Source organism: Camelina sativa, chromosome 19 (genome assembly GCF_030686135.1).
Source record: "Camelina sativa cultivar CO46 ecotype springtype chromosome 19, ASM3068613v1".
Taxonomy (NCBI): Eukaryota; Viridiplantae; Streptophyta; class Magnoliopsida; order Brassicales; family Brassicaceae; genus Camelina; species Camelina sativa.
Window position 1 is genome coordinate 12,390,110 of NC_141898.1, and position 53,973 is coordinate 12,444,082.

General features: G+C 32.4%; 6 protein-coding genes, 1 long non-coding RNA gene and 1 other non-coding gene across 10 annotated transcripts; 3 read left to right on the forward strand and 5 right to left on the reverse strand.

Moving 5' to 3' along the window:
- Window positions 1–15,367: 15,367 nt before the first annotated feature.
- On the reverse strand, window positions 15,368–17,507 carry LOC104766220 (uncharacterized). Its single transcript, XR_763970.3, has 4 exons — window positions 17,174–17,507; window positions 16,597–16,751; window positions 15,933–16,014; window positions 15,368–15,816 (listed from the first exon to the last, which is right to left on the reverse strand). It is a non-coding gene; the product is annotated as an uncharacterized LOC104766220 (long non-coding RNA).
- Window positions 17,508–22,541: 5,034 nt separating this feature from the next.
- LOC104766221 (protein PSK SIMULATOR 1-like) lies at window positions 22,542–24,767 on the reverse strand. The gene has a single exon (XM_010490058.3). The coding sequence runs from the start codon at window positions 24,259–24,261 to the stop codon at window positions 22,660–22,662; it is 1,602 nt and encodes a 533-aa protein (XP_010488360.1). The 5' UTR covers window positions 24,262–24,767; the 3' UTR covers window positions 22,542–22,659.
- Window positions 24,768–27,922: 3,155 nt separating this feature from the next.
- LOC147920475 (putative defensin-like protein 186) lies at window positions 27,923–28,461 on the reverse strand. The gene is made up of 2 exons (XM_087503314.1): window positions 28,327–28,461; window positions 27,923–28,117 (listed from the first exon to the last, which is right to left on the reverse strand). Exons 1-2 carry the CDS (start codon window positions 28,382–28,384, stop codon window positions 27,984–27,986), a joined length of 192 nt encoding a protein of 63 aa, XP_087359440.1. The 5' UTR covers window positions 28,385–28,461; the 3' UTR covers window positions 27,923–27,983.
- A 5,996-nt stretch (window positions 28,462–34,457) lies between these two features.
- Window positions 34,458–35,217, reverse strand: LOC104766222 (uncharacterized protein At4g14450, chloroplastic). The gene has a single exon (XR_015591521.1). It is a non-coding gene; the product is annotated as an uncharacterized protein At4g14450, chloroplastic (transcript).
- Window positions 35,218–36,505: 1,288 nt separating this feature from the next.
- LOC104767781 (uncharacterized) lies at window positions 36,506–38,467 on the forward strand. The gene is made up of 5 exons (XM_087501089.1): window positions 36,506–37,145; window positions 37,187–37,362; window positions 37,468–37,524; window positions 37,645–38,059; window positions 38,142–38,467. The coding sequence occupies exons 1-5, from the start codon at window positions 36,506–36,508 to the stop codon at window positions 38,465–38,467; spliced, it is 1,614 nt and encodes a 537-aa protein (XP_087357215.1).
- A 4,460-nt stretch (window positions 38,468–42,927) lies between these two features.
- LOC104766223 (uncharacterized) lies at window positions 42,928–44,524 on the reverse strand. Its single transcript, XM_010490060.2, has 6 exons — window positions 44,421–44,524; window positions 44,204–44,264; window positions 43,754–43,906; window positions 43,449–43,665; window positions 43,311–43,373; window positions 42,928–43,226 (listed from the first exon to the last, which is right to left on the reverse strand). The coding sequence occupies exons 3-6, from the start codon at window positions 43,864–43,866 to the stop codon at window positions 43,080–43,082; spliced, it is 540 nt and encodes a 179-aa protein (XP_010488362.1). The 5' UTR covers window positions 43,867–43,906; window positions 44,204–44,264; window positions 44,421–44,524; the 3' UTR covers window positions 42,928–43,079.
- A 3,742-nt stretch (window positions 44,525–48,266) lies between these two features.
- Window positions 48,267–50,044, forward strand: LOC104766224 (uncharacterized). Of its 3 annotated transcripts, none has more exons than XM_010490063.3 (6): window positions 48,267–48,545; window positions 48,636–48,775; window positions 48,994–49,159; window positions 49,442–49,540; window positions 49,628–49,726; window positions 49,805–50,044. In XM_010490063.3, exons 2-6 carry the CDS (start codon window positions 48,657–48,659, stop codon window positions 49,973–49,975), a joined length of 654 nt encoding a protein of 217 aa, XP_010488365.1. In that variant the 5' UTR covers window positions 48,267–48,545; window positions 48,636–48,656; the 3' UTR covers window positions 49,976–50,044. The 3 variants fall into 3 exon arrangements, with proteins under 3 accessions (XP_010488365.1, XP_087356765.1, XP_010488364.1); XM_087500639.1 differs by having other exon boundaries at window positions 48,309–48,545; window positions 48,621–48,775; XM_010490062.3 differs by lacking the exon at window positions 48,267–48,545 and having other exon boundaries at window positions 48,552–48,775.
- A 616-nt stretch (window positions 50,045–50,660) lies between these two features.
- LOC104766225 (uncharacterized) lies at window positions 50,661–52,142 on the forward strand. Its single transcript, XM_010490064.3, has 7 exons — window positions 50,661–50,862; window positions 50,940–51,090; window positions 51,185–51,290; window positions 51,391–51,440; window positions 51,557–51,670; window positions 51,737–51,835; window positions 51,937–52,142. The coding sequence occupies exons 1-7, from the start codon at window positions 50,795–50,797 to the stop codon at window positions 52,012–52,014; spliced, it is 666 nt and encodes a 221-aa protein (XP_010488366.1). The 5' UTR covers window positions 50,661–50,794; the 3' UTR covers window positions 52,015–52,142.
- Window positions 52,143–53,973: the final 1,831 nt, after the last annotated feature.

Sequence of the window (53,973 nt, forward strand, 5' to 3'; positions counted from 1 at the left end):
AAGGCTTCCGTTTGGAAAGCAGGGTTATATTCACTCTTTCATCGAAATTGTGTTCAATTTCCTTTATTTGTGATAATGGTTGTATTTGATTTGTTTCAGTATTGTGTAAACTCTTTATGATATAATATAATTAATTTGCCGTTAAAAAAAAAAAGACAGCTAATCTTATGGGAAAATTTCCAAAAAAAACACCAACTATTTAATATTTGCCAGAAAAAAACATGAACTTTTTTCGTTGCCAGAAAAATACGCATACTATTTTTTAGGTTGTAAAAAATACACGAACTATTATTTTTTTCCAGTTTTTCCTTGTCTCTGTTACGACCATTAACGGTATTGTGACGGTGTTACTATTTTTGAAAAAAAATCCTGAAAAAAAACACAAACTATTTATTTTTTGCCAGAAAAATACATGAGCTTTTTTTCTTTGCCTGAAAAATACATAATTTTTCATTTTTTATTTTTCCATTAACAATGTTAGAGATCATAACTCATAACTTTCTCTGCTCCCTTGAATTTCATTCAAGTTTTCACTACTATTTAGGATAAATAAATTAAAGAACAAAAATACACAATTAGATTAATCGATTTCAAAATTTGTAAAGTCAGTATAAATCCAAAAACAACACTAATTAAAAAAATTTGAAATTTTGAAATCGATTAATCTAATTGTGTATTTTTGTTCAAAATTTGTAAAGTCAGTATAAATCCAAAATCAACACTAATTGAGAAATTTTGAAACTTCATCAACACTTCTCTAAAATTTTATGAGATCTCCACCTTTGTAAACCTTTGTATACATTTCAAAAAATATTAATCTCTTTAGTTTAGTACCTTTTATGATGCTTATAGTCAGTGTAAATCATCAAATGGGCTAGGTGTACGTAAACTTGATCGAGATCGTAGATTATAGCCATTTTGTGGGACATCAACTCTTGTAACCTAACCAGATTCACCATTTATTTATGCAAAAACAATACTAATCGATTAATCTAATTGTGTATTTTTGTTTTTGAATTTAGTTATCATAAATAGAAGTAAAAACTTATATGAAAAATTTGTACGAAGTTCAAGAGAACAGAGAAAGCTATGAGTTATGATCTCTAACATTGTTAGTGGAAAAATAAGAAATGAAAAATTGTATATTTTTCAGACAAGGAAAAAAAAGTTCATGTATTTTTCTGTCAAAAAATAAAAAGTTTGTGTTTTTTTCAGGATTTTTTTTCAAAAATAGTAACACCGTCACAATACCGTTAACGGTCATAACGAAGATGATCTGCGTATTATTCTGGCAACGAAAAAAGTTCATGTTTTTTCTGACAAATATTAAATAGTTGATGTTTTTTTTTAGGAATTTTTCCCTAATCAAAATTACTCATTAACAAGATTGTGACACATGTCAATTGTATTATTAAGATGTTGACACCTGTCAATTCTAAATTTATTAAAAATTTTAAAAAATAAAAATAAAAATTCAAAACCTACCATAAAAATTTTTATATAAAAGTAAAATAGAGAAAAAAAACTAGTTTTATTTAAAATATTTTAAAGATTTTTTTTTTTTGTAAACTTCCAAATGTAAAACAAAAATTTTGTTTTTAACAGTTTTAAAAATATTAAAAGGAAATTATAAGAAAATTATAAAATTTAAACAGCTTTAAAATTTAGATTATAAAGAAATTATATATATATATATATATTTATCATAAAATTTGAAACTATAATATTGTTTACTTATTTTATTTTAAGTTGCTAATTTTACCAGAAAAATGATTACTTTTTATTTAAGATAAAAGAAAATGATTGTGAAACTTATACAATTAATTACTGTTTCTAAAAAAATATAAATACTCACCTTTACATAAAGAAAAAGGTTGTTGAAGTAAAAAAACGAAAATATAAATAGATCGTCTCATATTTTTTACACGAATCAAATAATTTATTCATAGGAGTATGTAAGACTAATGTATGCGTTTTTGTAACTATAAAAGTGTTAAAGTGAAGAGACATATAACATGTTATTTAATTTGTTCATAAAGACAATTTATTGGTAGTAGAGTAGTAAAGACTAAAGAGTAATTTTTAACAGTAAAATATAGTTACGTGTACAAATACACTTTTAGTAGTAATGTAGATATGTAGTAGAATTGTAAATGGATATACGTTAGTGTATTATAGCAAAAAAAAAACAACTATTTTCTATAATTAAAAGTTTATCTCTTTACTTTTTATACATTGTTTTTACTTACGAAAAGAATTAAATATATATATTCTTTGTTATATTTAATTTAATTTTAATAACTTTGAACTCATCTACACAGTTAGTTGCCCAAACCGGAGGGAAGGAGTTTACAAAAGAAACTTCAGAGATAAGAGAACGCAAAGCATGAGCAAGACATTTCCTTCGTATTTGACACATGCGGGATCCAAGAGATGGAGAATAGTGGGAAGGACTCCAGCGAGTTAAACTCATCGAGCAGGTTGGAAAAGAATGCCCAATCTTCAAGAGACTGCACTATAGTGAGTAACTCAGCACAATCTGTCTCGAAATGTTGACAAGTGATTCCTGCAGCATGTATCCGCTCCATGGCCCACAACAACGCTTCTAACTCCAAATGCAGGGGGAGAGGCTCCGTCTTAGACACTTGGCCCCCAACAAAAAGATTCGCTCCTCACCAATGCAACACCACCAGCCCAATCCTAAATGCACATTGGTTGCTTTCCAAGAACCATCAATCTGACAACGAGGTGAAGAAACATGGACATCCGAAGATGGAGATGGAGCTGACATGACTACCGTAAAAGAGAGCGCCTTTTCCCAGGCTAACTTATCGCCCAAAGCCTAAGCAATTATATCATTCGTTTCGATATTTAAACCTTTAAAAACTTTTTTATTTATGGCCTTCCAGATTGCCCTATTGAGAGGCATCCCTCTAGAAAACAAAATCCAAATTCGAGTACACCGACCCATATAGAAAACCATATAACGAGACCGGAGTCGAAGATAAATCCCAAACTTTACACGAGCAAGGGCATTCAAAGAAAATGTGATTAATAGTCTCAACCGCAGAGTCGCACCTTTAATACCAAATATCACATTGGACACTTTAGTGTATCTATTTATTTTTATAGATAGTTTTTACTTACTAAAAATATTTACTTTATATTCTTCATTAAATTTAATTTTATTTCAAAAACTCTAAACCCGCACATCGGACGGGTATTAATCTAGTATAATATAAGGTGGGATGAGGAGAATAAATAGACGTGTAAAAGTAAAAGTGTAAAACAATCTCACTCTCAACTCTTCTTTTCGATAATAGTCAGTAGTCACCAAGTGTCTTGGCATTATCTAAGCTCTTCCGATAAAGTTTTTTGTTTTCTTCCGGCAAACTTCAGTTTTGGACTTCTCCAGTTCTCCCATATTAATACTACCTACAAATCTTGGCGAGTAAGAAAAGAAACAATTGTGTCTGTGTCTGTGATCGGAAACATGGTGGATGGTCTAGAGATTTCACACTTCGAGCCAGATTCAACGGTTTGATACAAAAATGTTTGAGAAGTAGATCTATGCACAATTCTTCTGTTTTGTTGTTTCTTCCCATGTAACTTTCTCCAAAGTTCTCATATCTAACTTTGTTGCTGCCCAAATTAAAAAAAAAAAACAAATATATAAAAGTAGAGATAGTGAGATATACAAAAGAGAAAGAGAGGTATCTGTTTGCAACAGATAATAGAATAAAGAGATTTGAAAATTATAAGTGTAGATCGAGTAATCTACAAAAGAGATGTATAAAACAAAGGAAGAAATAAGTTCATATGCTTCTTAAAGGAACTTATAAATGTGATTCGTGGGAATGGGAAAATGGTGTATTCAAAGGTATGATATGTGCAAATGGACTGATTTCTTCAAAGGCTTATCAGTCAAACAAAATTCTAAGCTTAAATACAAATCCTTCAATCAAATATCTTTTTCGCTTCCTTAAAAAGCCTCCTTTGTACCACTTTGTGTGTTGTGGTCATGTACTGGCTGAACCGCCGAAGTAGGCTTCTGTGGCCATTGATTAATTTAGTTGATTTCCCATCGTTTCCAACCATACTTTACCAGCTTTGACTTGTACACTTGCTCATGATTTCATATTTTCATATAGGCTTGAAGACTTTGTGGAAGTATTACTTGTGAAGATTGACAACTCTAACATCCAAGCAGAGTAGTGTATTATCATGACTCTACTTGCCTTTCATCAAAAAAAAAAAAAAAAAACACATATGCCTAAGTTAGTAATGTAATAATCAAGAGCCAAATCGAACAAATTAGGGCTACCGGCCTTTAAATTTGTATGCTTTATTTAGATTGAGTAGCCCTAATTTCATATTATCTACTTCTTGATCAACCTGAGTAATTTTTGTCAAGCAAACCGTGTAAAATAATAATTCAAAAGAGTAAATAAATGAGAGGTAAGTAGGCAGTACATATTAATTGGTGCTAGGTATGTAGTAAGAAGATTTACAACACCTTCAAAAGAAAGAAGTAGATTTGTGTAACAATGTCTTCACGGTAATATCTTACAACTCCAACATGAAATCTAATGTCAGATGTTGAAACATTCTCGTCTCACAAATAAAATACTTTTACAGAATTCTAGAGAATACTTAAGTCATGTTATGAACATGAATTATAGAAGAAAGAAGAACCCACCCGTGGTAAATTTTGAGTGAATAAATGCTTTCTTCGGTAAGAAACTCAATTTCAAAGTTTTATCACAAAGAACCTGATCAGAAAAAAAAAAAAAAAAAAAAATTAACCTATGTTAACTTCACCACTTCAATGATTATAGAGAATATATATGCAATTATGACAGTCGTAAGGAACAGATTCATATATGTATATATATCTAAACTTCATTACTATGTGTACCAAAAGTTATCGTCAATCCAAGTAATGCAATAACATTTTCTAGATGACTATGAGTCTCTATGAAAATACCTGTTTGATGCAAAAGGATCAGAGACGATGGACCAAATATAAAAGAAAAGTGCATATATCTCGATTGACAGTTGTCTTTCTTAAACTCGATGAATTATATGAAAAAGGTAGAATTAGCAAAAATGCCAACGCAGAGCAAGAGAAAGCAAAGAATGAACAAAATTGAGTTCATCGGTGTGATTAAATGGAAAATGAAATAGTTTGAAATCGTGAGATGGTTTTAAAGATCGTGTCATCGTGAGATCAAAACGTGGTGTTCGTGTGAGAATATTTAGGAATATCTTTAGAAGATTTTTGTATTTTAGAATGTATCTATATATATAGAAATTAAATTTAATATAGAAAATTAGAATCTTATCTTATTATATAAAATTGGGTTTCAAAAATTAATCGTTAATAAAATTTTGACATGTGTCAAATTATCAATATAAGATTTTGACATATATAAAAGTTAATAATAAGATAAGAGAAATTTGATTCCAACAAAAATAAAATATTCTGTTTAAAAGATTATTAATAATATAAATAGATAATTATCAAAATTAAAGAATTTATAAAAAAAATATAAAGTTTTTAAAAATAATTATAAAGAGATCATATATATATATATATTATAAAATTCGAAGTTATAATATTATTTACTTATTTTTAATTTTAAGTTATTAATTCTACAAAAAAATAGGAAAAGGGATTAAGGAAAATATACAATTAATTATTAATTCTAAATTTTGTAAACACTCACTTATTAAACGTAGATGGTCTCATATTTAGATAGTTTATTCAAAAACACTGCTTCCAATTTTTTTTAATTGGGAAGGTAAATTTTTCTTATTTTTTTATTCAAAATTTTCTCCTACTTTCTTCTTTTTCAGTTGAGAATAGGTAAGATTAATATGTTGACCCAAAAAAAGATTATTATATGCGTATTTTTTTCCTAATACTTTATTTTAAAATTTATTGAACTATTTTTAGATTGTTTTATTTAATTTATATTTTCATCTTTGAATTATTTGTGATTCATATACTACAGTGCTTATAATTTTCTATTGTTTCTTTAATTATGTCAAATCAATTTTTTTCTAATTTCTCAACCCTGATTGGTTGGGCATAAACCTTTCAAACATAATTGTTACCATTATTCATTCAATCCCAAAAGGAGATAACAAGTAGAAGCTCAACAATTTAATGGATGGATAAAATAGGCTAATCAAACATAAACTTACAACAAAAATAGATATATAGATTGGAAAAAGATAAATCGTTGTTGATAGATCTACAGGAGCTCAAAGACTATGACACGCTGGTTTACAAAAATGTTTAAAATAATTGATTTGGCCATATATGTCACCAAAATGCAATTATTTTTTCGGTCAAAGGTCCTGAGAGAACTTCATGATGGGTGACCTTCCTTGAAGTGATTGTCGGAACTGTGCGAGTGAGGACAAAACACAGAAAAATATTATTTGTTGATTTATAAGGTCGGTAAACAAGTTTTTAAAGTCTCCCAGACGTAACAAACCGACCATCGAATATGGGTGGGTCCACGGGCCAAGAATAGATATACTGCCTACTTAGAAAGGTGGGCCTATGGACTGAGAGTGGACTTGGGCTCACTAAGCATGGTGGCGGTTGGGGTATTACAAAGACAAAGGCTACATCATGGTGTGTTTTTACACGAATACATTGGGAAATATAGCATTAGTTATTATCAAAAGATTTTGTATGAGAACCCGTCCCGTGGGCCCCACTAGCCCACTGCTAGCCGCCCAAACGGACTACAAGCTGGCCATACAGGGCATCGATCATAACCCATCACTGTGGATATCCCAATCCACCAGTAGGTTGTTGGTGCGCCAGACGTTCCTCGAACCCTGGTCCCCACGCTTTAACAATCTTCCCACAGGACAAGCTGTCACCAATTGAGCAAAACTGAAACGACCGACCCGTTTTTTTAATAATAATAATATAAATAATATAATTAAATATCCCATTATATTTAATTACAACCCACCATAAACCAACAACAAATCGACATGCACTACGGAAGACAAACCAAACCATCTCCAATTTATTATAAATACCATATCAATTATAACCAATTAAAATCATCATCCTAACATGCTTCTAACAAGGTTCCAACAACAAATAACACAACACAACAACTGAGACCCTAGATCACCCTCCTCCTCATCGCCATGATTCCACGCTACACATTCATTACCTGCACCACAAACACAATGAGATGCGTGAGTATTACCAGAAATACCCAGTGAGGCGATCCTCCCATATACGAGCTATACACACAAGCAAATCAAGAGTACAACCACAAATAGAACATAACAAACCAGACATTGAACAGGTCACCCAATAACACATTCACCACACCTACATATCATCACACAAAATAAGTCATACAACCCAATCGCTCAGATAAGCTCATGGTCACGCACTCACCTTAACAAGTAATTCTAACAACAAATATAACCAGGAGAGAATCGCCACACGCCTGAAACAGTCCAGAAACGTCCTACAACAAGTCACACAACCAAAAGCAACCTTGAAGCAAACTGGACAGAAACATCAGAAAAGAACAGTCACAAAGACGAAACTCTAAAATAAAAATCAACCGTTAACTATTAAATCCCTCCGGTCAACAGCTAGCCCTAGACATCACAAAGCTTCCCACAAAATCTCCTGTCGATCAGGAACGAGAAGAGACCACGATCTCAGTTACAATCCCCGATGGTTTCAACTCGCGTCTGAGAAAACGTGTATTACGAAACTGCCAATAACTCATCGAGTTTAAATCCAAATCTACTTCTTAAACCTACCAAATTTCATTACCTTTGACAACGATTTGATATGTCGAAACTGTTTCCTCCCAAACCCTAACGATTCTGCTCCCTTCTCCTTCTCACTAAGACAAAGCTCTGTTGATCTCTTTCTCCTTCTCTTTCAAACCAAATCTACCAAGGCTCTCTCTCTCTCTTTTTTTCTGATTACAATGTCCACAGTAGCACAAAAGGAGAGTAGGCGTCGACAATAAGAGGAGAAATTAGGGATCTTTGGTTTAATTTGGTTAAACCATGATTTAATTAAAGCGATAATTAAACCAATAATTAAACCGAAATTAATTAAAATCCACTCATTTGGTTTAATCAACACAGCCCAAAATGCAATCCCGGAACACGGATTTTACAATTCTCCCCTTCTAACAGAAGATTCGTTCTCGAATCTGAACACACTGCCACTCATCCGCAAACTCACCAAATCACCGTCGCAATGGTTCGTACCATCCAACCATCTAGTCTGCCGCAACAAGAACACCACTGGTCCAAACCACTCTGAACCCACTGGTCATTCAATTCCGACCCCACCGGCCAACACCATCCCGACCCCACTGGTCAACACCATCCCGACCCCGCTGGTCTACATAATCTGGAACCCACTGATCCACACAATTCTGACCCAACCGGTCAAACAAAGTCCTGACCCCACTAGTCAACACTAATCCCAAGATTGAACCACCATCAACCCCGACATCCACATTCAATCATTGTGCTTAATCCCACGCCGTAGAGATCATTTGCTCCCAACTCATCTACTCTCAGGTAAACACCTTTGAGCCATACCGATCTCTGATATGTCTATATTTTGCATCTCCTTAGCATGTATTTGTCCTGCATTTAGCTAGGATAACTAGTCGTATTGCATCATTTTAGAACCTCTTTTATACACTTTGCATATTTAGGAAGTTTTTGCATCATCCTTGCATGCATTGTGCATTTCGAAGTATTTCAAGTGTTTAGGAGACGTTGGAGACGCACACGATCGAGCCACTCTCAGCGGCCACAATCAAGCCACTCTCAACCTCCACAATCGAGCCACTCTCAACCTCCAAAATCGAGCCACTCTCAATCTCCACAATCGAGCCACTCTCAACCTCCACAATCGAGCCACTCTCAACCTACGCAATCGAGCAACTCTCAGGGCACCAGTCGGACCACTCAATCGAGCCATCACTAGAGCCACCAGTCTAGGGATTCAGCTTTTGACGTCTTAATCAAAGTTGTAGAGAATTGAGTCATCTTTTCCAATGCCATTTATTTCAAGCCAATCGGAGGTGTGGTTCAAGAGTTATCATCGTTTTAGTAGATGCGTATACACCCAGCTCGAGCCACTTTCACCGACCACGCTCGAGCCACTTTCACCGACCATGCTCGAGCCATTTTCACTCGCACGGCTCGACCCACTCCTACTCACACCAATCGAGCCACTGGACGCACACAGACGAAATCACGCATGCCAGGAAGACGCTCCGTCTGACACGCTTCAGGAGACTCCCGAACCGACGCTCTATCTTGTCGTTTTAAGTTTTAGGGATTCACACGTTTTTACTATATATACATTTTGTTAAGTCTTGGTTTAGGACATCTTATCTTTTATTCTCTTTTTGTTTTTAAGGTTCTACCTAGCCACCTAAAACGTTTGAGACTTTGTATCCAGATACCTTTTAATCCGTTTAGTTTTTGCATTTGATTTCTTCTGCAAAGTTGTTCATCTCATTCTTGTCTATATTATTATGCTTTTTTCAATATTTTCTGGATTTATGTCTTTGGTGATGATTTCCGGATCTGAGTAGTGCTAGAGTTCTTGGGGATGGGATAGATTAGGTGGAGGATCTTAGGATGTAGAGTGTTTAAGCTTGATTTGTATGATTCCCTTCTGGACTAGTGTTAGAATTACTAGTTTCTCTCTGATCAATTGGAACTAGGTTCGAGACATTTCCACACCCAAAAGGTGTTTGATGAAATGTCTGACCAACTAGTGCCAGAGACTTACGTTCCTAGCCTAAGAGATTAGTTGTCTAGGATGTTTGTTGACGTGAATGAACTTGGTTTTCATGCCATGCTTGATCATGTTCGTCTAGCGAGAGTTAGGTATGGAAGTGGTTGAGTCTGAGTAGCTTTTGCCAAGAGATTGGATTAGCTAAGTTGTGATGTTCATTGTTTAGGGATAGTTTGCTTTTCGTATGTTAAACACTCTTTAGACTAGGAGACTCCACCGACATCAATTACTCCCATCCTTAGGACTTTTATCTTTTTGATTGATATTACATTCCTGAAACGGTTTCGTTTGTTCATGCTTAGAATCGTTTTCGGTTCCACTTATTCTTGTTCGCTTCTTGTCATACATTTTCGTTTCTAGTTCTGTGATTCATTTCCGTTTTGCATTCTGATCACTCTAGGATTGTTAGACATAAAAACACTCTTTTTAAATTGGCTTAACTTGTGATTTCTTGATTGCATCTTGAGTGGTAGCAACATCCCATTTGGATTGACACCTTAAGTACTACAATTGCATAAGGTTAATTGAACCTACTAGGAGACACACAAAAATCTTAGTATCAATCTCACTCTCGGACAACCGTCCTTGAGCCGTACCGTCTCACTCTTAGGTTGTCACCCTCGAGATCTTGGTACCAGAGGAACCACCATCCCCTCAGGAGAACCACCATCTCCTATGCCGCTCTCAGGGCCCACCACCCCTCAAGCTATCGGTATACAGGGGAACCACCATCCCCTCAGGAGAACCACCATCTCCTTATGAGTAGTTCAGAACCCACCGTTCCTAGAGCAAATAAGCCTTGACGTCTCTAATCACTTCCCGACACTTCCACGGTCCACGTAAAACAACACAATGTCCTACTAACCTTCATCTACTTCTTTCCAAATACCACCATGACCACCCTCCGGTCACACTGGAACACCCTACGCTCAAGGTAGTTCCAATTCACTATTCCAAAAATAGCAAAGTTTTAACTCCTATAAAAACTTTCCATTTTTAGAAACCTTACATTTATAGTAACCTTCTATTTATGGAAACTTTCCATTTATTTCAACCTTTTAATTAAGGAAACTTTCCATTTATAGAATTTCCGAGCTATTTCCTTTCCACAAGACACACGAGTCAAAAATTCCATAAAAGAAATTCATCTTAATAAAACCTCAAACTGCAACAATTGTTCGTGGTATCCAAAATAATGAAAAATGAAACAACCAACAAAAATAAAAATAAGCTCTAGTTCTGCTACTCGGTCTTCCAGTCTTCCTAGTCGTGTAAACTCACGGTGCTCCTCCCTTCTGCGCTCCCGGCTGTACCCCTGGTTGAGCTACCGCCAACGGCTGCAACTTAGGACAGCGAGGCTTTACATGCCCCAACTCCCCACAGTGAAAGCACACCCGAAGATCCCTCTGCGGACCGTACCTCTTGGGACAAGTTGCCAGTTTGTGATCCCTGCTCCCGCATCCAAAGCATCCTCGACCGCCCTGGCTCGCCCCTGACGTGCTCTCCAATTTCCTCTTTTGTCCCTGCTTCGGTTAAGTCTCACTCGTCTGAACTGCTGGGCTAACCGCCAGTGCCTGTGCCCGGATATCCTCCTCAATCTCTGCTGCAGTCTCAACCAACTCTGCACGTGTGACATATCTCCCCCTCAGATCCTCCTGAAGAGCCCTGATAAACCTCCTGATCTGGGCCTCCTCAGACTCCATAGCCTGACCCCCATAAGATAGAAGTCGACTGAACTCCAAGTCTAACTCTCTCACTGACTGTGTCCCCTGAGCTAATTGAAGGAACTGTACCTCCAACCGGTCTAATGCCTCTCTCGGAAAATACTTGCGGTTGAACTCCTCCACAAAGTCAGCCCAAGTCATCTCCCGCTGCACTCTCCTAGCAGTCACTGATCTCCACCACACCTGAGCATCACCAACCAAATTGTAGACCCCTATGTCCACCCAAAACTCCTCAGGACATCTCAGAGTCTGGACGTTACGTTCCACACTCGTCCTCCACGTATCTGCAGCGATAGGATCCGTACCACCCGAAAACCATGCAGTATCAAGTTTATGCATCTCCTTCAGCATAGACAAATAACGAGCATGAGCTCTCACATCCGCAGCCATTAGCTGCTGCTCCTCCGCCACCACTGGTGGCACTACCTGAGCTTGAGCCGGACCCACTCCCGGTATCCGCTCCAACAGCTGTGTCAACAAGCCCGTCAGGTCCACACCTCCCACAGGGGCTCCACATGCTGGGATTCCCACACCCGGAACCCTAGCACCACCGGCCACTCGGGCACCGAAACCGCCCGCACCGACCCCCTCAACGCCTACGGTCCTATCAGTACCACCACCAGCCACACTCATGGACCCCTCCTGGAAGTCCTGCGACTCGCCGACACCCTCAACTGTCACACTCTGCTCAACAGACTCACTCACTGCTGGGACTCTGCCCCTACCACGACCACGACCGCGTCCCCGACCACGTCCGCGTCCACGACCAGCAACAGCTCCACCTTTAACCATCTGCACAACCCAGAACAGAAAGCTAAGTACACAAACACACATCTTACCGTGGAATCTCATTGAAGGCTCGAAGAGGATGATACTAGGACTCCATACCACCTGAAAATTGACTAACTACTCATAATCAATTCCATCACACAACATCATGCATCAAGCAAAAGGAAAATAATTCATCCAATTAAATTCCTAACCGCTCTAACCATCCACTTAACCATCCTAGAATCGTAAAGGCTCTAATACCAAAAATGAAACGACCCGACCCGTTTTTTTTAATAATAATAATATAAATAATATAATTAAATACCCCATAATATTTAATTACAACCCACCATAAACCAACAACAAATCGACATGCACTACGGAAGACAAACCAAACCATCTCCAATTTATTATAAATACCATATTAATTATAACCAATTAAAATCATCATCCTAACATGCTTCTAACAAGGTTCCAACAACAAATAACACAACACAACAACTGAGACGCTAGATCATCCTCCTCCTCATCGCCATGATTCCACACTACACATTCATTACCTGCACCACAAACACAATGAGATGCGTGAGTATTACCAGAAATACCCAGTGAGGCGATCCTCCCATCTACGAGCTATACACACAAGCAAATCAAGAGTACAACCACAAATAGAACATAACAAACCAGTCATTGAACATGTCACCCAATAACACATTCACCACACCTACATATCATCACACAAAATAAGTCATACAACCCAATCGCTCAGATAAGCTCATGGTCACGCACTCACCTTAACAAGTGATTCTAACAACAAATATAACCAGGAGAGAATCTCCACGCGCCTAAAACAGTCAAGAAACGTCCTACAACAAGTCACACAACCAAAAGCAACCTTGAAGCAAACTGGACAGAAACATCAGAAAAGAACAGTCACAAAGACGAAACTCTAAAATAAAAACCAACCGTTAACTATTAAATCCCTCTGGTCAACAGCTAGCCCTAGACGTCACAAAGCTTCCCACAAAATCTCCTGTCTATCAGGAACCAGACGAGACCACGATCTCAGTTACAATCCCCAATGGTTTCAACTCACGTCTGAGAAAACGTGTCTTACGAAAATGCCAATAACTCATCGAGTTTAAATCCAAATCTACTTCTTAAAGAGGCGAATGACGATGAAAGACTTGGGAATAAACCTACCAAATTTCATTACCTTTGACAACGATTTGATATGTCGAAACTGTTTCCTCCCAAACCCTAACGATTCTGCTCCCATCTCCTTCTCACTAAGACAAAGCTTTGTTAATCTCTTTCTCCTTCTCTTTCAAACCAAATCTACCAAGGCTCTCTCTCTCTCTCTTTTTCTGATTACAATGTCCACAGTAGCACAAAAGGAGAGTAGGCGTCGACAATAAGAGGAGAAATTAGGGGTCTTTGGTTTAATTTGGTTAAACCAGAATTTAATTAAAGCGATAATTAAACCAATAATTAAACCGGAATTAATTAAAATCCACTCATTTGGTTTAATCAACACAGCCCAAAATGTAATCCCGGAACACGGATGTTACATTTTGTAACGTTAGAAAAATATTTTTACTTTCATTGGTTGTTGGAGCAAACCATTTTGAGATAGCAAAAAGACGTGAATATGTTCTCTCTACACAGGAGAAGAGCAGAGCCGAGGTTCTCTCTATGGTGTAGAAGGTTGGACACAAGGTTATCTCTCCAAGGGAGGAAGGTGGAGGAGGTTGGATGCAAGGTTATCTGCCTAAGGGAGGAAGGAGGAGCCAAGGTTTTCTCCATGGTGGAGGAGGTTGAACGCAAGGTTCTCTCCATAAGGGATGAGGCCAGAGCCGAGGTTTTCTCCATAGTGGTCATACATTATTGTGTTGATACATCATTGATTAGTATATTATGTAATATATTTTTTATTCGAAATGTTTTTTGAGCCAACAATTTTACTAATTAAAAAAAATATGCAAAAGTGAAAGTAAAATAGTTGGATTAATGTGTTCATATAGACATTTTTTAGGTGGTGATAAAAAATATATTTGTAACATAAAGTATATTTAGGTGTAAAAGATACACTTTTAATAGTAACATACATAAAAGATTTGTAAATAGATACAAATCAGTGTATTATAATAAAAATAAAATTTATAAATAATGTACAACAAATTTTAATATATTTTTATTAAATTTAATTTAATTTATAAAATTTCAAACCCGCACGATGTGCGGGTCTTTAATCTAGTTAATAATAGTCCAAGGTTTTGACAATTTTGTAACACATTTAATTGGTTAAGGTTTTTTTTAATTCCTATATTTGTAGAAGATCATGTGTACATTTGTTTTTGATTTATTTAATTGAAAAAAAAATCTGATGTGGCTTTATATTATTGGACAGGTGACTTGTGCTTTATAAAATAAAAAATATACATTACATACTCATACTGTTATTTTGTATTTGTATTACATTTGAATTGCAAGAGACTTTGAAGCTGAAGTTTACTAAAATGTTGGTTTTGACCTTATTAATAAACGAAATGGTGATGTAGGTGTAGCCATTTAAATTATAAAACAATCTTTCTTGAACATGCTGCTTGGACACTAAGCACAAAAACCATTGTTAGATAATCTGATATCAAATTTTCTCGGTATAGTGGTTTTGATGAAATGAATTAACTAGTTACTACTGTGACAGTGTAAGTCATATCCCTTTTATTAGGCCTTATCCCGAGAAAACACATATGGTGTTGACAGTGGAGGAGGTGATCCAAAAGATATCCCTAAGCTGAAATTCGAGAAATTTATGGGAATATCTTAGGAGGTTCGTACCGTCAGTATCATCACCTAAGCAATGCCAGAATCTGGTTCTATGGAGATCATGAACCTGCTCATCGCCTCCGTGTCCTGAGTGGTAGAAACAGTCCTTATTTTATTATCTTGAGTTTGTTGTCTATGTCAGATTTTGAAATACATCTTATCGCGTATATGTGCAGAAATACTTGGACATGTTTGAAGCAAACTCAACTATCCCCAAAACCATGCTTCATGTACGATAGGAAGTGGCCGATGTTTTTGAGCCAATACTAAGAAAACAGTGAACTTCATAAAACCAGACAAGCTGTCAAGAATATGATAATACAGATTGTCTTCATCGGGGATGTCGTTGTCGTTGGCGATTACCATCAAAACAATTGGATTACAATAAGAGGCGTCGCGATTTCTACATGTCGGCAAACATTAGAGAAAGTCTCTGATACTTATCTCTTTTGTGCACGTAGGTGATCCCTGCATCCGTATAGCGACGCACCACTTCATCCGTTTTCTCCTCCTCACCGTAAGCCCTAATCGACACATCACCACGACGCATACCCATTTTCGTGAGACGTTCTTTGAGAAGCTGACGAAACCAACGCAAATCTCGATCAGCAGGGAGTGGGTAATCCTCCACGTCCCAGAACACGCTTGTGTTTGCATCTGCCAGAGTTTCACCAAGAAAACAACAGATTCCCCAGAAACGTAAATGATTAGCATAACAGATCGATCAGATATTAAACAAAGAATTTTTGAGCAAAAGATAATAGAGTTCTTACCGGAAAAATCTTGAACCATCATCGTTCAGACGGAGATGATGAACAAGGAGAATATTAGAGCATCATTAGTGGAGTACCTCTCCTAAATTACTCACAAATTAATTAATCATATAATTAATATTAATTTAAGTAAAGCAATCTTAAGAGTAGTTTTGCAAAATCATTCTTTTACTAGAGAACTCAAACAAGGTTGCTCAATCTTTTAAATAATAATTTTTTAATTTGTGTAATTTTCTAATCTAAAATGAGAAAACATTTACAAGTAACATCTACAATAAAAATTCAATTGATATAGAAGAAAACTCAAAATGGTGAAATATCTACAAGGAACCTATATTGCAGAACAACAAAAGCTCACTTAAACAATGTTTCAAGAAGTTGTCCACACTCATCCTTAAACAATGTTTCAATGATTCACAATGTTTCAATGATTCACAATTGTGGATATGAAAAGATTAACAATGATTCACTTAAACATTGTTGTAACATTGAATTTTGAATTTACAAAGAGTACTTGAAGCGCATGCCATAACACAGAATCTGCAACTCTTATACAAGACCGTTGATGTTTTTTTTCTTCATGGGATTCCACTGAATCCAAAATAGCTTGTTGTATGTTCTGTATCACACCAACATATTAATAAGAACCATGAAAAAAAGGAACCTGGTAGAATGTTCCTCAAATGTTGAAGCTCTGGCAGAATAAAAACCATCAGCATAAAACAGGAGATGCAACCAATTACGCATCATCAGACTCGCTTGACAAGGATCAATCAAAGCCATCACAGATGAATCGTAGTGCATCCTCCTCCACAAAATCTAAATCAACAAAACAAAACAAACGACAAGTTAATTTGATGAAATTTAGAAAACCCAAAGTTGAAAATTAAGAAGCAAGAACGAAGTGCCTCAGCATTCAGCAAATATATAGATCGATCGTAGCATCATAGGATTCGCTTCAAAAAAAACCAGCACGACGAACAAAGCAAATTACAATAATCAGAGACTAAAAATAAGAATAATCGAGGGAGAACTACAACAACTAGAGATGCAATTGAAAGAGATCAACAAATCCTAGAGAATATTTCACAAGTAGGAACAAACCTTCTAATCTTAAGCTGGAAAAATTAATCAATCAAGGTGATCGATTGATTTCCATGGATTTCCGTCAAGAGATAAAAGAGAGAGATGTCGCGAAGAGATAAAAGAGAGAGAGAGATATAAAAATTAATCGATTCAACCTGTTCTTTCTTCTTCTCCTAGTGCTGTGGTTTCTCCTCCTGACTAGTGACGGCGTCGTTTTTAGTACCATCTTCATCTCCTTCTTCATAGCTGATTTCACGTTCGCTGGCAGTCTCGAATCCGTCGGAATCATCTCCGTCGACTTGTTTCGTCTCCGTCGTGGGTTGCTGCGGTGAAGACGAAGACGAGGGCTTTGGTTCGGTTTTGATGAGAATCTTATCCTCGGGTGACCATCAATCCTCCAGTCGAATCGATTGATTTTTCTAGACCATCGATTCGCCTTTTTAGATCGAGAGAGCAAAGAGAGAGAATATCGGGAAAGAAAGAAGGAAGAAAATAGAAAAAAAAAAATCTTTTATATTTATGTATCAACGTACCAAAACACGCCACGTAGCGTTGCTTAATGGGTTGCTCAATTCTTTCCGAGAGAATCGATTCTCTCGTTAATAGACGGATAAATGATTTTTTATTGAGTTTTTGGGGCCCTAATCCAAGAATATCTTACCGCATGTTTATAGGGACAACTGATCTTAAAGTAATTATAATAATATTATAATGAGATAATAATATTATAATAAGATAAGAGAAAGTAAGAGAGAAAAATATCAAAATCAATGCTCAAGATCGTTTTTATGCTTGTTCTTTTACTGTTTAAGTTTTTTCTATTTTTTTATATCCAAGATCGGTATAAAAGATGTCCCGTTAATGATGGCCTTAGAGAGTGCCCATTACTATTAATGGTCTTAGAGTGATCTTAATTTCTCTCTCGATGAGGCGGCCGCTGTAGATTTATGGCTCAAGATTTATTAAAATATCGCAATCCAATATAACTTGTGTGATTGGTATAGGTAAACCGGTTATTTCTTTTTTGGAAAACGTCCCTTTTTTAGGTCAATTTTGGGAAGAAGATTTTTTACTAGTAATGTGTTAATCTAATTATATTATGTGTTAAACTTATGTGGTAACATTAATATACTCATACTAAGTTATATTAATTATATTAATCATGAAAATTATATTAATCATGAAAATTATGGTTTACACAATGCTAATTTATAGAAGTAAACTGAAAAAACCTGCAATGGTTTGTAACTTTGTAGTATTTGTTGTTACAATCATTTACTCGTATAATTGGCTTAACACTACTATATGCTATTTTTTTCTCTTATTATTATGGAAATATATTAGTGTAGTGTTATTTTATGATGTATTTTTTTGTAGTTTCCAAATTTAATTATCTAAGTTTATATAGTTTGTGTTGTTGTTACGTTATTATTTGTTTGTTTCTTTTTGTAAATTATCTATTCTTTTTTATAACAAGTCCACGTATGTCAAAGTAAATAGACATATTTTTACTTTAGTTTGGTTTTGTGTTAATATTTAAATATTATACTTATGTTAAACTGTATACAACATTTATAAGGATTATGTTAATTGTCAAAGTTATTTTAAAAGTTATAGATGATTTAGGCTTCTTAAATTAAAACATTTGGTTTTTGATCTTAAAAATTGTTTAATTTGTCATTGGTGTTCTTATGTGTAAATCTTGAGAGGCAAAGAACCTTTGTTATCATACGCCAAAATTCAAACACTGCAATCATTACTGTGAAAATGAATCACATAGTAAATGCATAAGCAATAAAATAGACATATGAGAATTTTTGTTTGATAATACATAACTAATTTACCCTAATATAGTAAAATTATTTATTAACTATTTTATTATGCACATAGTGCAGATTGTTATTTAGAATAAAATAAACTGCCAAAATGATGTTAGATTACAAAAATATGTAATTAAGATGTTTAAAGAACCTTCTTCAGTTGCTATACAAACATTAATTGGTTCTTTTACTGTTTTTCTTGGATACTATTATAATTGGGTTGAGCCCATAATAGAAATCATAAAGAATGATATGGAATGGAGAAAGATAATTATTGGACAAAAATATCGAGCTGTATTAATCATTGGCTAACTATTTTAACTGATGTGTCAACTAAAATAACTATTTTGGTTATTTTTTCATAAGTGACTAATTTTTTTGATGATTATAATATCTATTAGGTTAGTATTAGTTGACAAAAAAATTCTATCATGAAGAAGAAACTATAATCGCTTGAGCTACAAGATGAAGACTAATGTGGTCGTACCTAGTCAAAATAGCTGACCAAGTGATTCAAATGATTTGCTAGGAGTAGAATTGTAGAATTTTCTCTCAAGATATCATCTCACCATCAAGTAATCTATATACTCACAAATAGATACATGTTCGGTGTCTAATAATTCATTCCATTCGAAGTTGAACAAAATACCAAAAGGGACCAAGACATGTGTTAATCATGTCTATTTTTGGTATAATGTGATTAAACCCAAAAAAAAAGTATATATATATGTGAACACATCACACAGAATTTTGTGGAAAAAATAATTCACGGTCTCATACTCTCATCATTGTGTGGCTAAAGACAAAAATAAATGCATGTGAGTTTAAATAATATAGTTCAGTTATCTGAGGTTGATCTAGCTCTTCTTAGTCCGATATATTGAAGCCGAAAACCAATAAGCCAAGCAAGACCCAACACGATTATATATATATATATATATATATATATATATATATATATATACTACTGTTTTTTCTTTTTCTTTTCGTCATGTATACTACTGTTTTATAGTTATAAAATTGTACTAAACATGAGGATCATGTTTTTTTCTCTGTTCTCAGATAATCTGAGTCTAAATGGGTAACCGCTAAACTAAGCTGAATCTAGCTAAATTTATTTGTGATTTTTTACGAAATTTGGCTGAATAAATTTAAATTTAAATGGTAACTGTTGAATCTGGCTAAATTTTTGAAAAACTTAATTACAATATCTTATTATATAAAACTTAGTTTTCAAAAGTAGTAATTCATATAAATAAGATATGTGTCAAGTATATCGATAACACTTTGACATGTGTGAAATAAAAATTATTTAAAAATTATAAAAAAAATATGTGCAATCAATAAGGAAAATATATGCAGTTTAATTAGAATTATTATTTATTATAATCATATAGTAAAAGGAAATTTATACAGAAAAGTGATTAAAGTATACAAAGTTTAATGTGTTAAAATTAGTGATTAACATAAATTATAAGAAAATTAAGATAATCAAAATAAGAAATTAATATAATTTTCTTAAGTTTTTCCATCGGTGAATGATTTGATAGCGTATTCAATATTATCTTATTATATAAATCTTAGTTTTCAAAGTTAGTAAGTAATGTTATCGCGACAAGTGTCAATTTTAACAATTAGAGATTTTGTCATATGTTATACAAAAACTTTGTTTAAACAATTTATAAAATTATAAGAAATTAAAAATTTAAACAATTTAATAAATATAAAAAGATAGTTCATATATGTATATAATAAGATAATATTAATTCTAATTTTGAATTACTAATTCTATCAGAAAAAAAAAATAAAAAAATATACAATTAATTACTATAATATCATAATTAAATAAATTATACCTTCAATTATTAATCCTAAAAGAAAAACAATTTCTTAATCCGATTTTAAAAAATAAAATGATTTTTAATTATTAATCATTTATAATTACTAATCTTAAAAGAAAAAATGATTAATATAAAAAATCAAATCAGTAAATAATTAAAATCTAATCTAATTAATCCAAAAAAATTATTAATCGTTTTTCAATATATTATCCGCAACATCAGTCTTACGTTCATAAGGGACTGAAAGAAAAAATCGGACATGGACAAAGATGTCGTTGAGCCTTTTAGGGTTTAGAACAGTGAATCGGATTACAACCGAAAACCGAAATCGTCGGTTTATTCAATTTGGTTTAAACGTTTTCCACGGATTGCCTAGGACTAAAATGCACAGTTAATATCTCTTGGACACACATCCATGAATTCTTTACCATTTATGAACAATTGACTATTTTAAATCACCATATGTGACGAGTCGTACTACAAATTAAATTCATGATCGTCATAAGCATGCAAAGATGTTGATATTTATTAGGTATAGGAATAGTATTGAGATCCGAGTAAAAAATGCATTTATTGTCATGATCCGAAGTCATATCTTCTTTACAAAAAAAAAATACTAATCAAACATAATATACATTAAATTCACAATTAAAACTACAATTTTAGAGAGAGAAATAAATATTTGATGAGAAAATGAAGAGAAAATGTTATCATGAAATCGTATGAACTAAAATCGAACAAAGATCTGACTAAGTACAATTTGTGATATACAGAGAAAATGAGAATATTCTTCTTCATATGCGGAGGAGTGGATGTTTATTTGCTAATATAACATTCTATTTGTAAGATTTATATAATAAACTCTTACCATTTTAATAAATATCACAACTTAAAGTTATTATTTGTAATATTATAAATATATATACATCATTTCTTTACAAACAGGTGCACATTTTAACAAATCTCTATAACAAATCATTTTCTTATACCTAATCATCTAAACAAATCTTTTACACTTTCCACAATATTAACAAATTTTACAAAGTAAAAAATATACAGAGTAAGAGAAAAAATCTGGATATATCCATTGAATTAACAAGGTAAATAATCAATTATACCAAATAGACATACATAAACATATTTTTATGACATAAAATAAAAATAACAGTATAAAACTTATAACAATATATGCTAATATAAAAAAAAATACAATAAAAATAACAACCTATGTTATAGCACAGTCCTATTCTAGTTTATGTTATAAGATAAAGTCTGACGATTTGTAACATTAACTTAACTTTGCTAACATTGGATGGAAAATATTGTCTTTTTTCCATCACTTTGGAAGACAAAACTAAATTATTTGATACAAAATGTATGAAAACTAACGAGCATTGTATCAAAGTGGGTGCGGGTGCGGGTGCGAGAGGTCCCGTGTTCGATCCTTGGAACACCACTTTGTCATTTGACATCCCTTGCTTTAGCTAACCGTATTTTTTTTCTCTAGATTTCTGTATTTGGGTTATGGGTTATGGGTTATGACTTATGTAGAGCTTACTACTGATAACAATGGCTTTGGGAATAAATAATAAATGAAAGGAGGAAATGCTCAGCATTGACAAAATAAAAATCTCAACCACAAAAATGTGAAGCTTTGGTTTGGTTCAATAAACATCAATGCACAGCCCTTTTCTCCACCAAATCTCCCTCTTGATTAAATGCCTTCATCACCTAACATATCTCTCTCTTGTTGGGTTGGCTTTAATTACATGTCTTCATAAAACCTCAGATTCTTCAACACACATCTAATTATATGACAAAGTTTTAAACGATCTCAAAGATTAAAGTAACCAACAACTTAATTTCAATTCCACAATCATTTTTTATGTATGCAAACGAAACTTAGAGATTTAGATATTCACATTGTGTTGAATCATAAACAAATGTATCTATAAAACAACACTAAAAACTCCCAAACTGTTAGTCCAAGTAAGCTGCACGGCACTGGCTCTGCCACTCGAAACAATCTTCATAATCAAAGCTACTCGCGCAATCCAGCAATGCGTTTTGCTGCTGTTCGTAATGGCAAATGTAGTTTAACCCTACAAGAAGCTTACAAATCGCAGCTTCAGTCTTCTCTCTATCAGCAAAGTAAAGTGTCTGAAGTAGAAGAACGTTCGTTCGCTTCACAATCTGATTATGCTGCTCGAAGTTGCGTTCACTCTGCCACCGGATCATGTTGTGAGCTAAAGGTGCAAGCCAAGAAAGTATACCGTCTATAGTTTCTTTCCAATCATGAGCAAGTGGAGCATCGTAGATGGAAATGTTCTTCAAGTATGATCTGAGATTAGCCTTGAGCGTTGTTTTCAAACTCGTTGGTAACATTTGGTAAAGATCATCTCTTGCTTCTTCGCCTATTAGATGAGGATACTTGAGAAGCTTCTCTACCACAATCACAACGTTCGCATAGTGCAAAGATAAAGCAGAACCTCCAATCGTTGAAGCTGAAGCATGTTGAGTTAACCTGCTTTTGAAACCAAACTTACTAGTCCGAATCACCTGAGCTGTGTTCAGAGGAATCCTGATACGAGCATCATCTTCATCATCATCATCATCACCAATAGTGGAGCTATTCATAGCAAGACATTCCATGAACATCCTCCCAGGATTAGTCCCACAAGGGAAATTGAAATCCCCTGCACGTGTAAACTCCTCTGCTTCACTTCTCCTCGAATCCTTAAAACCCGCAACAGATCTTGAGTTAGTAACCTTACTACTAGCTTCATTCTTGCTACGATCTCTCTTCAAAGTCACATCCTTTTTCACTCTCAAACCCAAACCCAAACCCCCAAAAACAGTTTCAATCCTACCATAGATAGTACAAACCGTTCTAGCCAACATCTCAACAACCTTATCATAAGTTTGGTTCCACAAAGAAGCATCTCTAAGACTCCTCACATCCTGTCTCTGCCACATAAGCTTCTGTTCAAAAGCTTTAACACTCTCTTGATGCTGCTGACTTCGTTGAAGCTTCACTACAGCTTGTTCAAGCTCATTCACCACTTCCATCTCACAATACAAACTACAAGTAGCATTCACAAATCTCTCCATCTTCTTAACCATACTCTCCATATCCTTAACCAAGAACCCTAACTTCCTAAAATCAATCACCCCATTCACTATATCTTCATAAACATGCTCAAATCCTTGTAAAGCCGGTTCGTTACATTTCTTACCTAACCTAGACACAACGCTAGCTACACGGCTCAAATCATCAAGCTTCTCAGAGACAGCGAGGTCAAGAAGGTGATTCTCATCGGAAGACACAAGATTCCTAACTCCTTCCGAACGAAAGACCTCGGCTTTGAGCTTAGAGATCTCTGTATCGGAGAGAGAACGGTGAAGGTGAATGGTTTTGGACATAACGTTAGCTACTTCGAAAGATAAGATTCCAATGGTTTGTTTAGGAAGAGAAGAGCTTTTAGGGGTTTTCTTAGTTGTTGAAGATTCAAGGAGAAGAGCGTGTTTGAGATTAGCACTTACTTGGTTTCTCATTTTCACAATCCAAGCTTCTGCAACCATGGTGTTCAAAAATCCCACAGATAAAAATCGAAACTTTGACAGAGTAAATAGTACAATTTTCAAATAAAGTTTGAATCTTTATTGAAGATTAAGAACAGATCCAGGGGGGCAAAAGAAAAGAGTGTTTGGACTAAGACATATATATATAGCTTTATCGAGAAACGAAGGAATGAAGTGGGATTCGCGCATGAAAAGGGATTAATCATTGGGTATCATGGGCGGTACTCATGTGATATGATGTTGGAATTGGCGTGAGCTTTTGAGGAATTGTGACAAAGTAAAAGTGGTGAAGAGGAAGAAGGAGAAGGGTTTGATAGAGAGAAAGTTTCAACTTTGGACCCAACTCGAAAACTTCTTGTAAGAGAGACAGAGAGATGTAGAAAGAGAGAGGATTTTGAAAGTTGTGAAATTTGGGTTTGATTTTGAGAAAAGTGGAGTAGAGAGAGAAGAGAGAGTTGTTGTTATTAAATTTTTTTGAAAGGGAGTGATGTGCAGCTCGAGCTCGTACTTGCGTTCTTCATTTTTTTTTTTAGCATTTTATATATTTTACTTAAAATTTCAACCTATTCATTTTTATTATCTTGGGAATTCCAACCTATTTCAATATCAAATCATTCATTTTTATATATCTCTTGTTAATGTTTTTCTTTATCCACATTTTTGTTAAAAAAAGTCTCTTGTGAGATCCTATATATATATAAAAGTAATAACCATTTCTTTAACTAGAATAATTTCAATTTGGTTTATTAATTTATTTTTAAATATTGGTTAATTGTTTACTGACTTTGAAATATTTGTTTTATTTCGTAAATTTATGGTTATATTAGAAGATGATCCGAAAAAATTGTGATTAATGTTAATACGAATAAATTGTATTTTTTAATTTAAAAATTATATGTTTTAAAAGGTTCAAACGTATAATAATATAAAGTACTTCTGTATTTCGTTAAAAAATTTTATCAGTGTTGTAAATTTTCAACAAAAAAAAAAAAGGTGTAGCTTCTCGTTTACATCATTTTTTCCAATTAGATGAAACTTTAGAAAATGTATAGAAATACAAACAGTAAAATAATTAATAAACTATTTTGTGTGTGTATTGACATCATCATAACTTGAGACCAATACATAGGAAAACAATAAGCACTTTAAAAAAAATAATTTGTTTGACCGATTGATGTTCTTCTTGTTGTCTCCATTCTCTTTGGATTTTTTGTCGGGTAAAGATTACCTAATTTACACTCACAAAAACATAAGAAAATCTCAACTTTTCTCCATCTTTTCAAAACCAATTTTGTTTCGTTGACCTAATTTGAAAGAAAAATCTAAAGATTAAAAGTAAAGTGCCATATTATTTCAACACGTAATTATAATTGTTATATATTCAAATTCGTTGTGTCGTGTTTGAAATGTTTTTGATTAGAGAAGAAATATTATATAAAATTCTATTCTATAGGATAAATTAGTTGAGGTGAGGAGTTGTTGGTGACTTAAAAAAAATTCTTCATGTGAAGACGAGACAAAGCATATAGAGACAACATATAAGAATACTACATGTTGATGATTCTCATCTCAGTGGGATTTCCTAATCATCAAATATTTTATTATTATTTCACAGTAAAATTCACAAGTTTCTCTTTAATCTATATTTTAACACTACAAACAAATAACCTCAGACATATCCACTAAAATAAACATAAAAAATAATGAATAAACATACAAGTTTATTATATTGTTGTCGTTGTAAAATATAATTGGTGTGATATTGCAAATGTCTTAGACGACTACGATTCACAAGCACATACATCTATCTTAACATTTGTTTAAGTATATTTTTATGTCATTCTCTCTTATTTTTGTATCCAAACAAGTCTCAACTAAATTTTCTACAATTCTTACAATCAAACACAATCATTTCTTTATTTGATAATATTAATTTCCTAAAATATATCTATCTAATTTAAATAAATATGTTAGATTAAAATATAATTCTCTTTTCATTTTTATTTAATCTTATATTTAATTATTTTAATTACTATTCAATACATAAAGTTAATAAATTTTTAGATTTTTTTCAGCATATAATGTGATTTGAATTTTTATAAACGGATATATATTAAAAATTATCTTAGGATATTTATAACCAAACAAGTATATCCACATATATAGCTCGGAATACATTTTTTGAGTACAATAGGGTGCCATCACTTTTTGCCAACTTCGGGTCGGGTTTTTAACTAAAATTATAACCGATTCAATTATCCGGATCCTCCTTAAGATTGCCGAATATTTTGGGCCGGTTTTTAATTCATAGCATACTTATTTACATCCAATTAATGTCAATTAATGCCCATTGTATCTTAGGAAATATCTAATTTGGATACCGAATTTTTAGAACCGAGTTTGACAAAAAGAATTGATAACCCTATAATATATCAACTAATTCAAGATGAATACATTTTAGGAAATATCTAATTTGTGTTTAATAAACGATTACATATTTGGTAAGATCTTATTAGCTTTAAATATACACTATTAATCCAATAATATCAATTGAGAATCATAATAAGAATATGCCAGATCATTCATTCCTAAATCATAACTATCAAATTGTAAAATGTATATTCTCAACTTACGAATCAAGAATTTCTACAAAACTCTACTTACAACCGTTAATAGTATATATATCAATAAAATAATAGATCCATGTGTACCATGGGATAAAACCTAGTTAGTACTATTCTATAAAAATACAACTAGAGCGTGGTGAGCCAACAACTTTAGTCCCATTATTATTTTTATTATTATTTGTCAATTTCAGATTAAGATTTTGGTGGTTAATTTCTATTTGGACCCTTGGCACATGCATCACGACTGATACTTAAATTATTATTCGCGTACTAATCTTTGATAAGTCGAGTGAATTGGATACGATTATACGATAATAATGGATATAATCCAGTGGTCGCACCATAACCATTTAACCAAATCAAGATACACAGACATACTTTATTGAGAGATTTGCTGGCCAAAGATTTTTTTTTTCCAAAATAAGGTCCATTTCTTTATTAAGGCCCAAATTAGTTCACACATCGAAATGGAAATAATGTAAGATGAGGGAAAGAGGCTTTGGATATCTCCTATGTATCCATTTGAGAAGTTTACTTTCTCAAAAAAGTTAATGTATCACTACTTTTCAAGTTCAAGAAATGCTCTGATTATAACTTATTCTTGGTGGTTCTAACCAACCGTTGTTAATTTTTGATGGAGATGTAGCAATCTTAAGAGAAGGATTGATCGTCTTTCTTTAATCGTCTACATATGTGATCTATTACATATGTGAAGTGAAATAATCAACTATAAATGACCATGCACATCTGGAATTTTAGGCAAATACTCGCAAATTGTGTCTTAAATCTTTTAATTTTCTTTGTGATATTTTTGGAAATTTTTGTTTGAAGTTTAAAGACCATTAGCATGCATGCAGGAGGTCAAGTGCTCGATCAAGGATGATGCAACTCAAGTAAATCATGTATTCGTCAAGTATAATTTTAACTCATGTCAAATTCTTACTTATCGAAAACATCAAAGTTTATAAAATGAAATGGTAATCTGTGAATAATAAACAATACAAAAATGATTATAAAATCTCAAAAAAAAAAAAAGGAGAGAATTAATGTATTGCTTTATCATAAGATTTAACGGATTAAATAAGAATGGTCTGATTAGCAATAAAACTTGCAATCGCACATATAATAAACATGACAGGTTCCATCTCCTTTGTATGTAGCCATGCACTGTTCTTTGCATTTGTCTTCACGAGAACAAGTCCATCGACCATAGCATTTTTTTGCGTCTCCTACATATTTTCCCATTCTCTATCTATCAAAACCAAAATATATTAACTATTTTACAGAATGAATCTTTTCCTTACTTTTATATTTAAGTTTAGTCTTTTTTTCTAAGTTCCAATGAAGAACACAACAATATATATTTCGCAACCCGATATTAAGTCAAATTATGAAATTAATGTAACAAACAATAATAACAAATGAAAAGAATAGTTACCTGAAGAGGAAATGAAGAAAACCACAATTACTACGAATATTATAGAAGAGTTCTTCATGTTTTTTTGTTTTCCTGGTTTATGAAGATTGAAAGTAGGCTTTACGTATCTATTTTTTTTCCTTCTTCTTTGTTGTTTTCTTTTCATTTTCTTCTTTTTTGTAATATTTTTTGGACAAATATTAAGACGTAATGTTTAATTTGTAATTTTTAAACTATATATCACTTTATCACTTTAAAATAAAAGAATTAAATCACCTAAAGAAAAATGATGAACATGACAATTAGTAGTTTAGTACGAATAATATAGAAGATCTCTTCATTGATTTATTTTTGGCTGTTTTAACATATGTGTCTATATATCAAATAGCTTTTCTTCTAATATGTTAATTATACATTGTTTGCAATTGCCAAAAAATATATAAAATATAGGAAAAAAAGTAATATTGACTTTGTCGTAATACTTTATCACTTTCATAAGTTTGTAATTTAGCTTACATTTGTATATTAAATGAAAATTTTAAATTTACTTTATGACTTTTTGGTTTCTAGACATTTAAAATAAAATCCAAAATTTCATACAACTCTTCTATTTATACCTTACTTTAATTTAGCTTATTAAATTTAAATAGAAACTCAATCTTTTATCATTTACTAAGTGGGTGTCCGCGCTATGCGCGGGATGTTTGTTTTCGATTTTTGTAATTTATTTTCTGGTTTTCTATTTTGTATATTGACGTCCATCGTGAAATAATTATATCCAAAAATATTAATATTTTTTAAGTATATTTTGTGTTATAAACATTGAATTATATTTATTGACAAATTTAATCCGCGGTATACCATCTTACGAATTTTATGGATATAATTATTTCACGGGTTATTTCTAAAAAACACTTACGAAATAGATTTAACCTAAGTGTAAATTTTTAAAAATCATATTATAACTATAAGTCTTTCATAGGTTATCTGTTAAAAGCCCTACAATTTTAATTTATTCTACTTATTTAAAATTTAGTTCTGTATAAATGTAATGTTATTATAAATATACACAAAAAGTGTCCAACCTTGAAATAGTGTTGGGTTTAATGTTGTTACGAGCATGACATTCATATTGTCACTTGTTGAGCTCATGTATGAGCGGAAATTTAATGCAGCCTCATCCCAAATATTCAAGTAGGCAATGATCGACCTGTAAGTGGGTGTATAACTATGTTGTTAATTGATTTAGAATCATTTTCTTTATATTTATCTTTTAGAAAACCACACTTACGTATTGAGTTTCAGTCAGACTATCAAACAGTCCTTTGAAGTTTGATCTTTAAGGTTAGGACCTTGTACAAAGATGATTTGTCCCAAAACATCTGTGAAATAAATGGGACTATTTCATATTAGTTTGATTATATATTTTCATACTATAATTATTTACTTAGTTTATGAGTATTTACCAGGTAGTGCTAGATTGGTGTTTGCTAGAGCTTGTAGGTGGTCGAAATTGTGCAGATTGAATTTTCCTTTTTAACTGTTAAGCCTTCATCAGGTATGATGTTCTTTTGTGCGCCTCAGTGAAAACAGATAGCAATTGGTTTTCCCGTAACCTTGTAATGATTCGTGCATCTTTGCACTTCGAACCGAGTAAGTTCGAAGATAGTAATTTCCTGCAAAGCATCCGCATACATAGTCACAAGATTAGCTGGTATGAATCCATGTATCACTGAATGCTGTAAATGGTAGGCATTGAGTTGTTTTTATAGATGTTTGTCATTATAATATAATCCATATATGTGTGTAATTGTTAATACCTTCTCCTCAAACGACACATAGGTTGCTTCTGTCTGTATTGCGACAGTGTCAAAGTCGGCCATTTTTAAAAATAGTGCCTGAGTTTTTCCTGTGTTATATGGGGTGTGATCTCTGGGGGAATTTTCTTTTAATCGTTTTTTAGAAAGAGCACTCAACGGAGTATACATCTATAAATACAATAATTTATAGTGCGTAGCATATGATATTTAATGTCCAATTATTTTAAAAAATTATGTGAATCTTTGATTGTCTTTGTGTTGTTTGGTTTTCTATTACTCCACTGTTATAATTTAAAACTTAGATGCTATGTAGGAGGATTTATTACCCAATTTATGTGTAGGAGTTGTTAGTGATGGTAGTTATGATGAGTGACTTTTGACATCCATGTGGCCTTAATGAGTTACGTTTGAAATCGATTCACTGCAAAGTAAAGATCAAGAGCTGGTATTGTATTGCATAGCTTTTGTCCTGCTTCTCTCAATCGATCCCTTTAGCTCGTTCAAATCCTCATCCGTTAGTTTCATTTGTTTACTAAGATTATCTGAAATGCCATTATGAAGCAGCCTCTTTTCTTGAATCATTATCATCTGACCTCTTCTTCTTTTCCCTTCAACTTTTAAATTTATTTATGAATGACGGTTGAGTCGTCGATGAACAGATTCTAGGCTCGACTAAGAAGATTTGAAGCAGAGACATATGGATTATGGTGGATCGAAGAAGAATAAATCGAGTATGATTGATTAAACGAATAAAACAACCTAACATGAGGCCCAATGTTTGTTTTAGTTTATTTTTTAAATAAGTTGCGTTATTTGTATCAGAGTACATGTGGCACACTCTTACATGCTGACGTGTCAAGACAGTTAGCCAACTTTTAAAGTATGTATAGATTTTTTTTATTTTTCATGGTTTTCACTAATTCGATAAACGATATGGCTCTTCAAGTACTAAATGATACAACTTTTAAAGTATAGATTTTTTTTTGTTTTTCATGGTTTTCACTAATTCGATAAACGATATGGCTCTTCAAGTACTAAATGATACGTGGTATTTGTACTTCGAATTGACTCATTAATGGTTAAATAATCCAATGACTATAACTTCTCTATCTATCATCCATAGTCTTAGAAAGAACTAATAAATCTAATCAAAAGTAGATGGAATATCACTATGGATGGCATGGCAAACATGCATCTCTAATAAAGTCTAATGCTTCTTCCTCGGATGTAAAATGTGGCCAACGGAAATTTCCAGTCATATACAATCGTCAATAATTTTTTGCAAATAATGACCGTTCGTCAGATAGAATAGAAGAATAGACAAGTGACTCTTTGATAGATCAATCTCGATGTTTTAATGTTTATATCTATACAATCTATTTTAACATTTTTGGAGTACATTTTTGGGTCATCTTTTCTTATGTTTGTATCCAAACAATTTCCAACTAAATTCTCTACAATCCTTACAACCAAACAGAATGATTTCCTTATTTGATAATATTAATTTCCTAAAATCTATCTACCTAATTTAAAGCAAATGTTAGATTAAAATATAATTCTCCTTTCACTTTTATTTAATCTTATAATTAATTATTTAAATTACTATTTTATACATTAAGTTAATAAAATTTTAGATTTTTTTTTGGCATATGATGTGATTTGAATTTTTATAAACGGATATATATTTTAAAAATTGTTTTAGAATTTTTGTAACCAAACAAGTATATTCGGATATAGATTATTTCACATTTGAGTTATTTTAATATATAATGAATATCTATCTTAATTTTTTTGTTAATTACTGTGAGAACACACATATATAACAATGTAACATTTATATTAAAACTCAAAGAAACTTGATCTATTTATAATATATTCAAAAGTTTTTTTTTTTAAATTGCCTCGTACACCACAGATCAAACATAGTCTTAATATATAAAGGAAACAAAGGATAAATGAAATTGGCGACCAAGAGTGATAGAGAGGTTATAAAACAAATTTATTATTTAATTATAAGAAATAACGGATCATACGATTAGTTTGGATAGAGAGATTAGCAATTATACTTGCAAATACATAAAACAGGTCCAACTTCCGGAGGTTTACCTAAATCACGACAGGTTACATCTCCTTTGTACAAAGCCATGCACTGTTTTACGCATTTATCTTGATCTACACAAGCCAACAAAACTTCACACTGTTTTGCTTCTCCTATCATTTTCCCATTCTCTATATATCAAAATCAAAATATAAAAAAAATATTTCCATACTTTATCTTTTTTCCTTTTTTTCTATATTATAGTTTAGTTTCTTTTTAGTTCCAACCATGAGCACCACAATACAATTGTCATCCCACTTTCACATATAAAATTATTAGCATTAATATACCAAACAATAATATTTGAAGTAAAAAAACAATTACCCAAAGAAGATATGACAAAAACAACAATTAGTATGCATAGAATAGATGAGTTCTTCATTTTTTTGTTTTCCGGGCTTGTACAGATTGAAAGTAGGCTTTATATAATATTTAGAGGAAATTTAAGTTTTGTACTTTTAACTATCTTCTAAATGTTTGTTTATAATAGCTCTTAATCTTTTAACTATCTTCTAAATGCATCTCTTAATATATACATATATTTAATAGCTCTTTATCTTTTTAACTTCAATAAAGGTTTTTACAACAAATCTAACTTCAAAATTTATATTTTAATGTTATTGCTTTTTTTTATTGCATTTGACGGAAAAAAATAACCACCTTTACTTTTTAGCATTAAATTTGGTCATAATCTCTTTTAGATTTTTAATTTTATTTTTACGTTATATGTATACTTAATCTCTTTTTATATTTGTAGTGTATCGATTTAAAATTTTTTGACATTTACATTTGTATTTTGTAGCTTTTTCAATTATATATATATATATATATATATTTTTATATTTGTACTTCATCACTTTAAAAAACTTTAAGCATTTAAACTAAATCGAAACTGAAATAATATGTGGTTTTAGTTTTTTTTCTTGGTCAATGGCAGACATTATGTTTCTCATATATATGTTGCATGACTATATTACTTGCAAGACATCTAGACACATATAGATATTTCGATATGTTAATATTCGATATTTTGAGCAAATGTTCACACGATCTTGTGGCTACAATGCCATCCTTGGTGCACCATATGTTATTCCCAAAGCCTTCAAGATATTATAATCACCGCAAAAAAATTTAAGCAAACCATTTGCAGTCTTTTATGCCTAGCTTATTTTAAAATACAATACAACAACTTGCAGCTATTCCATGAAAGTTAGACAATTTAGGGAGCAAAAAAACACACTATTAAAAGAAACCATATGATATATGATGGTTGTTATAGTCAATTTATTTAACATAATGTTTTGTTGTGATCGTGATACTTATAAGGATCTTATTCACTTGTGTATGCCTGTCTAGGATTAGCAAATTTTTTTTTTAGTTCAAATCCTATTTTGTGTAAATGATCAAATCAAATAATACGTTGAAAGATCTAATGGACAAATGATAGAATATTAAAAATTGGAAGAAAGTATTTGCTTTCATTAGATAAAGGTGCTTTGTGTATATAAACTCACATAGAAATTAACTGAACTAATATAATCACGTTAAAATATACAAAAATTTATTAATACATAATATTTTCACCGAGTTTATAAATGTTCTAAAAGATTTTTTTCTTCTAAAAGCGCTATGTTGCATGGAAACTTAATAAATAAATAATTTGGAAATGTAAAAATTTATTATACATATAAAATTTTAATATTATTACTGTTTTAATTAAATTATTTGATATTTATGTTATGAATATTTGTTGTTTCAAATATTTTTTTGATATAATTTTTATATTTGGTGTTTTATTGTATATGTATACATACACTTTCAAAATTTCTATTTTTCAATATTAAAAAATATAGTTGTTCATTTCCGAAATATTCCGCTTCCCGTATTTATTTCTGTTTCCATACGACCTATTTTTTTTCTATTCCATAATATTTGAAAAGATCTCTAAAATTACTTTGTTATTTTAACCGCAAGGTTCTATAAGAAAAGATCTCTAGAATATGTTTGGACGTTTCCACCTATGTTTACCAAGAGGAACCTAAATAATTGTGATCACATTATTTTTATTTTATTTTTTTGGATAAATGAATGACCATATTAGTTTTGTCCACATATTTCGACAACGCTCCACTTATGTGTAGAGACATCTACAATAACTAAATTGGACTTTTGCTTATACGTTCGGACCACAAGACCAGGGGTTGGGTAGTAACATAATGTAATAAACATGCTAATTAATATAACAATCGTATTCATTTATTAAATTCTAAACGAAAATCGAGTTTGTTCCAACCACAAAATAGTAAAATAAAAACGCGTTGTTAAAACAAAACGCGTTTTCTGGGCCGTTAGATCTACACAAAACCCAAACAAAGAAGAAAAAAAAACTGTACTTTTGAGCCGTTGGATCTCTAAACCAAAAACTAAACCGGAACAAACGGTGGAACAAACGTCGATGACTCGTAATAGAACGGCGCCGCCGGATGCTGCCATTTCTTGAAAACCGGCGTTTTCTCAACCGCCGCCGTCGTCTTCTGATTCTCAACCGGTGGTTGGTCGACGAGTGATGATTCAGGTGAAAGAGCTAACGGCGAGAGGAGAGGTATAGCCGTTTTCCAGCTATTCGCAGCCGGAGTCGCCGGAACGATGTTTAACGCCGGAGGACGTTTTTGTAGACGACTGGGCTGCCGCCGTCGATCGTCGGAATCTGAGCTGCAGCCCGGTCTCTTCATCGTCGTCGACATAAACGTACGCACGCGAACGTAAACGAGTCCTTGAAGCAAAGACTAAATAATCAAGATTTGGAAATCAAGAAAGCTAAAGAGAAAAAAAAAAAAAAAGATTTGTGGTTTTGCGATAAAAAAGGGTAAAGTTTTAGATTTCTTTAAGAGGGTTTCTTGAATCTGTGAAGAAACTTAAAGATTCGTGTGCATGTGTTTGCGTATTTATATATAAAGGCGTAGACGTGTGCGTGTGTTGAGCATGTTAAAGAGAGATGTGTGGTCAAAAGTCTCGAGTTTAAAGATATAATGAAAGATAGGAATTAGCTGTTTTTTTTTTTTTGTTATCTGTGGCTTTGCTGGATTTCCCAATTTTTCTGTTTCTTTGTTTCTTTATATTTATTATTTTTCCTTCAAAGAGAGGAATATTCTCGTTTATGTTTAATTTATTTTATAGATTATTAAGCTTGTTTTGGGTCAGTGTGCTCAAATGCTTTCTTTACCAAAAAAAGAAAAGTTGTATAAAATCAATCTGAAAATATAATTGTAAAAATAAATCAATTTTACTATAGGTTCATGATCTTGACTATGTTTTGGTTCAAAATATATTAATTCCTTATACTACCATTACAAAATCGCACCTAAGATTTTATTTCAATTTGATTTGTTGTTTACTCAAAGTCTTAAACCACCAGTTTCATATATATAATTTTTTTTTTCTGGTTGAAAAAAAAAAGAAAAGCGATGATTACAATGAAATAATAATGAGAAAGCAACAGAAGAACCGACGTTGAGAGATGGGGACCAATGGAAGTAGTATCCAATGGACTTGGTTTAACTGATACTTCATACCACCCGCCAGTTTTTTTTTTTTTTTTAATAATTTTTGACTACTTCTCATGAGTCATTGTTATTATTCTTTTTTTTTTATAACAAAACATGAGTTATTAGTTAATGTTAATTTATATTACGTTGCTTTAATATGACCAAAACATAAAATATAGTGGTTTAAATTAATTTTTAATGCTATATATATATATATATATAATTTTATGAGTTACCATGTGTTAAAATTGAGTTACATCCATGTGTTGAAAAAACAAAAACAAAAACTTATTTGGCAAATAGAAAACTGTGGAGACTTTTAAATGCTCCTACGACGGACCGACGTACTATTTCCCCCTCAGAACTATTATATCGTTCCAGTTTTTTATCGATTTTTGATATCTTGCCAGTTCCCCTTCGAACTTATATTTTCGATCTATATCCTCCGAATCCATATTTCTCCGCCTATTTTCCCATCGAACTTAAACTTATCCGCCTATTTTCCCATCGTTTTGGTTATTATGGTTTACTGTTTTGAATAACCAGTAATCAGACCTTATTAACCGAATAAAACCAAATTAAACCGGATTACAACCCGATTACATAACTAAACCTAACTTAACCTAAAAATCAAAAAAATCCCCAAATCGATTTTCCCCTTTTCTCTCTCGAGTCTCGACGAACCCTAGATTTTTTTCAGATTATTTCTTCTCGTTTTTTCTCTCTTGCCGGTTACGATGGCGTTAATCCCCGCTACTAATCCGCCTCTTGGAGTAGATTTCGACGCAGAAGCTGAGGATCGGGATGAATTTCATATCAACAAGATGGCAACAGATTTTACGGATGCGGAGGAATCGATTCGTCATAACGTGTATCCAGAAAGTGACGATGAGGCTGAGGAACGTGTTCGTAGTGGTGCGAGAAGGGGGACAACCATCATTCGTGGTGATGGTTCAATGTACAAAGGGCAAAGCTTCTACAATAGAATTGCTTTTAAGGAGTGTGTTCTCGACTATGCGCTGGCAAGCGGTTGTAACCTGAAGCAGTACATGTACGATAGAAATAGAATTGGTTTTAAGTGTATTGGTGCTAAGGGGAAATGTATGTGGAAGGTATATGTTACATCTCTTCACAATGACTCGATGTGGAGGATTACCCTGTACACGAACAAGCATATTTGTGTACCTAATGGAGAGTGTGAGATGTTTAAGACCCCAATGATAGCTAGGTTGTTTGTTGATAAGATAAGAGAAGAACCGGAATATTACATGTCTTTGAAGATGGAGCAGACTATAATGGATAAGTGGAAGATATCAGTTACTAGGGGTCAATGTCAAGCTGCTAGGAGAAAGGCATTCGGATGGATAGCAAATCAAGGTTTGAACGGCTCAGAGACTATGGGGCTGAGATATTGGAAGCAAATCAAGGTTCTGTTGTGGAGATTGATACGGTGAAGAACGATGCTGGACAGGATGTGTTTAAGCGATTCTATGTCTGCTTTGATGTTCTTAGAAGAACATGGAAAAAATCCTGCAGACCACTAATAGGAGTTGATGGTTGTTTCTTGAAAGAAAAGATCAAGGGACAGTTGCTGGTTGCTTTAGGAAGAGATGCTGACAATGCTATATACCCAATAGCTTGGTGTGCTGTTTAAGTTGAGAACACAGATAATTGGTCATGGTTTGTGAATCGGTTGAAGATTGACTTGGAGTTAAGTGATGGGGATGGTTACATTACGGTGTCTGATCGACAAAAGGTATAATATTTGATATGTTTTATGTGTTTTGATAAATATTGGGTCAGTTTTCTTTGTTTTCTTTATTTAATGTGTTTTGATAAAGATCGGATTATCGACATCATATTTTCTTTGTTTCAGGGTTTAATAAAGGTTGTTGAGCTAGAGTTACCAAAGATAGAGCATCGAAAATGTGTTAGGCACATTTATGGTAACCTAAAGAAGAATCATCCGAATAAGAAGCGGCTGAAGAAACTCCTCTGGGATCTAGCTTGGTGCTACAATAGCAAAGATTATGAAGAGAGATTGGAGAGGATCCATGCATACGACAGTAAAGTGTATGAAGATGTTATGAGGACTAAACCAAAGACATGGTGTAGGGCGTTCCAAAAGATTGGTAGCTACTGTGAGGATGTTGAAAACAACTCAGTCGAGTCCTTCAACAATACAATTAACAAGGCAAGAGAGAAACCATTTGTGGCCATGTTGGAGGCTGTACGAAGGCTTGCCATGGTTCGGATTGCTAAACGGTCTGTACTTTCTCATTCACACGAAGGTTAGTAACAATATACATATGTTATCTTTCATTTATATGTGTGTGAATTCAAAAGTTTAATGTGGTTTCATGTATTTGTCAGGGATATGCACTCCATATGTCAAACGGTTCTTGGCTGAAGAGCATAAAGCAGCTTCTCAGTGCTTTGTATATCCCAACACAAATGGAGCTTATGAAGTTTATATGGGATATGACAAACACAGAGTCTGTTTGAATGCCAGAACTTGTACCTGCATGAAGTTTCAGATATGTGGAATCCCCTGCGAACATGCTTATGGACTGATACTCAAGAAGACACTCGAAGCTGAAGACTATGTGTGTGAATGGTTCCGAACGTTTAAGTGGAAGGAGAATTACATTGAAGGGGTTGTTCCACAAAGAGGTCCACGTTATTGGCTTTGCACTTGAGGTGAGAGTGTGTATCCACCACCAAGGCCGGACGATGAAAAGGTAGACAAGAAGAGGAAGAAAGGAGTTAATGAATCACCTACCAAGAAACAACCAAAACAAAAGAAAAGAATCATGCATTGTGGGATTTGTGGTGCAACTGATCATAATTGTAGGTACCATCAGAAGAATAAGAAAAAATCAACACAGGTTAGTTATTCTTTATAATGTGATGGTTGGTTCTTTGTTTCAAGGGTTGCTTCTAATATTTGATTAACATTGTAGGCTAGAATTGAAGTGGAATCTTCTCAAGGTGGTCTGACTCAAGAATAGTAATGTGGGATGGAGAAGAAGCACAAGTAGGACTGACCTGCCTTTTTTTTTATCTTTTAAAACATGTTTCAGAACATGAATGTTGTTCTGTCTTACTATGGTTTCTCATTTGAACCTGTTAACTCGGTTTCGGATGTGTATGTGTGATCTCTTTCAAACATGAATGGTCTCTTTTGAAACATTTTTAGGAACATCCTCTCTTCTTTTTAATAATTTGTGTGATAAAACTGATCCATTGACAACAACTTACAACTTACAATCACACAACCATTGACATTAACCAAACATAGAAAACAAACTTACAATCATATTAGCTTCACTAGACCAATTATCATCATACAACCAAATACCAAAACAATTATCATCCTATTCATCTTGGATTTAAATTCAGCTTTTACATCTTCAATCCTCTCAAATAGCTCTTTCTCAAGCTCCATTTGCATCTTCTTCTCCAACTCCATTTGCAGCTCCATTTGCATCTTCTTGTCAAGCTTCATTGTCTCTGACATGGACTCTTTCAGTGTCTCTACCTCATCCAACAAGGCCTCATCGACCCACTTGAAAACGTGATTGTCATTCATAAGCTAGACCAACAACAATTGGTTTGGTTATTCAAAAGTACCTTATCACATAAGCCAAAGACTAAACTTCAACCTTTTATTACCTTATTTACAGCTACATACCCACAACGAAAGTATCTTCTACAGGGATTATGCTCGGATTTCGAATTTTTGGCCACAATTTCTTCTCCACACCAACATCTCTTAGGTATACCAACAACTCTTCCTCTTTCGCGGACATTTGACGAACAACTCGAAGATCCACTCATGATTTTGAGAGAAGAGAGAGAGAGAGAGAGAGAGAGAGAGAGAGAGAGAGAGAGAGAGAGAGATTTCGTTTGGAATTTTGATATTTAGGGTTCTTAGTTGCCAATTTGGGGTTCTCGATTTAAAATAGAAGAAGAAGAAGTCGGGTCGGGTTGTATATGTTACCCGGGTTATAAATTGGTTTCATACCAGTTTAACATGGGTTTATATCGGGTTTAGTCCCAAAACCGTGTAAACCGAGTTCGATGGGAAAATAGGCAGAGAAGTATGGATTCGGGAGATATATACCGAGAATATAAGTCCGAAGGAGAACTGGCAAGATATCAAAAATCGATGGAAAACTGAAACGATATAATAGTTCCGAGGGGGAAACAGTACGTCGGTCCCTCCTACGACCATTGAAACTATGTCCCAATCAGTCCCATAGATTAGTCATGACTCAAATTTTTAATCATTTTTATGTGTTACTATATAGGAGATTAGGAGTACATAATACATCCCGAGTTTGGACGAATTACAAGAACTTACAAACAATAAAACAAGTACCACCCCCATGTATTTCTGAGCCCATACAAAGCAAATATAATAGTATAAATATTATTTCTTCTTTTTCTAAAATATCATTTATTTTATTGACAGATATTATTTAGGAGTAAAATTTATAGTATTCAACTGAGTTATTTTTGTTGTTTTTTTCAGCCCTTTATTTCAAATGTTTAGCTAACATTCATATTAAGTCAAATCTATTGACTAATATGGCTACATTTTATCACTGAAATTAAAATTGTCTATTACCTTCGACGTCAAATATGATAACGTCGGTAGGTTGGAATTTGGATGTGGCGATATCATTGAGACTTTGTGAAACTCTTGCAATCGATTGTTGTACGTGTTTCTGGCCTACAATTTTAATGCTACTTTTTCAGAAAGAAAGAAAAAAAAACAAATAAAGTAATTCCATACCACAATTTTAATTAAAAGAAATATTTATAATAAAACTAGAAGAAGCAAGTAGTTGTTAATACGTGTTCAAATTTTGTTTGACAACATTATGTATTCATTTTATCAAACCCTTTATGTCAATTCTTCTTTGATTTTAGTGGCAGCTTAATTGGTTTATCTTGATTTAGAAAACGTGTCTTACTCAAATCATCAAAACCTGGTTTGCGAAACGTGTTTTAGTCAAATGTGTGATTACTATAGAAATCCAATCATATATATTACAGTGAAACCACTATAAATTAATACTCTTTAAATTAATACTCGCTATAAATTAATAAATTCTTTCGGTTTCAAGTTGAGTCAGTGTAAAAAACGACACATTTCGATAAAATAATAAAATAATTATTTTTTTAGAAATCTTATGTAAAAATACGGTCCCATCAATATTATAACTTAATAATCAAACAAACTAAAAAGATATATATATATATATATACATATATATATATCTAAGAAAATCTAGTGAAATATGACTCTATTGTTGTTTGTCTATTCTTGAATTTGCATTCCTGTTGGAGCTCATTTCTAATTTTTTTCATTTGTTGTCTTCTCAAATCGCATCCAAAAATTATGGAGAGTACTAGATGCGATAATTGTTTCTTTAGTAACTGGTTCTAAAGGTACCACAATATCTTTCTCAACTTCATCATTACCATGCAGGATAGTAATAACAATTTCTTTTAAACTCTAAAATTTATCATTTATCATTTTTACCTAGATAATTTAGTAAACAATTAACATTCATCATGTTACAATAACCAAGATTATAAATTAAGCAAATGAGAAAATCTTTTCGTAAATTAATAAAATATTAATTTATCGATAAATTAATAAACCTCTATAAATTAATAAAATTTTATGGTCTCGACCTTATTAATTTATAGAGGTTTGACTGTACTAAGTTCCAAGTTCCAACTATCCACACGTACGACTTGCACGCATCACTCATCAAAATATACACACGTACAAACTGGCACTTATTTGTCCAAGAGAGTGTTTAATTTTCACTTATTTGTTGCTATGGTATAAATTAGGGAGGGATCAAGACTTTTGGAGTTTTTAATGGTTAGCGTTGATGTTTTTATTCTTCTTCTCTTGTTGAGAGATGGGACCAATGGAAGTAGTATCCAATGGACTTGGTTTAACTACACTTCATGCCACCGCCAGTTTTTTTTTTATAATCTTTTGACTACTTCTCATGAGTCATTGTTATTATTGTTTTGTTTCGTAAAGGAAAAGATAATAAAACATGACTTATTGTTATTAACTTATTTGTATTAGTTACTGTTAATTTATATTATGTTGCTTTTATATGACCAAAACATAAATATAGTGGTTTGTTTTAATTTTTAAATGCTATATGTATGAGTTACCATGTGTTAAAATTGAGTTACATTTATGTCTTAAAATTGAGTTAACGCCTCTACATTTGTCACACACCTAACAATTCTGTTGCTAAGCATTCCCTTTATAGCATCCTTATCCTCGTCCCAACAAAATATGCCTTATAAAAGTTCAGTTCCAAGCTTACTTGTGGTTGCTTACTTGCTTGCTCTCTTAGCTGGCCCATTCTCACAATACACTTCTATTCGTTTTTCTAGCGGGAGCTTTAAGAATTAGGATTTTATTCTTGGACAAAATTTGACAAAAAAAAAATTCAAGTGAAGCACTGAGCTATATATATCTTATATAATACCAAAACACCATCTATGTCACAACCACTAAACTTACGTATAATCATCAAGAATGGAGAATACAAACTAAAGGCTGTAACTAGACTGAGGAGTGTATAATCTACGAAGCCGTCTCTTATGGTACCTCCACGCCACTTGAATTTGCCTAGAAGCTCGTAGCCTCCAATATGGAGACTCGTACCTTATGGCTCCTTGGACTCTATGGCTCCTTGGAATCTCGAGAACAAGCTCGTTACGTCTTCAAGATCTGCTACACAGCGAAAACGCTGCTACATTTGTCACGCACCTAACATTTCTGTAAATCATTTCACAACTCTTAAGCTGATAAAAAAGAACTTTACCAATCTTCATTGAGAAGAAGAATTAGAGGAAAGGAGACACAATTGATAACAAATCCGGAATAATACTGAAAAAGTAAAAGAAAACGAAGAGTACGTGCCCAAACAATTATACAAGGTGGGTTTAGTGAGAGTGTTCAAAGACATTTCTGTTGTTATTGTTGTATTTGATTTTATTTTCATTGTACTTGAACTATAGTCCATTTTTTTGGTGGATACAAGCTAATAATATTTTTACGTTTTACAAGATGAACAAAATCAAATGCCGGAACCGGGAAACATAATACTAGACAAACACATTGAATTTAAAGTCATATAATTTTCACAGTAACCATAAGCTCAAATTAATAGTCGTCTGATTAAAGAAAAAATAAAAGAAAAGAGACATAATGGGAACTACCGGAAAAAAAAAAGAATGGAGTTTGTGAAATTGACACTTTCAGTTTGCTTTTTCTTTGGCTTTGGAAGTTGAGGCCTTATCATCTTCCTCTGTCTCCTTCTCCTTGTTCTTCTCTGTCTGGTCAAGGTTGTCGATAGTATGCTTTAATCCAATGTAATAGAGCAACGCACCAATCAACGTCAAGTTCTGCAAATCAGTCACAATCTTTGTTAATCACCTAATACCATGTGATCAATCAGTGTGTTGATTTACGTGGTAATAAAGCTTAACCTGAGTGAAGTCATTTAAGTTGGTAGGGAAAGGAACAACAGTTGAGAGCATTTGTGTTACGAGCTGGAATCAACAAAAGATCTTGTAAGATTAAAATCTTGATGGAAAAAACATTTTTTAAGCTAGAGGTGTTTTTACCAAGAAGTAAGCTGGGATGGATTGTCCAAAGATGAAACATAAAGCTGCAGTTGCTTTTGCACTTATGAGTGAGAACTCAAGAAGTCGAACATCGAACGCGACCACTTGCATTCCAGTGTAAAACGTGAGAGCCTTAGAACCGTATTTGGTCATCGCGTTCACGGCTGGTCCAACCGTCTTCTCGAGTGGCCCGCCATCGCCAAAATGATCAGCATACCTAAACAGAGTTAAGTATCAAGCCTCTTGTGGATACGATTATATAAGCAATTAACCGAATCGATGATTTTTTTGTTTATATTTCTTACTCTTGGATCGCAGAAATGAGAAAGACAAAGGCAAATGCCATTCTCCCAAAGAAGGCAATGGCTGGCATTGACCTTGTTAAGGTTGTGCACATCATGCTCTTGACGTTTGACATTCCTCAGATTGTGTATGATCCTTATACTAATTAACGTTTGCTATCATATTAAAAAATGTTCGGAATTGGGATCAGATCAATCTGAATACATACTGAAAACAGTCGTAGGAAACAAGACAAACCAACATTATCGAATCATTATAGAGAAAAAAGGGTATACATGAATCTTGAGGATTATATATATAAATAACAAGATCTAAACAAGCAAAACTGATTTTGTTTTGGCAGTAACTTTATTATTTTAAACTAATTGTGTTCTGGCCAAGCAATCGAATCTGCCTATGTAAGAACTAATCAGAAACAAGAAGCACTTGATGATTGGCGCAGAGATACTTACTTGTTCCAAAAGCAAATTACTTTGAGCGATCAAGGAAGTAACCGAATGCTTTTTGATGAATCTGTTGCATAAGAATTAAAAAGTAAATAAATAGAACGAATGTGTTTTGAAATGGGTAAAAGAGAAACATCCATTGACGAAGAAGAAAATGACTTAGTCATTTTTTTGTCGTAATAAAAAAAAACCATTATCGTTCACGCAGACCGGTTGTACGTACCAGTAGTCTTAAACATAAGCCTTAAACTTTGTTCATTGTGAAATGATTTAATTATCTTAGTGAAGGTGAGTTTCATGATCTGGGTATTCAAAGTCAGCGTTTACAAATATGACAATTAAAAATGCTAATATTTAAAAAATAATACTAGTAACTAATACGGAGTATATGATAGAGGTGTGCTGCCAGTACATAATTAACTTTCATAATAAAATTAAAATTAACCACAAAAAAAACCTTAAGAATAGAGCACTATTTAATAAAATAACGACATTATTGGTTTAGTGGTGTTCACATGATAACCATGTTTCCACCATCTATGATCCCTACGTGAAATGGTATCGTTTGGAATAAATAAATAGTAATCGGAGTAATTACGGCTAAACATCCTAATCTATATAATAATAACAATCTCAAAAAATGTCAACAACAGTTGCTATTTTTTGTTATACCTTTTCGTAAAATATATTATTTATATATAAATATAGATTTTTGACAGAAAATTTCAACGGTTGCATCTCTTTAAAAAGTTGCGTCTGTTATATGTAGAGTTGTGTCTCTTACAAACAGTTGTGTCTATTCAAATGTTCACATCTTTTATAAATTGATATATAAGTGACTTCTCATCACTGTATTCAAATTTTTTTTATTTTATATTTTTGACAGAATTTTTTTACAGTTGCGTTTCTCTAAAAAGTTGCGTCTGTTGAATATAGAGTTGTGTCTTTTACAAACAGTTGTGTCTATTCAAATGTTTGCATCTTTAGAAATCTATATATAAATAACTTCTCATCATTGTATTCAAATTGTATTCAAATATAATAATATCAATCTGAAAAAATGCCAACAATAGTTGCGATTTTTCGTAGTACCTTTTCGTAAAATATATATTTATATATCTAAAAAGTTGCGTCTTTTTGACAGAAAATTTCAACGGTTGCATCTCTCTCAAAAGTTGCGTCTGTTAAATGTAGAGTTGTGTTTTTTACAAACAGTTGTGTCTCTTACAAACAGTTGTGTCTATTCAAATGTTCACATCTTTATAAATTTATATATAAGTGACTTCTCATCATTGTATTCAAATTTTCTTTATTTTATATTTTTGACAGAAAATTTTTACAGTTGCGTCTCTTTAAAAAGTTACGTATGTTGAATATAGAGTTGTGTCTTTTACAAACAGTTGTGTCTATTCAAATGTTTACATATTTAGAAATCTATATATAAATAACTTCTCATCATTGTATTCAAATTTTCTTTATATTTGTATTAGTTAAAAGAAAATTTGTTAGAAATGACGTTTCATCACTGTGAAAAATTTATTGTAGTTTGATATATTTTGTTAATCGTTCTAATATTTAATTATATTCAGTCTCTAGGTATACAACCATCTATTCATCGAGGGTTATCATTCTATCGGTATGAATCCAAACCGAAAATTTTGTTTTTAGCTGTTAAAAAATGTGGTTCAAGTTGGTTTTTCAGAAAATGAGAGCATATTAGCTCTTATATGTTTGTTTATGTTTTTTGTCACAAGTATATATATATATATATATATCCGTCTACTCCATGCTTTTTTGATTAGAAAACTAATTGTATTATAGAAAACAATATAGATTTCTATATTTCTATTTAAAAAAAAATCTGATTATGAAATATCAAGTTAAAAATAAAAATAAAATATCACAGTTCGTTCTATTATATTTTCTACAGTTGGGAATATTCAGTTTATTGGGAGATGAAAAACCGGTGATCAACAGAAAGATTGACGGTTGAGATGATTGTCCAATAAACTATCTTGACGACAAAGACTTATCTACAACTTCATATAGGTTAAGGGAATTTGTATATTTAATTCTAGTCATAATACACTCAAATTGAAATCTTAACAACAAAAGATACCGAATATGAAATATTATAAAAGTTTGAAAAGGTTTTGGATTCTGACTGCCAAAAAAAAAGAGGAGCGTGTGAGAGCAATGAACCCGGCAGTCCTTGGCCGACCATTTTCCTTAGACGCGCACATTGTGATGCTATATCATACACCTAAATATTATTGTTAGAAGTTCTAACTATTATTCTTCTCCTCTAATATTTATTATATTATTTATTTATGTGTGACTCGGGATAATTAACAAGCATCTTACGCAGAGAAAAATAAGTAATAAGTACATTCAATATTGAATTAACCATATATATATATAATCTATTATAATTGCCAAAATGTTTAATGACTATAGGTTGTTTTATATAAAAATATATTTCATCTATAAAACGATAGTTGTTTGTATTGTATATTCATTTACAATATTGCCTTTATGAAAATAGATGTATTCTTTTTTTATATGAATATATAACTGAGTTTTGATTCAAATAAATAAAAAATGTGATAATTTTCTGTTTAGTTATATTCAAATTTGAGAAGATTGATAATTTTCTTACTGATTGACTAAATAGTAATTTTTATATTTATTTTTTATGAAGTAAAAATCGATTTTGGAAATAGAAATATGTTTGAGTTATGCTAAAAAGATTAAAATAAGTAATAGAAATGAATTTAAACAAATCATTATGTCATTTTAAGAATGGTCCTCAATTAATATTTTTAATATTTGTAATTTATTATATGATTATTTTAGAGATTTATAGTGTCTTATACAATGTATTCATAATTTTATCATTTAAAACAAAAAACAAAACAAAAAAAATTTAAAAATACAATCATTTACATATCATATTTGACAACAAGAGAATAAGTTGTAACGGTTCATAAAATATACAAAAATATGACTGTAAAGACACAGATAAAAAGTTACATTGAAAAGATGCGAACGAAAGGTTACGACGAATAAAGTGAACGAAATAACACGACTGCAATGTTACCTCATGGCAGTTAATCGTAAAAAGTTGTTTAATTTGATTTGTGTAGCATTGATAATTATTTATTTAATCTTATGTGAAGGTAAGATTATTTTTTAAAGAATATTATTCTATAAAGATATAAAGAATGTTTTAAAAATTTGTATGTTTTTGAAATTTTTATTAAATAGTTTAGGAATCCCAATAATTTAATAAATAAATTTAATTAAAATTTTTTTGTAATAAATATTTTACTAAAATGAGTTCTCCGCGATATCCCGGGGTTCCATACCTAGTTACACAAAGTAACCATCCTTATATATACCAAGTAACTTTTGACCAAAAAATAATATACCAAGTCACTATCGTAGGGGGGTTTTACGAAATAACGAAAATACAGTAAAACTTCTACAGATAGTGTTAAAAATAAAAATTGAAACCGGCTAAATGAAAGAGATATTTTTAAAAAATGGTACACTAGAAAGGTATTTCTCAAGATTTTTCGAGAAAAGAAAGGCCAAAAACTTTCAAGTATTCACTTCTTCTCAGTTACTTCTGGAAAAAGGAAATACCGACACAGATCGTAATTGTGACGTTAGCTATCCATATTCACTAAAAGGAAATCAGAAAACGGCTATAATTAGTGACTAATCACAGTAACTAAACCACTAAACTAAAACGAACATACCCTAAACTTAATATAAGCAGAAAACGCAAGTATTATATACGGCAAGAGAGGCTCTCTCATTCTTACTCTCTGTCCATTCTTATTTAACCTTTTGAGCTACAAATTATTTGGTTTTGTTGTAAATTGTTTTGAAAGTGTCCATACTCTTGAAGAGTTATATATAGCCAAAGTGTCAAATCCCAAAGATAAGTGTCAAGAGAGTCATCTTTTTGTATGTGGTGAATTGGAATTATACCACACGCCCCAAGTACTAACAAGACATACATATAATAACATGGTATAGAGTATAGACTAATAAATAGTACACGCATCAACATATAGGTAAAATTAAACAAGGACATGTATGCAAATATGTCAATGGAATATGGTATGCACATCCATACCGTTAACTATAATTTTCCTATTTTTTAATGTTCTTGATGTATTTGATCTAAAAATTCTTAAAGACCAAGAAGCTCGAAAAGAGAAGGAAAATAAAAAAAAATACCAACGTGCATCCACTCTTTTCTCCGGAAAGAAGACCAGATCAGCAACTTCATCAAACCCAATTTTGGCTTCAAATCTTTCCTCCATATAGCCAAAGAGTAAGACTTCGTTTCTACAAAATATTTGAAAGTTCCATAAGCTTTTTTTCTATTTGGATCATACTTTTCCTCTAGCTTATTACTTTCTAGGGTACATAGTAAGATTCGGAGATGGATGTTGTGCAAAGAAAAGTGAACACATTTGGAAGAAAAGTTGCTTCTTTCCCTCATGTCGAAATTATTGGAAGAACTCTCTTTGCCTCCTCCTTCTTCCTCTCTGCTTGGCATGAGTAAGACTCATCATCACCATCTTTTACTTGGGATTCAAATAAAATTAATCAAATTTATTTCTATCATTCATAGAAACATTGGAAGATGGTTTGTAAAATGAATCATTTTTAGGCATCAAGCACTCTGTTTTAGCAAGGAGGCTCTTGATACTCTCTTCTTCACTTTTGATGATTAAACTCAAAAGGTGGGATGATAATTTCCTTTGTTTATATTTTAGCTACATGGAGCTCAAATCCAATTGGGAAGGAACTGAGGATTACTGGAGACCAAACTTGGGATATTCAGGAGACCAGATAAAGCATCTTATGGCAGTTAGTATCATAGTGAGAACACTTGGAGGACTTATCTTCATCTATGGCAGCTTCTTTGGAGCCTTCCTTTTGGTAATAACTCTCAGTTCTTTCTAGTATAGAGACCTTTCTCTCTTTCATCGGCGCAACGGAAGCTCCAAAATTATTCATTAGCTAAGAATTTCCCAGTAAAATAATAGTTCTTTAACAAGAACAAGGAATCAAGAGACAAATCCTACATCTAATATAAATGAATCAAAACAATTATTGAGTACAATATACAAGTATTGTGTAATTATACGTTGTATATATCACTGATTATCTAGCGCTCTCTGTTTCATCCCAAATCTATACGTCTCTTGTGACTGTATATAGCTTATGTACCAAGGCATTGTTACAATGATCCATCATGATTTCTACAACCATCGTATCGACACTGAGGAATTTGGACTGCTATACATCAAACTCAAAAGGGTACGTATATTACAACCTCTGTTTCTTCTTTTATGGCAATTTTAATTAGTTTCTTTAGAAGCTAATTTTGTTTTCTTGTCTTGTTAGATCCTGAATGAAACAGTGTCGTACGAGGCTGCCTACAACTTCTACAAATCAGACTTTGACCAGCAGCAAATCGAGCAAGTCAAATCGAAATTCCGTGAGGTGTGTTATTTAATCCTATATGCATTAAGTATAGCTAGCGAAAACTGTCTGATGATTGAGTTATTGTGTGTTGTGTAGCTTGCGGATCATGCAATGACAAACCCTGCCTTGTTAGGACATAATGAGTTTGTTCGACGGCTCTTAAGCTTCATCAAGGGATTGGCCGTGGTAGGAGCATTGCTCTTTTTCGTGGATATGAAGCATAAACTCAGCAAAGCCAAGAAACAATCCAAAGTTAAAACTGAATGAAACAAAGCCATTTTAAATATGTTATCGTTATGTGAGTTTGAATTTGAATCAACTTTTTTTTACAATGAATCTCACTCTCTCTGATTATTTGAGTCATGTTAGGTTCAAGGTTAGAAGAATATGATGGAATGGAGCAAACTGTTGAATTTAACTATTTCTATATTAATAGAATACAATAGAATGAAATTCATAAGTGACGCATAGATGATATTATCATTAGCATAAACCAATAGGTTAAAATGTCATGGTCGATTATAATTAGGTGAACAATTATTAGTTGCTAGGAATTTTATTATTTGTATTTTTATCAGTTGTATCTGTTTTTTTTTTTTTTTTTGGGCAAAACATTTTATAAGCTTCTCAAAAGTAACAGTTATCGAATAGGAAAGCTTAACAGGAAAAATGTACACTTGACGAGATATATTTATTACAAATCTTAGCGCTTGATATAAACATATTCAACATCTTTACACAACTGTTCACGTTCTTGCTTAGTAAACAATAACCAAACAAACTCTATTAAACTTACTTAGACCAGGTTTGATATATATTTATTTGTTGTAGATTAATTCATAAAACGTGAATTTGGATTCATATCATTAGTGCATTGACCATCCAGTCAAACCAATCGCATTTTAATAATAATTTAGCACCCTTAATATAATTGTAAATGAGAATTTCGACCAATTTTCCAAATCACAAATCATAAAATTTATTCTGGTGTAGAGGACTTCATCATCTTCCTTCCCAGCAAACTCTCTTCGTCTATCTCATACATTTAAACACGCATATTTAACAATCTTCCTATAACTCAAGAAAATGCTGTATTTTATGCATGCCGGTCGACTTGTCTTGGCATATGTGTTCATCGTGTCGGCTTGGAGAGAGTAAGCACTAATCAAATTATATTCATATTTTTTTATTTAAGCTAATGATTTTTTTTTTCCATTGGTTGTTTTTAAAGGTTTCATGGACTCTACCTTGATGGTGGATTAGCTGCCGATGAGTTACTAAAACTTAGTTTGTATCAGTACATAGTTCGTCTTGGTATACTGATGAGGATATTTGGAGGGATCTTGTCCATCTTCAACACCTACCTCGGAGCTTTTCTCTTGGTATATAAACTCACCGTATTATTTATTTTAATGTTTAAAACTGAATTAATAAACAAAAGTACTAATTTAAATCTTTCATATGGTTCGATTTTAGCTTATATACCAAGCTATAGTGTGCCCGATTTTGCACGATCTCTTCAGCAGCGAACTTGTACAATTTCAACAATCAGTCAAAAATTTCCTACAAAACGCTCAAAGATGTAAGCAAATCAGATCCACAAACTGCAACAATTAATAAACGTATTTGAAGTTACTGTCCAGTTATATATCATTTATATAACAATTGAAATATATGATTAGTTTGTGAGCAAGGTGGAGTTCAACGGAAATTATGCGATCAAATAAGTAAGGTAAATAAAATTATACTAATATACTTTTTTACATAATCTTCTTGGTAAATGGGTTTATTTGTAACTTATTCTTGATACATATGCTTATATATAACACCAATGAAATATATGATCAGTACTATGTGAATGAGACGATGTCACCGGATGATAATGAAATACTGGCCACGTGCTACTATGACTCAATGGTTGAGGAACAAGGGCGCCAGAAATTTTGCAATCAAATAAACGAGGTAATCAAATCTAAAATTAACATATATTATGTCACTACTCTTACGTCCTCTTCTTGGTCGTTATAGATTGAGAGAATGGTCATATCGAATCCTCTGCTTGCACCGAACGAGATGAGCTCGTTCATATGGAGCGAATTTAACATACTGTTCATGAAGTTTATTAAGGTAAAATAATAACTTCAACAAAATATTAATTAACATTAAGATAACAACTAATTGAGATCAGATAAGAACAAATCAAAAACTGAAAGACTGTTTTGACTTAGGGCTTTGGAATAGTAGCTGCGTTGGTGTGCATCATCGCAATGAAGCATAGGTTTTCCACGAAACGCAAAACTAATTGAGAGCCACTATGGATTTTTCACTTGTTTCTTAAACAAACAAGGGACCTATATAAGTTTTTCAATAATTTTTTTTGTTCGAACTTAAAAGATCTATTTTTTAATATTATTATTATGATGTTGTCTTTTCATTTCTCGGACAAGTTCCAGGTTCTCAACCTTTTTTTTTACATGTACGTCATCATCATCGTTCTCCTCTGGCTTATTTCTAGGGTAGATAGTAAGAATCCCATTTCTCTCCGTGCAACGGAAAATGGGAAAAAAAAAAAAAAAAAAAAAAAAGGAAGAAATTAATATGGAACAGACAAATATGACACATAGAACATACCTCAGAAATTGACTAGGAAAAAAAAAAGTTTATTGTTTGTTATACGGATCAAGCAATTTCTAGGAAATACCAAATATTAAAGCAGCTCCATTAAAGTCTCTTAACTTAAATTTCCCAATCGAAAAGAACTTTAAAAAGTGAGAGAGAAAAGTGAGAAGAGATTCTTGTTTAAGAACCTTTGGTATCTAAACTAGAGACCTATTTGACATCTATCATTTACTTATTGATTTAATTTTTACTTTGAAATTAAAATTAAATCTTATAATTTAAATAAATTAAGTAATATTTTACATGTTTCGATACTCATAAGAGTTTCTTAACCAATAGACATGTTCGAATTAGATCTAGATTTTGAAAGGTTGAGTCAAACTGTCAAAGTAACATTATAGGCATCTTAAATGAAGTAGAAGAAATTAATATTATACATCATCAGTAGGGTGACAAAAAAAAAAAAAAATACATCATCAGTCAATTATTTTTAACATGGCTCTGTACAAGACAAACTATTATTACATGGCTCTTACAACAAAGAAAAAAAAAGATAAAACCGGACAAAATAAATAAATAATTATAAGAGGTATTGGTAGTTGAGAAATCTTCATTACATTGATTAAAATCTCCATCGGCCAGCCAAAAAAAGGTTTATTGTTATACACATCATAGCTTGCGGGTCACGCTATGACAAACCCTGCCTTGTTCGGACATAATAATGAGTTTGTTCGTCGGCTCTTAAGTTTCTTCAAAGGATTGGCCGTAGTAGGAGCATTGCTATTTTCCGTGGATATGAAGCATCGACTCAACAAAGCCAAGAAGACGTCCAAAGTTCAAACAGACTAAGACTTAAAAAACAATTTCCAATGCGTCGTCTTTATGTAATATTGGATTCGAATTATTATCTTTTGACAAACGAAAATACATTACCTTTATTATTACTTCAGTCTTGAATAAATAGTGCTATAATAATTTATGTAGACTACATGATGATCGAGGATGTACTGATGTACATGCGGATTTATTCAATAGAAGTTGTAGCTCAATATAAAATTGACCACATTAGCACAACGTTCTAGGCTTCTAGCTAGCCTAGTATTAACAACATGCAAATAAACATATTTTAAATGACATTTTCACAGATTTTCCAAAGCAAAGCCAAACAAAACTTGGATAAGATTGATATTATTTGTTGAAGCTAGATCTACAAAACGTGAGAGTTCGGATCTATATCCTCTAAATACATTGACTTTTTAGCCGGTTAAACTAGAAAGACATTTTGGTATATATGTATGTACTACCAATGAGTCTCCCTAAATACAACTGGAATTGGCAAACTCTCTGATTAGTTTCCCAAATCCCTGGTCATGTATGTTAAAATATAAAATTTATATTCTAGTGTAGAATTGAGAATATTTTAAGTTCCGGTTGATCGTTCTGATCCAAAAGGAGTTCTGGTCGTTTTGTAAGACAAGTCAACTTTTGGAGAAACTAATTTAGCATTCGAATAACATTTTTATTAAACTTTATTTAAAAGGTTTAAATTAAACATTCAAGTCTTTATTACTTATGTTCCTCTAAGATAAGATACTAATTGCCAAATTGCCATCATCCATGATTAAGATACAGACGGTCTTTGTTTT

Excerpts from the sequence above, each read along its gene's own strand:
- LOC104766221 (XM_010490058.3), bottom strand. The coding sequence starts at position 24,261 with ATGGTTGCAGAAGCTTGGATTGTGAAAATGAGAAACCAAGTAAGTGCT.
- LOC147920475 (XM_087503314.1), bottom strand. The coding sequence starts at position 28,384 with ATGAAGAACTCTTCTATAATATTCGTAGTAATTGTGGTTTTCTTCATT. Across the intron at positions 28,118-28,326 it reads TTTCTTCATTTCCTCTTCAG|GAGACGCAAAAAAATGCTAT; the intron begins GTAACTATTCTT and ends GAAAATATGTAG.
- LOC104767781 (XM_087501089.1), top strand. The coding sequence starts at position 36,506 with ATGGCGTTAATCCCCGCTACTAATCCGCCTCTTGGAGTAGATTTCGAC. Across the intron at positions 37,146-37,186 it reads CGGATGGATAGCAAATCAAG|CAAATCAAGGTTCTGTTGTG; the intron begins GTTTGAACGGCT and ends AGATATTGGAAG. Across the intron at positions 38,060-38,141 it reads ACTTTCTCATTCACACGAAG|GGATATGCACTCCATATGTC; the intron begins GTTAGTAACAAT and ends TGTATTTGTCAG.
- LOC104766223 (XM_010490060.2), bottom strand. The coding sequence starts at position 43,866 with ATGTCAAACGTCAAGAGCATGATGTGCACAACCTTAACAAGGTCAATG. Across the intron at positions 43,666-43,753 it reads CTCATTTCTGCGATCCAAGA|GTATGCTGATCATTTTGGCG; the intron begins GTAAGAAATATA and ends AACTCTGTTTAG. Across the intron at positions 43,227-43,310 it reads ACTTAAATGACTTCACTCAG|AACTTGACGTTGATTGGTGC; the intron begins GTTAAGCTTTAT and ends ACTGATTTGCAG.
- LOC104766224 (XM_010490063.3), top strand. The coding sequence starts at position 48,657 with ATGGATGTTGTGCAAAGAAAAGTGAACACATTTGGAAGAAAAGTTGCT. Across the intron at positions 48,776-48,993 it reads TTCCTCTCTGCTTGGCATGA|CTACATGGAGCTCAAATCCA; the intron begins GTAAGACTCATC and ends TTTATATTTTAG. Across the intron at positions 49,727-49,804 it reads TCAAATCGAAATTCCGTGAG|CTTGCGGATCATGCAATGAC; the intron begins GTGTGTTATTTA and ends TGTGTTGTGTAG.
- LOC104766225 (XM_010490064.3), top strand. The coding sequence starts at position 50,795 with ATGCTGTATTTTATGCATGCCGGTCGACTTGTCTTGGCATATGTGTTC. Across the intron at positions 51,291-51,390 it reads CCTACAAAACGCTCAAAGAT|TTTGTGAGCAAGGTGGAGTT; the intron begins GTAAGCAAATCA and ends ATATATGATTAG. Across the intron at positions 51,836-51,936 it reads TGTTCATGAAGTTTATTAAG|GGCTTTGGAATAGTAGCTGC; the intron begins GTAAAATAATAA and ends GTTTTGACTTAG.